Consider the following 72067-nt stretch of genomic DNA (forward strand, 5'->3'; position numbering starts at 1 on the left):
GACGTTTAAAATGGCACTTGAAGCTTTCCCTCCTTAAAACATTAATACTGCAAGGAGCAAGGAACTGAACGGCCTGGAGTCAGTATAACGGTGTGGGTAGTGGGTTGGGTACATGTATTGAGTCTGCCATGCATGCCATTTACCTATGATATTATCTGCAAATGACTTAAGCTGTTGCGCGGACGCTAAATGCAGATGCAAAACTACACATGGCGATAACCGCTTGAAGGCCTACCAATTTTTGTTGAATAGTAAGCGATTGCATGACTGCACAAACTTTTGACTACATTTCCTATAGTCCATAAAGGGGCATAACTCCATGAAAGTATTTGAAGCGAAAGCTAATCACAAATAATTGTAATGCAATAAGTATTACATTTGTGGTAGCAGTTGGCAATACATGTTCTGCCGTTAATATAATAATTTTCTACTGACTCGAAATTGATACTACACACGAATCTGTCATTAACCGTTATCAAACCTGTTGAAAGAGTCAAAAACTTGCCAGATCTTGACGAGGAGAATTAATTGGTTGATTGTCCGATCAACACATTGCAGGTCATTTACGGATATGCCAGTTTAACTTGCAGAAGGAGACCCTAGAATCTCTGCATAGAACCACCGACCTTCAGCAAGTAAATACCAAATTTCGACCACAAGGAAAGGAAATCCCTAAAAATTGTTATTTTCTCTGAACGGGTTTTGAACTGAAAACCTAGGAGGTGATAGGCTACAACGATCACGGGGCGCAACGACCTAGACTGTTCGACCACCGACACCCCGGCCCCTCCAAACCTTGACGGGAACATACACCATTATAGTATATAATTGCTATATTGTCTTGTAATCGACACGCAGTGTACTTCCGTAACAGTATAAAAATTGCTACATTAGCGGTAATTTAAATACAACCACAATGCTTAGTGTAATAATTGATTGTGTATTACTCTAAGCGTAACAATTGCAACTCTGAATGTAATAAAGGTAAGTTTATTACATTAAGCGTAACGGTCGCAACGCTTAATGTAACAATCATTACATTAGCGCCGTTATTACATTAAGAGTTGCGTCATATGACGTTATGAATATATCTGAAGGTGACATTAAACGACTTGGTAAGGTCTTGTGACCTGTTTTGATAAAAAGTACTGGCTTTGAGAAAGCAAGCTCATCACCTACATTCACGACAATAAAAATTGGAGGGAATTACTACTATAGGACGATAACAAATATGTACGCAAATAATACAGACTGGAAATCGGGTAGTTTCACGAAAAGAGAACATTGAACAGCGAAGGAATAATAGGAATTAATTCCTCATGAGCGTTTTCATGTACGAAAACAAATACCGCTGGTTAACCTGTGAAAAACGGCAATAACAGGAAGATACTGAGCTTTCATTACACAGTGTGTCGTAAACAAACTAAAGGCAATATCCCATATATACATTATCTAGAAGTATGTAGAAAAATGTTTGTCATAAACAAACTATAGACAACATCTCATTTTTTAAAAAAGATGCAAGGCAAGTATTCAATTAAAAACAAAACAATAGATAAGTTCTGTGCTGACAAACGCCGGATACACACGTCAAGGTATGATGCATGTATTTTCCTTTAGTGTTAAACTGGCTGTAGTCTACATGTAAATCTGGATCAATTATAACACTAATTGCTGTTGCTTTGTTCTGTAATGGATATACATCGACTTATATCACATCTTGAATTTCTCAACCATTCCAATCCTGAATGGTAAAGGTATTATCATCAGAACAATAGAATCGTGTGAAATACCATCGTAGTGTTATGTTCTAGTTAATAATGATTCTAATCCCCTGGTATGTTTATAACTAATAAAATACCATTACAAAGACATCTATCATACTCTATATTTAACACAAGGAAGACAGAAATCATTGATTTCCTAAGAAATCAATGACGCCTTCACCAAGAGGGAATATCAAGCTTAGTCAATGTCATTCCTTATAATCAAGTACGTCGTGTGGCGATAACCTGAACAAAACTCTAAAATGAGATACTGCTGATATTCTTTAATGATACGCAAATGTAGGTTTAATAACATAAAATTAATGTAAGGCTTATTTATAGAATGCAAAGTCACTTGAAGCCCACTGTATCCAAACTTTTTTAACTACAAATTAAAACTGCCATAACCGATTGTAGATGACCTAAAGCCTACCTTCCATCAGCCTGTTCTCTGATCTCCCAGAGTTACTGACCCTCGTTTCACTCTGTAAGTACCTCTGATGTATCCTGACACTTTTTTTCTGGATTGAGGCTCAGTCACGACGCTTCCCTCAGCCAATCGATGTTTTGTGTTAAAAAGTGTCGCGTTTTCCAAGTAGAAATTGGGAGCAGAGAGGTTTCGACCAACCAGAGCTCATCTTACATACACGGTTCGGTTCGAGATAAGGTCTAAGAACACACATTGTTATAATTATCTGCATTTATATTCTCCAATTAAACATGACAAATCATTGGTTTTCTAATTAATCGTTTATACATAACAGTATACCGAGACTGTTGTAACGGCGCTTCAGTATTGTTCAAACATCCTCTCTCTCTCTCTCTCTCTCTCTCTCTCTCTCTCTCTCTCTCTCTCTCTCTCTCTCTCTCTCTCTCTCAAAGAGCGTTCTAGTCTATTTCATGTGCTTAAAAATAACAAGCACATGTATAACAGAACTTAAAATGAAAGATACTATATAAATAATCAGCTGGGATGGTATAGCGATTATAACACACAGTACACTGTGTTAATATGTAGTTATCGTATAATTTCAAGAATAAAAATTCTACATGTGATTAATACATTTGTATATACAAACGTGTTTTTACTGCATGACGTACAATGTATACGATGGCGTTTTTCCCTTTCTGTACTTTTGTTAATAGGGATGCTAGTGTTCAATAATGTAAAATATTTGCAACTAAGACAAATTAATTTAAGGATTAAACATGCACTTTTGTGTTCTTATCTATCAGTGCCTATGTGTATGCACTCTTACCTTCATAATAGAACAAATAAATTTGTCTTTTTCGCATACGTTCTTGAGTCGAAGCGCAGACACCGGTGCCTGTGGCGGAACTGCTACAACAAGGCTCAGGGACATGACACGAATATTATCTACTACGTAGGGAAATTAAGCTCAAGTGGTAGAGCGCTCGCTTAGCATGTGAGAGGTACCGGGATCGATACCCGAATGCGGCTATCGGGAGCTCGAAGTGCAATATATTTTTAGATTGAAGGGTTTATTGTTACGCTCTTCTGCGTGGAGGTATATTTCTTTGTTTGAATTTCCCGGTTTTTTTTTACTTCTGCGATATGATTTTTATCACATTCAAACGAAGCATACCAGCTTTACATATGTAAGCACAAAAGACAGTCATTATTAATTTCAACCTGCCGATTTCTTGTAATGTCATTGGACAAATGATATATACATGTGTTGACTGTTTTCTATACATTTTCAGTGTTGTTTTCTATACATTCTCAGTAATTCATACACAACTAAATATTATTATTATGCATGTAAGATATGATTATGTTCATAAAGACTTGCATATATTATGTTTAGCATGATCGAACATTTTATGTATTAAAACGAAAATTTCTGTAAAAATTCGATATTAAGAGCAATTCAGTAAGATACAATATTACAATTTTTACACAGTGTATTATTGACCTAATATGGTATAGACATGGTACATCATATTTGGAGTTTGAGTCCAATATGAAATTTGATTATTACCATATTGTTTCAACCTAATACAATGAAACAAAATAAAAAAATAAATAATGCAAATTCATATTAATGAAATTCCAGTTCTAAACTTGAAATTACATACTTATTTTTTAGCATAATTCCTCCTTCATGTCCAAGATCAGGCATGCCCATCTTATATGAAAAAATCCTTTTATTTAAGTTTAAAAGATCATAATTCAAATATTTCTTGATATGTGAGATTCCAGTAATTAACTCAATCCTTATTAGTCAACATTGCATTCAAAATGATACACGAATTTCAAACGTGTTTTATATTGACATAAAATAAGGATATAAAATATGTCCAGAGCAAAATAAAACTATATTAAGCACTGTTTATATATAACCAGTACCTGAGGTACACATAATGTGTACTTGAGGTACATATCATGTCTTCTTATATAACAAACTTAAATGTGTGCTTGAAGTACGGGAGAACGGGAAGTGAGACCATATGATTCACAATTTGGGTTAATCTGATGCCATTGAATTTTCCATCAACATCATTTTGTGCTTTTGAAAGAGATATCAAAATTGTGAGGGACTTTACTAACAAGGCACGAACGGATGGTGAAAACCGTATATTCCTATTGCCTACAATACAGAAAAAGGTCAACCAGAGCTTATTTGGAAGATAAATGGCCATAGTACAATCATGAACGATAAAGAAAATGATACTAAAACAAAAATTGTTGACTTCATTTGGTAATAATTCATTCTCATTAACAAATCAGCATTACCAGATACTTAATCTTTAAAATTTCATTCGAGCGAAGTCAAATGTCAGCTCATACATCACACTGTCAAAATTACCTAAACTTTTCTCAACCAGTTTCGTTTATTTTTTTTCCAATTATATTAGCTGTCTATGGTGTTATAGGTGAGAAAAACAATTGAAGATAACGTCTGTTATAAAATAAGACACCAGGGTCATTAATCATCTACCTCATTTAATAGTTCAATTACAGCGTCATGTTGATTTTATTACAAAGAGGAGAACTTTGAAAATGATTTCCATTCTCCCATGAACATATTGTGAGTTGGAGACCCTGAACACCATGATTGGCAATAATGCCATGATATTCAATGAGGAGACCGATTTTCTTGTTTGTAAATGTATAAAGTCAATGGAATTTAAAGACAATACAGAAACACATAATAATATTCCTATATAAATTGTAGTAAATTCCTACCCAAGGGGGGATATGAAACCCTAAGGCCAAGAAATTCACATTTTAGTAAATCATCTTTAATCCTTCAATCCCTGAAATTTGAGTCAATTTGATAAATTTTAGTCCCCTGTTTAGAGCCTTGTGGGTGGGGAGCATATAATTCCTAATTTTATGTAAAATTTTACTAAATTTGGTTCAGGACTAATAAAAAAATCCCCAGCATATCCAAAGTCCTGTTAACATTACAAAGAAACTAAATTTCGTGAAGTGTAAAGTTGTCTTGTAGGTATGGAAATATGATGTATTTTAGTGTTAATTTAATTACAAGCTTTTCTTTGACTATGAATCAGTACTAGGACAGTGTAGTGCTAAAACTTAACCTGAAGTGGACTAATAAATGGTCTGTTCACACAGGTGGTCTCTCAATAGAGGTGATCTCTTTACACAGGTGGTCCTCGGTCTAGGTAAAAAGGTCAAAATAAAAAAAAATAAAAAAATCCAAGCAAACAAACACCAAGATCATCTTGAGACTTTAACTTCACAAATTCAGTTTATATCAATCATGGGATAATATCATCAAATTCTATATTGTATACTTGATAAAGTTTTGGTGATCAAGATCAAATAATGAAAAGCTATTTTTAATAGCCTTTAGAAGAATTGTAATTAATGCAGTTGTTATCCCAATGTCCTGTCCTGATGATGGGATTCACACTTTTTGACATTTTTTTATGACATCTACTGATCAAATTCCAACATTCCATACTTATAGCAGACAATACTTGAACGAAGGTCTACATGTCTGTCAAGCAGGATTGTACTTCAACCAGCTTCAGCCATTCATTATTGATGCTGAGGCTCCAATTCTGTGTGCATCTGAGATCGCAGTTGGGAAAGTTGACATCATTGCATGTCTTCAAATCTAAACCAAATTGGTGAAAGGCACATTCATTTCCAGCAGAACAATACAATCTAGGGTTGTTTTTCAGTTTAAAGTTTGCTTTTGTGTTAGGAAGTAAATGTTTGATTCATTATCATGTTGAACAGATATACTTTACTGTTTTTGAAAGTATGAAATACAGTGGTTCAGGGTAGTTTTATAGTGTGTAAAGTTATGTAAAAATTCTTTTAGCCTTTTCCAGTTTTTTTTATAAGTAATGTACACATGTTAACTGTTAAGATGAAATAAATATATTCAGGCCATTGCACCATAAAAGATTGAAGGATAAGATTATTCTGTGCTGACAGGCGTGTCTCAAACAGGGGTTTTCAGCTGTTGATACTGTTCGTATTGCCTGTAAATCTTAGAAAAAAATTATAGCAAGTTGAACTTTAAAAATGTTGAATTTCACTGAAGTTGCAAATGGTATTACTACTGTCTGGTTTTATTACCAGCATTTCTTGAAATTAATTTTGATTCGTTTTTACAAATATGCTTAAGAATAACTGATTTATTGATCGACAGGGTTTAATGTCTGTGTTAATACTATTTAAAAACTAACCTTCTGATTTTATTTTTTTTTTCTTTGAACAACAAAATACTTCACTATCAAACAAATATTCATATTGTATTTTACTAGTATGCATTTAGATATATTGGGTTAGTTTCACCAATATTTCTGTAAGGGGAGATAAATCTATTTCTTTTTCAATTAAAATCAAAATATACTTGTTTAACTTTAACCTTATTAATTCAAATCTAAATAGAATAATTCCTTAATATCAATATAACATTATCCCACACTAAAAGCAAGAAATTTATATGCAATAATGAGTTACTAGACATCTAGCTGTAAATACATCATCAGCGGCTGTACAATATAGTATATATGTACTATATGTGATGTCCACCTACATCGATTCTTTGTTTAATAAAAGAAACGAATGGGTGGTTGGAGTAGGAATTGTCATCAGTATTTAAAAAAGATGATGAAAGAATCTATTCGCTCCTATTCCAAATCAAATAAACGAGATAATGGCAGAAGGTTAGAATTATTGTGTAATGACACAAACCAACTTCAGTTTTCTGTTTAAAAGAACAAAATAGTCTGAAGGCTTTTATACAATTCTGTCTCTGGTGTGAATAACTCCATTACATTTCATGTGGAATAATGACATATAAGCAATAACAAAATAAAAGATTGACGAGAAGGGAGATAAATCTGCTTTTAATTATCTATGTAAGGCAGCATACAGCCTTAATGGAATGAAGTATATGTGATATGTATTTAGAAATGCAAGTAAAACTTTCACAAATTTATTTTACAGATATAGGAAGACAAAGCTGTGTGTAGGTGTGTTTATGTTTCTTTAAAAATTCAGTTTATTTTTTTAATTTTATTGATTGTTTGGTATTAGAGAAGATATCATTTGAAATGCTTTTATGCTATAGAAATTAAATGAAAGGCTACACTATCATTTTGTTGTATAAGTGAAATCTGCTGAAACAAAATATCGGTCATACTTTTTTTTCAATATGGAAATCACCATTGTGGATTATAATTAGATGATTCTGTTTATAACAAATATTTGTGTAAATATGAATATTGCATTAATGCATGAAATGTTTTCTTAATTGTAATAATGCTAAAACACAGAGTAGAAAACTAACGATTACACTGCCACTATCAGAAACTATTGGTTTGAAATTTTTGCAAACAAATTTCTGACTACAATTTTGTTTGATAATTTGGTCCCTGTGTCTCCAATCTTGATAGAAATAATGCTGTAGTATCTTTGTGTACCACAGGGTAGGAGATGGTCTAAAACAATACAAATCATATCAAAGATTTTGTATGATTTTCTTTTTGAGTGGTCTGAGTGTGGATGAACTTGTACATTTTGCAAATTGTAAGTTGGTACAGTCTGTATGTAGTTTTTTGAGTGGAATTAATGTGGAAAAATTGTACAAGTTCATTTATGCCACACAGTAATAAATTTTATCCTTGATTTTCCTGTTGAAGATAATTGACATTTTTAGTGTTGATTTACAAATAAGTATTAGTAGTGAATTCTACCTAAATGTAATGTCTTCACATGATTTTGAAATGTACCACATGTATTTTGTGAGTTTGTGGTAATGTTGGAGTATAGATAAATATATCTGCTAATGTACAGTCATAATATGGTAGTTTTTTCGCTGTGGTATCCCCAGTTGATCACTAAATTTAACTGGTACTATACACCTCAGTTCCTGGTTCCTGGGGTGGTTCCAATTATCATTGAACATCCTGTGTCATTAGGCAAGAAGTTTACTAATTCCTCCAAGTTGCTCTAGATGAAATGTGATGGACCTTCCTTAAAATGTTTTGTAAGCTGGTCACCAGCTATAATAATCTAATGTTACTTTTTGCTTTACATATTCCAAAGATACAGAGTACATAATTCACTTAATATTGAAAGCGACACTCTTGGATGTTGAAGATGTTGCATTAGTTTGGTTTCATTTCCTCATGATATGTGATCGTTTCTGAGGAAGCAATCAATGGCAGCTTACTACATTTTCTGTATATATGATTATCCATCTATGTACAAGTGTATCATAGCCAACCTTCGTGTAATTGTAATGTTAGAGGAGTGTTTTTACAGCTAGTTGGAATAATGCAACCATGGAAATGTATTGTTATATACCTGCACAGCTAGCTGGCTTAGAACAATCATGGAATTGTTACATTATCTACCTACGCATTTAGCTGGATTAGAACAATCATGGAATTGTTACATTATCTACCTATGCAGCTAGCTGTTTTAGAACAATCATGGACTCGTCATCTTATCTACTTATACAGCTAGCTGGATTAGAACAATCATGGAATTGTTACATTATCTACCTACGCAGTTAGCTGGATTAGAACAATCATGGAACTGTTATTTTCTTATACAGCAACGAATGTATTTTTTAAATAATTTTTCAAACAGTAACTTACAACATAGAAGCAAATGTAGCAGTGAATCAATGACAATAGAAACAATTAGAACTAGAAATTGTTGTTAACAATTTGGCGGGCTTTTCACTTCTTTGGCGACAAGTTGACCGGAAGTTGACATTTATCCTGATAACGATATATGAGAAAGATTCCTTGTTTGATAGTCTCTACAACATATCCAAAGATGAACTTTGAATCTTGAAACGTTAAGGAGATATAACTACATAATAACGAAGAAATACACTTTTTAAAGGTTCAAACATATTTGACCCCTGTGACCTTGAATGTCTGTCAAGGTTATTCATATTTGCAAGCCTTATAATGTAACATCTGATGATCAATATATCCCCAATATTAGTTCTCTAGCCCTTGTGAAACTTGACAAGATTGTTGAACACTGGTACCCTATTTTGTATATTTGAACTTTGACCCATTTCAGAAACCGGAAGTTGACATTTTGAGGGAAGTTTTTCTAATGACAATCACTTGGAAGTCTCCACAGAAGGTTTATAATCAATTTTCATCATTGTATGCCTTCTAGAAATTGAGAAACTTTCATTTAACGATTTTTAGTTAATTGACATCTGTGACATTGAAAGTGGGTCAAGGTCATTTATATTATCAAACTTTGTTGTCGGTTACATATCCTTCTTGTACATGAAATATCAAGCCTCTAGGCCTTCCAGAACTTGAGAAGAAGTTTTTCAAAGATTGGTACCCTTAATAGCATTTTTCAACTTTGACCCCCTACCGCAAACCGGAAGTTGAATTTGAGGTACGTTTTTCTTATATCATTCGACAAGAAATGTCCACAGAATATTTATGTCCAAAGTTGAAGACTTTGGGCGGCTTAACAATGGAGAAATTACCATTTAACGATTTTTACAAAATTGACCCCTGTGACCTTGAAAGTTGGTCAAGGTCATTTATATTAACAAACTTGATAGATAATTGATCAGACATCTTACACATGAAAGATAAAGACTCAAGGCTTTGCAGAACTTGAGAAGAAAATTGTCAAAGTTTGTAACTTAAAATAACACTTTTGATCTTTGACCCCTACCGGAGACCGGAAGTTGACCTTTGATCCCAGTTTTTTTCTTGTGAAAAGTGTTTTCTTATTAATTAACATGATATGATTAAAACTGAGGTCACTAGCTGAAACAGTTCTTCAGTTACGGCATTTTAGGTAAAATCGGAAACGACGTCATGGCGGCCATTTTGTTTTTCCGATGACTTTGAATATGTCACTAAATGGTAGAAGACATCTGGGGAAATCTTCTCAGTAACAATTTGATAAAATATAGCGCATCAATATTGTTCTAGAACGAGTTTTTCCTCTTTGTCGGCATTTTTAAAAGATCAAAGGAAATTTTCAAAATGGCGTACAACGGAAATGGTAAATGTTTCAGAAGAACTGAAAACACTAAATTTATCGGAAGGACGTTCTGCATCGATCTGAAGAAGAAAATTTCAACAAAGTTCAAAATTGAAAAAAAAATAAAAATTTGTTAAATTTTGAAAATTTTACCCAACAGCGAGCTTTTTTATTTGACATATTTTCTGACAACATGTCATGACAAAAATTTAGATAAGGAAATTCTCTACAAATGATATAACTGCACAAACTCTGTATAATCAAAGGTTTCGAGATATTGCCGTTTTTAAGTTTTTAACTTATGACGTCATGGCGGCCATATTGGATTTTTGACCTACTTAAAAAATCGGCATCCAAGTTATATACTGTAATTCAAAAGAAAATGAAATAAAGGTAATTTGCTTTTACAGAGTTAAAAGATTTAGTAACCCACAAAATTGGAAGTAATAGTGAAAGTAGAGTATAAAAGTAACAGTTGATAAATAAATGTCACTGAAACTGCAGTAACAGGTGGGAAATATAACAATAATTTAAATTTAACAAATGTAAGGTATAACAAAATATACAAATCCCTGAAAGTGGCTAACAAGTTTTACATGCAATACAGGAAAGTTATGAAGTTAAGGAACAAGTAGTAAAGACAAAAAAGAAAATAATTTGAAAGTGAGCAAGTAGTTAGAGGTAATAAAAGAAAAATAACTGAAAGCTAAGGAACAATTAAAGGGAAACATAAAGTAGAGTAACAAGTAGTAACAGGCAACACAGTAATGTGACTGACAATTAAGTAAGACCATGTGATCAATGAAAGTAAAAGAAAGTAAGGTAACAAGTAGTAACAGGCAGTAAAGAAAATTTACTAAAAGTTACAAGTAGCAACAGGCAAAAAGGGAGTGGAGTAACAAGTATTGTCAATAAAGGAAAGTAGTGCAAAAACAACAATAAATGAAACCAATGTAACTGGAAATAGTAACAAGCAGTAACAGGTAAGAAATGAAAGTAACAATTAATATAGTAACAAAGAGTAACAATCAATAATAGGAGGAACTGAAAGACAAGTAACAAGTAGTGCCAGCCAAAAAGAGAAGTATCTGAAAGAGGAGTATCAAGTAGTTTCAGCAAAGTAACAAAATTAAGAAACAAGTAGTACAGACAATAAAGAAAATAACCTGAAAGTAGAGTAATGTTTTACAGCAATAAAGATATGCAAAGTAACTGGAACAAATAACAAGTAGTAACAGGCAATAAACGGGGAGTACCTAAAAAGTATATTAACAAGAAGTAACAGCCACTAAATGAAAGAAACACTGAACGTTGAGTAACAAATAGAAACAGTCAATAAATGGGAGTAAAATGGAGCAACAAGTAGTAACATGATATACAGGAAAATAATCAAGTTAACAAACAAGTACTACAGGCAATAAAGAAAAGTAACAAATACAACTCAAGCTACAAGTACTGACAGTGATAAGTAAAGTTACTGAATGTATGGTAACACGTCTTTTCAGATTAGAGAAGTTAAGTAACTGGAAAGAGTGGCAAATACTTTATACAATAAAGGAAAGCAACTAAAAGTAAAGTAACAAGTAGAAACAAGCAATAATAGGAAGAACTGAAAATCAAGTAATTAGTAGTACCTGGAAATAGATTAACAAGTAGTAACATGCAATACAGGGAAATAAAGTAAAGTAACAAGTGGTAACAAGCAATAATATGAAGAATTGATAATCAAGTAACTAGCAGTAACTGAAAATAGATTAACAAGTAGTAACAAGCAATACAGGGAAATAACAAAGTACAGTAACAAGTAGTAACAAGCAATAATAGGAAGAACTGAAAATCAAGTAACTACTAGTAACTGAAAAAGGATTTACAAGCAGTAACATGCAATACAGGGAAATAAAGTTAAGGAACAAGTAGTACATGCAATTAGGAAAGTAACTGAGTGTGGTTCAACTAGTAGTAACAGGCAAAAAGAGTAAAAAGTTCTTACAGAATTAAGAGAAAAACGAAACTGGAAAGAAAAACAATTATTAAAAGGCAATAAAAGGAGCGTAACCGAAAGGGAAAATTAGTAGTAACAAGCAATATAGGAAATTATCAGAAAGCTAAGTAACAGGAAGTAACGGGCAATAAAAGGAAGTGAATGAAAGTCGACGAGTAGCAACAAGCAATAATGAATTATTCCTAAAAACAAATAGAGTAACAAGTTCTTACAGTAATAAAAAGAAACAAAGTGACTGGAAAGAGTAACAAGCAGTAACAGGCGATAAAAGGAAGGTAACTAAAAGTAAAGTAAGTAGAAATGAGCAATAAAAGGAACAACTGAAAGTTCAGTATCAAGTAGTGACAGGCAATATAGAGAAGAACCTGAAAGGGGAGTATCAAGTAGTAAAATGTGATACAGGAAAGTAACAAAGTTCACAAGTAGTACAGACAGTAAAGGAAGTAACCTGAAAGAAGAGTAAAAAGGTTTTTACAGCAATAAAGAAATGTAAAGTAACTTGATAGAATAACAAGTAGTAACAGCAACTAAATGAAAGAAACACTGAACGTTGAGTAACAAGTAGTAGCAGTCAATAAAGGGGAGTAACTGAAAGTGGAGCAACAAGTAGTAACATGATATACAGGAAAATAACAAGGTTAACCAACAAGTAGTGACAGACAATCGGGAAAGTAACTGAAAGTAAAGTAACAAGTAGGAACACGTACTAATAGGAAGAAATGAAAATTGACAAGTAGTAACTAAAAACGTAAGTGGAAACAGAGAAACAAGTAGTCTATGGCAATAAAAGGAAAGCAACCGAAGGGGAGAAATTAGTAAGAAACCATCATCATTAGAAATGGAAAAGTCATAGAATGTCAATGATTGAAAGTTGATTCCTTCTTTGATGAATTCCAATGAAAAAGATTACACAAAAATACAGAACTTGGGCTACTTCATTATATACTTTAAAAAAATCATAAGCAGGGAAGTTAACACATTTTCATGCTTCTTAAAATATAAAAATTAAAGTTACTTCACTTAATCTCAGGGTGTTGATTTGCTATAAGTGAGAAACATACTACTGAGTCAGTGACGTCTCTTCTGTCCCTAACCAGTTTCCCCAGGCCCGTTGAACGTGCCCCAGGGTACCGCCGGCCAGAGACCCTGGATTCGTCGTGGGTTGTCGTCAGTAGTCTGCCCATCGCTCTCCATCATGAGCATCAAATCACTCTGTCCACGCGGTCCCTTTGTTCTGTATTAAAACAATGGAAATATTTTACAAGGGGAGACAACTCAAGATCCGTACCAAAACTATACATATATTTAAGTATATATTACATATCTATATATATATTAAGAAATAAAGGTTGGATTCAGTATTGTGAAATATATATTGAAATAACTTTTCAAACAACACATCAAATTTAATTTTAGCGTTAGCCCGTTCATTTCTGAATTCCATGAGTTTATAAAGTAATGAAATTAACACTTACATATATTTAACCGGTTAAAAAATATAATAAAAAATATAATATAAAAATATATTATCTCTGGAATTTTTCTTTTAATCAAACAAATAAAACAAATACAAGCATATTTCGACTTGGAATCACATCAATATTTAAAGACAAGAAAAATAAAATGTATGTGTATAGATGTATTTATAAAAAAAATTAATTCAGATGAGTAATAATCGGCACGAGTTATTCCCCTTACTTACACAACGTCAAAATGATACTTTTCAAACTCCAACTAACAAATGCAATCATATTCTGAAACTTGAAATATGATAAACATGGTAGTACTCGCAAATACTGAAGATTCCACCAGTTAATTAAACAAAATAATTTCCCTTTGTGTTTGTAAAATTTGTATTTTGATACGATTCGCAAATGGAATTAATATCAACCATGCGACCTCTTACGTGTGAATGACTTTGATTAATGAACGTTTTGCAGATTGTACATATTTCTGTTTGTGAAACCCATTTCAATACTTTCAAAATATGAATTTGCTGAAAATACGAAGTTCACAACAACATTTATATCAATCTTTACAATAATTATATACGTATTACATGTGTAAGTTGCTGAGAAGTAAGAAATTTGACACTGACCTTATCCACAGAGGCAGCTCGTCTGGACATTTTTTCGCTCATGAAAAATGCGCCAAATTTTTTTCACTGCAGCAAAGCGTGCAATTTTTATATGTATCTGATTGGCTGTCACTATGTACGAACGATTTCATTGGTCATTGTGATAAAATGACCAAGATATTCCTACTCGGTATATAGATATATCATATACGTTTGTGTATATAACAAAGGAATGGACACGGGTTTAAATTCTGGACACAATATAGTTCCTTATATTAAGCAATATATTTGGCTGAATATGCGATACCAGTATAATCTATATATATGGTGAAAATAAAGAGACAGTTACAGAGTACATGTTTGTAACTAAACGAACACAAAGACTTCGAATGTAATCCGCACTATAGTTATATATATATGTGTGTGTGTGTGTGTGCTTGGAGAAGTTATGAGCAGATGTCACCGATTTTCATTAATCGTCCCAGTCAGATGTTATATGTGTGGTATACACAATATGTCGACTGAAACATTTTAAAATCTAGTTTCAACCTCGCCGTGCTTCTTTCAATTTGGTATGTCTGTAAAGAATCTGTCTACACATCTTTCCCAGTCCGTCCGTGAGTCTTGTATGTACATAACGAAATACCTAGGATTTATCAATCTACATTGTAGATTAATAATTTGGATAAGTCATTATAAAGCATATTGCACTGTTGTCAGATTGGTATAACAACAGATCCTCACATCCCCACCCTAACCCCTGCCCCATCCCTCTCCTCACTCCTCCTATGACACTTAGCTAATCATTATAGATTTAATTATCATGCCTAATAAGCCACTAGTCACTGTTTTATTTAGATATGTTTTTATGACACATTATTATACATTAAAAAGATACATGTATACTATATAATGTCGTTGGATATATTTAACATTACGATTTCTGTGTGTTCATGATATATAAATACGATAGGATATAGAAAGGACATATTTTCTAATATATTTAAAAGTTTGATTGAATCATTCTTAACAAAAACCGTTTTCATTTTCTAGTTTTCCAAAATGTTTTCAGACGACCTTTCCAGTAGATGGCATTTAGTGACGATTTACACGTATCGAGAAATAACTAATACTAAGACATTTAAATCAGTGATATAAGACTCCGATTTGAGCAACAGACTTGTAATAAATATGCTCGAAATGTTGTATGCATTCCCAAGTACATGTGACGTTTTATAGTTACTGTAACTGGTATAAAAATGCCGACAGTTGTTTTAATATTATTTTGAATGTTTTAAAATGATATTATTTTGGTACAGATGGCGAATTTTAACAAATAAGCAGCGGATGAATCTGCTTACCAAATCATCATAGAATCAATGAATGTCCAAATTTGTTCTGGATCATCACTGAGCGGGAGACATATAAATATTTTAGCTAACACCCTGAGAACATAGGGTTGATGACTGCCAAACAAAACCAGAGCGATATTTAATATTCTTGTGACGATTATTTTAAAGTTATCGTTCTGGCCTAGAAATCTCCACTCTAAGTTTGTATCATGGCACACAGAGTTACTCTATGCTATTCTATTGAAAAGTATCCCCCTTATTCATTTCGAAGTAAGACATGTTTGTCGGTGTCATCTAGCGGCTTCATTTTGAGAGGGAATTAATAAAGCTTTACGCGGGTGTTGAGGACAATTTTAACTTGAATTACGTCAAGTTTCAAGGTCCTTGGATCAAGGCCACGCTTGTGAATTTTTTCATTCATAGATAGCAACAGACCTGCATCCCAAATGAATATGTATACATGTCGCTGTGGAGTTCGATATTCAAAGGCCTGTTATCACGAATATTTCTTTGTGTGTAATACAGCCGGACGTGTTTAGTCCTCGTTTGTTTCCCTGTTGGTTCCGTTATTGTATACCTTCTTCTCATTTGAGAACGTGACATCATAACCATTTCTGTAAACTTCGACACTAGTTTTAAGGAGCTGACAGCACCTTTGAAAAAAAAAAAAAAAACCAGGAAGAGCTACAGACCAACTGGCAGAAATTGGTGACGGTACTTGGATTGACCTAGATTTACATGGCGGATATCGTCGATAAAGTAAAAAAAAACACTTGCTCTCCGTAACCACATTGTCGTTTTCTCCTGGAATTTTTCCATTAGTGGTCGTGTGCTTGGATGTCCGTCGGCGCTTGTCTTTACGTGATCTGTCTAAAATCAAAGGGGCGCAACTAGGAACCCGAGTGGACCTTCAAGTGAACACTAACAAAGATCCATCCAGTAACAGCGATTACAAAAAATAAACCTATCAGAAGTAAAACATTCGATAAAGGTGTCTAAAACGGTCATCACAGCACGGCGTTTGCTAAAATTACTGATTAGAGTATTTTCTCACCTCCTTTGTTGGTGACTTCCAATTTGTTGGAATATCTCTGGCTTTTACACAGGAATGGTTAATGTTATTTCATTCGGAATGTTTTGGAACGACCCTTGGTCTATGATGCCGGAATATCTCGTGAATGCGGCTATTCCATCTTTTCACTAACACGAGTTATGCCGCTTGCTACCGAGTTATCGTTCTTCCCCGCCGGTATGTTTACTTCCGGTTTATATGTTTTCCTAGCGGCATTTTTCAAGTTTGGTTGTGGATGGATATATTTTTTTCCAAAACAACGTATGAAGACATTCTTTATTTAAAGAAAAGTGAGATACAAACATTTCTGAAGGAAATAAAACCTTAAAACAACTGGCAAAAAACATTCTTGCTCGAAGGGCCTTTCATCACATTCAGGTTACGCTCGGAATTTCAACAAGTGATAGCGATGAATTAAACGAAGAAAGTAAGTCTACTTGCTATACTGTCACTGATAGAAGGATTCCAAATTTTGATGACTTAGATATTGTTCTATTATTCAGTCCTTGAATAATTACTTAATTAAGATAGATAAACAAGACCGTCAGCTTCGTGGACTCCGTATAATTCAAGATGGCGTCATACATGGAAATTAAATAACACGTGATTATAGTCTGTTTCATATAAGTGCTTGTATCTAATAGGATAACAAAGTTCCTTTAGCACTGTTTTTCGACCACTAGTATGAAATTACTTTTAAACTAAAACTGTCAAAAGTTTTTTCCATGAATGTTATTGAGAACTTAGATGAACATTTTCAACTTTAAACTTTTAAAAAACTTTTTAACTTTTAACTGTCAATAACTTTTAACTTTATAAGTCCATCCTCTTTGGCGGCACTGACATCCGTCAAGATCTTGTTTGGTAAACATTACGTATACTGTCCATAAGACGCGACGCGGGCTCGGTACGATTCTGGTGGTGGTCAACGATCGGCGGTCGCGTAACACTAATTGTAGGAATGTCATTTCTACAGTATTGGTCAAGTCGTTGGAACGATATGGCGACGGTTACTACGCACTTCGCCTGTTGGTGTTTTAACGACGTAGGATAGAGGGTTCGGTGCAGATTTCACGACCTCTCCACGAGTCCCACTGTCCATTATCCAAACGCGATCTCCTGGATTGTGCGGTGCAAGATTTCTGACGCGATGACGGTGATCATAGTTCCGTTTTTGGTTGTCGCACAGCTCACTTTCTTTGTCATTCACTTCTGTTAGATAAGGCCATTTTTTGTCGACCCATGCAAAGTTCGGCAGGGCTATACCCATTCGCACAATACGACATTAGGGCGACGTACGGATCCTTGTTTTTGCGCAACAGATTCTTGATAGTTTGTACGGCGCGTTCCGCTTCACCATTGCTCTGTGCATATCTCGGACTGCTGGTTACGTGTTGGAATCCAAATTCCTTTGCGAATCGCACAAACACTTCAGTCGCATACTGTGGTCCGTTATCAGAAATTAGCACATCTGGTATCCCGTGACGGCTAAATATGGAATTGAGATGTACGATCACATCCTCCGATGACGTTGACGACAACTTGGCGATTTCCACAAAACGTGAGAAATAGTCAACAACAAAAAGGTATGTTTTCCCTTTGAAATGGAAGAGATCTGTACCCGCGCGTTGCCATGGACGTGTCGGTAGCGGTGTTGGTATTAACGGTTCGGCAGAGTCTTTCCTTGCCTCGGCACAGATATGGCAAAAATTTACCACGTCCTTGATTTGGCTGCTAAGATCATGCCACCAGACTGACGATTTCGCGCGTTCTCGACACTTCGCGATTCCTAAGTGACCCTCGTGCAATTTCTCTAGGATCTCGGTCCTCAGAATAGGCGGTATAACAAGTCTATCACCTTTCAACAACAATCCGTCAGCCATGGTGATTTCACCTCGCAGTCCCAAATACGGTTTCACAGGTTCGTCTAGGTGCGTTTCGTCACTCGGCCATCCTCCCAATGCAAGTGTCATCAACATTAAACATACTGGGTCGGATTTTAGTTCAGTCCGTATTTGTTCCAACCGAGAGTTTGTCGCGGAAAAATTGTCGGAAGTTCGCTCAAACCCTTGGAACCAAGCAGGGAAATCAACGGCTTATGGTCGGTTTCCATTTGGAACTTCAATCCTATGATAGGTCGCTAAATCGGTCGAAAGCCCAAGTGAGGTCTAGAGCCTCTTTTTTGATTTGCGCGTAACGCCGTTCCGTCGGAGTTAACGCACGCGAACATGATGCTACTGGTCTCCGCACTCCGTTTTCCTGCACCTGTGTGATGACTGCCCTGATTCCATATGACGACGCGTCAGCCGATACTATCGTCTCCTTGTTCGGATAGTCAAGGGCTAGAACTGGGCTTGAACAAAGTTCCTGTTTTATGTCCGAAAATGCCTGTTCTTGGGCGCTACCCCATGACCACATGTTCTTTTAACTGAGCAGGTAGCGAATCGGTTTCGTTTTCTCTGCGAGATTTGGCGAGAACTTTCCCATCTGGTTTACCAGAAATCGACGGACTCCAGAAATATCTGTAGGCGAATCCATGTCGCGGATTGCCTTGACCCTGTCGGGGTCAGGTGAGATTCCATCACTGTTTATGACATGGCCGACGAATTTAATTTGGGTTTTGGAAAATTCACATTTCTCACTGTTCAGTGTGACACCAGATTTTTGAAGTTTCTACAATACGACGTTTACTCGTCGGTCGTGTTCGATTTTATCTGAACCATAAACGAGAACATCGTCAGTCTGACACACGAATCCTTCGTAGCCTTCCAAGATCTGTGGCATTTTCTTTTGAAAATGCTCGGACGCGGACGAGATTCCGAACGGTAACCTTCGGAAGTAATACTCTCCAAATGGCGTGATGAAGGTCGTCAGTAACGCTGATTCTTTGGCCAGTTCCACTTGCCAAAATCCAGAATTGGGGTCGAGCTTTGTGAAAAGTTTAGCACCCGCTAGCTGTCCTAGCGTTTGGTCAACTGCCGGTAGGGGGTGTTTTTCTCTTTCAACACTCTCGTTGAGCTTTGTCAAATCTACACAAATGCGCACAGTTCCGTTGGCTTTCGACACTACTACCTGATACAATGTAACTGGCCATTTTTTTCGACTGGTCTGTTCTGTTGAGCGTTTTAGTGCAAGTACAACTTCCTCTGGTCAGTTATTCCACATTTTTACAGTTTGGGTCAAACGTATTCACAGCTAACTTCAGGGTAACTTTTACATGGAATTCATAATAATAAATTTTGATAAATAATAACAATAATTTCCATGCATCTTTGGTAAATAGGCTTACAGTATATAGTCATAATCATTTAAGAAAATACATAATGTCTAATAGCAATATTATATCACACTCACCGACACCAATAACAATAATTTACATAACTTAGCTATTATCAGTAATTACTGTGTAGACAATTATACATAATGTATAATTTCAGAAGTTAGCTGCTTACTACAATCATTTATTATGAAATTGCCATTGACTAGTTTTTCAAGTCAAGTCGTAGTTTTTCACAATAACATGTACTTTAAATCTCGTAGTCAAGTCAGAAAAAATACGGCTGCCTTGCCACCCAGTTGATTGGGCTTTTCATCATTTTGTGTGTCTTTACGTCTCTGAGCCAAATGATGAGTCGGTATCTTGTCTGGGTCATGTTTCGTAGGTCCAACGCCATGTGTGAAATGATCAGAACAAACCCTTGTGTAAGACGACGGCTTATAGTTTTTTCGACTGATCGCATGTAGCCATTGTCCCTGAACCGTCTTTTGGCCAGGAAGTCTGTATAATTTCACTGGTATCCCAAAATCTCCCAATTTTCATAGGATAATTATAACATTCCGTCAATGCACAATAGTCTCGCCCCATGACGGAAGTGAACGATATCTGCTTACAAGAACGATAATTCTGGAGCAGGAACGATATCTCGCACAGATGAAACTAGGGAATCGGGAGCTCGAAGTGCAATCTATTTTTAGATTGACGGGTTTATTGTTACGCTCTTGAATTACTGAGAATGTATAGAAAACAATCAGCATATGTATATATCATTTGTCCAAAGAAATCGGCAGGTTAAAATTGATAATGACTGCCTTTCGTGCTTAAATATGTAAAGCTACGGAAGCCGGTTAGTGCCACATTTTTCATGAGTTAAATTTTTTTAAGTCGTAATTACGACTAAGGTATCTCGTAATTACGACATAGCTATCTCGTAATTACGACTCATGAAAAAAGTGGCACTAACCGGCTTCCGTATAAAGCTGATATGCTTCATTGGAATGTAATAAAAATCCTATCGCAGAAGTAAAAAAAAAACCGGGAAATTCAAACGAAGAAATATTCCTCCTCGCAGAAGAGCGTAACAATAAACCCGTCCATCTAAAAATAGATTGCACTTCGAGCTCCCGATAGCCGCATTCGATCGATTCCCAGATTCTCCACTTTTTTCTCTCCCATTCTGATCTCCTAGTTTACTGACCTCCGTTTCACTCTGGTAGTAGCTCTGATGTATCCTTCCACTTTTTTCTGTATTGAGGTTCAGTCACAATGCTTCCCTAAGTCAATCGATGCTTTGTGTTACAAAGTGTCGCGAAAAATGTTCCTCAAGTAGAAATTGGGAGCGAAGAGGTTTCGACCAACCAGAGCTCATCTTACATGCACTGTTCGGTTCGAGATAGGGTCTAAGAACATACATTATTATAAGTATCTGCATTCATATTCTGCAACTAAATATGACAAGCCATTGGTTTTCTAATTAATCGTTTATACATAACTGTATACCGAGACGGATTTGAACAGTTGTAACGGCGCTTCAGTATTGTTCAAACATCCTCTCTCTCTCTCTCTCTCTCTCTCTCTCTCTCTCTCTCTCTCTCTCTCTCTCTCTCTCTCTCTCTCTCTCTCTATTCCCCCCTCTCTCTCTCTTGCTGACTAGTTTTGATTTATTATAAAGCATCAATCTTGACCATTAAATCGGAACGTTCTCTGAAACAATTAAAGATATGAGTTATGTCCCCTAGCCCTTTAAGATTAGTATATTTTTTGGGGTTTTAATTGAAAAATCCATTTACCACCTAAACAGCAATTTTACTGGATAACAAATATATTATACTTTTAGAATATTAAATTGTATACATGTAAATGTAAATCAATAATAATCTTAACAGTAGAAGAGTCAGTATTTATATCTAAACGCGAGCCATTTCCATCAATGCGAGATGCTTACGTACCGACAGAACATATTTCCTCGAGGAATAGAGTTATATTATAAAGATATCCAATTATTCTGTAAGCAGACGCTGCATAGATGGGCATGACCACCGGGCTCTCTCCAGGATGCCATCAAACGAGGTGGTGGGCGTTCTTGCTAAATGTCACGTCAACAACAATAGGTTGAGAAGAGATTAAAATAGCTACGGTGAAACAACCATGCGGAAGATGGGTAGTCATATTTCCGCTTTGAGCACTGTCAAAACAATGTATCGCTAAATCTGCGTCATAAGCTTACCATTAGAAATGAAAACGACACAGAATCGGATACTCTTCGTAATGAAATAGCAAATATCAGAGCAGATAATATAGTCACCATAATAAAAAAAATCTCGGTCTCCTGGATTAATCACCACAAAAGTTACATTATATATCATAAAGTATTAATGGCTTATATGTTCCATTTCAAATCAAATATTTTATGTACTTTCAACTTGCGTTATTCTTGACTAAAAAGATTAAAAAAAAAAGACAAAACAAACCAAAAAAAAAAAAAAAGACAAAAAAGCAAAAAAAAAAAAAAAAAAAACATTTTTCGCAAATTTCTAATTTTCGCTAAAACAAAGAAAATGTCTACACGGCAACCACTAGAAATGTAAAAAAAAAAACAGTGAGACTAGGATGACCATTTAACTTTCCCATAATCTTCATCACTCTGCATCTCTTCAAACTTGTGTTGTGAGCTTACATGTCAGCTGTTTACATCTTACACGAAAAACGAGATTTTAGAACAGAAACAAGTCCTTGAAAATCGATTCACCTGCGACATGCAAACACCAAGTGCGTGAAGCATGATTGTTACTATTAAGAAATACAAATTTCACAATGGAAAAATTGAAATATTCACATTTATTATTCATATTGGTAGAAAGTTGTTGGTTTCGTTTAATATAAACGGCTGATGTAGAAAATCTATGGTGTCCTTTAGAAGTAGAAAAGTATATACATACAAAAGGATTTATTGAGGCTGGAGTGTATCTAGAAGTTTTTCTTACTGACCACACCACTTGTAGTTTCTACGGCTTGTTGGAAGAGATGGAGTAGAAGTTCTAATAAAACAATCAACAGGAGATGGGCTCTGCTGGTTACGTAGTGATAACTTTTAGTGACATTTATTATGATGTACCAAGTCCGAAACATATTGGAACCTTCTTCAAAGTTTGGAATTACATTGTGTTTGCAACTTGGGGACATCATTGTTATGACTACAAAACATGAGAGCCGGAACTGTCTTTTATGACGTGTTTCATTATTTAAGTGTGCCCACAAACATGTATCACTTTTGCTTCTTTGTTGTCTGTTTACTAACTGCTGCCATATGCCTTGCATGGCAACACAACGTATTATGAAGAAAGATGGGCGTTTTCATACTTCGACTGAGAAAAGACAAACTTATAATTTTTTGTACTACGTTCTGCTTCACATTTTAAATTCAAATGACTGAAGGGGAAATATGACAGACCCGAGAGGTCTAAATCGTCGTGTCCATGTTGTAGGCGTTGAAAAGCTACATCGTCTATGGTTATCACTATTTTCTGTTTCCTTAACCAATTTACTTCAAACAAAAACATGTATTTTATAATCAATATATTCTGCATTGTCACAGCCTATTTATTGTGTTATTTTCGAATTAGCTTTGTCTTTATTTCTCAGTCGATGATAATTCGAATACACTTCGGTACTCATGGGGTTACGCTCACTATCGCTCTCTGCACCGCGGAACTTGTCATGACAAATTGAGGGTTCCATGTGCGATATCATGTGGACAAAACGAAAGACCAAAACAATCATTTGGTGTACATCAAACGAATGTCGAGGTCGCATAACAGTATGTTGTTATGGCTATCAAGTTGGGTGTTTTTTCTCATGGAACGGTGATATTATAGCGGTACGATTTTCTGAAGTCGATCTTGTCACCAACCGTATTCACAGGGAAGTGAAATGTTGATATAGGTGTCTCCCAAACAACAAGAACATGTTGAACTTTTCGTCTGTGACCGTTTTTTAATATGATTACGCGACTTCCGATGATATCGGATCGACCTAATCAATTAACAGAAGATTGGAGAGAAATGATACATGTACAGTATTAATGCTGCGCCTAAAGGAAGCGATTTTTTCTTAAATGTTGAGACACAGCAAGGGCTAAATCAATAATGCTCGAGGAAGTAAACAAGGCTTCAGGGAGGGGGTGTGGTGGCAGAGGAGGAGGGGGATGGTGGGAGTGAAGTGAACTACAGATATGTTGATTAAAGTGAAGACAAACTTACGTATGACAAGGTACAAGCAAAACAAATAAAAAAAGCAACGGGCTTACGCCAGTATCACTAAATTTTAAAAACAAAGAAGAAAATGTTCATAGGCGAAAACAAAATTAGGTATAAATATAAACTATATATATAGGACACTCGTTTTGCAAATGTCAAGACTACCACAAGATAGACCGATCAAGGCTTATATTGCTGGTGTTCAACAAAATCTCCGGAACAAACACCTCAGGAATAGTAAAAAATATCTGCCTAGACCACACCTACCGAGTGAGAGGGTCATACCTACTACGTAAGAGGACTACACCTGCCGAGAGAGAGGGTCAAACCTGCCGTGTAATAGGACCACACCTACCGAGTGAGAGGGTCATACCTACTACGTAAGAGGACCACACCTGTCGAAAGAGAGGGTCGTACCCACCGCGTAAGAGGACCACACCTACCGAGTGAGAGGGTCAAACTGCCGTGTAATAGGACTTCACCTACCGAGTGAGAGGGTTATACCTACTACGTAAGAGGACCACACCTGCCGAGTGATATGGCCCTCTTACTCGGCAGGCGTGGCCTCTTACTCGTGAGGGGAAAACGCCTACTGGCCGAGATTCACGTGCTGAGAGAAGAAAACACATGCTGAGAGAAGAAAACACATGCTGAGAGAAGAAAACACGTGCTGAGTGAAAACACATGCTGAGAGAAGAAAACACGTGTTGAGAGAATAAAACACACGCTGAGAGAAGAAAACACGTGCTGAGAGAAGAAAACGCGTGCTGAGAGAAGAAAACACGTGCTGAGAGAAGAAGACACATGCTGAGAGAACAGCAAGTGGAAAACACCTACTGGGTGAGAGGGAAATACCTGCCGAATGAGAGGAAAAAACCTGGCGAGTGAGAATAAACACTAGCCGAGTGAGAAGAAAGCACTTGCGAGTGAGAGAAAACACCTGCCGAGTGAGAAGAAAGCACCTGCGAGTGAGAGAAAACATCTGCCGAGTGAGAAGAAAGCACCTGCGAGTGAGAGAAAACATCTGCCGAGTGAGAATTAACACCTGCGAGTGAAACGATACAATTGTGAAACCTAAGAACTTTGCATATAAATCTAACACAACGCCATTCAACATGAAATGGAGTGATGGATACAAGTATATTTGCATTGATCAGTGAAGGCGAGAAAGACATAAATGGCTGAGAGTTGGCGAAACCAAAATGGAAATCTGGGATAATTTAGCCTACAAATGATGCTGCCATTGTCGGAATATACTTGTTATATATTTTTGCTGTATTCGGCAGTGACGGAAAACAGCTGTATTTTAGTATGTGCATTAGTACTACATCATATCTAAGATATGAAAAAAAATTAATTCTAGAAAAGTCGCAAAATTGCTTTTATATCCGTTGAAGTTTGCAACTTAAATGTTTCCACGCAGTGTAATTATTTGACGTACGTGGTACTTAATCAGACGAATTTATCGTAAAGCCAACCTCGGGTAAAAATAGTAAATGTGGAGCAGGACAGGTTTTTCCCCAAACAGCTATATAGTCATTATTTGTTGGTTTGATCAACAGGTCGGCGATAACTTTTTATCTGATCTTAACTAAGAACAGTGAAGCTGTGAGCAATAAGATATCAAATTCCTTTATGGAGGAGCGGTTACTGTCTGATTCTCTAATGTTGTGATCAATAGAACATCAGACTCCCTTATGAAGGAATGACTACTGTCTGATCCTCTGATGCTGTGAGCAATAGATATCATTATTCCTTTATGGAGAAATGACTACTGTCAGAGCCTCTAATGCTGTGAGCAATAGAACATCAGACTCAATTAAGAAATAATAACTACTGTCTGATTATCTGATGCTGTGAGCAATAGAACATCAGACTCCCTAATGGAGGAATGACTACTGTCTTATCCTCTAATGCTGTGAGCAATAGAATATCAGACTCCCTAATGGAGGAATGACTACTGTCTTATCCTCTAATGCTGTGAGCAATAGAATATCAGACTCCCTTATGGAGTACTGACTACTGTCTGATCCTCTAATGCTGTGAGCAATAGTATATCAGAGTCCCTTATGGAGTACTGACTACTGTCTGATCCTCTAATGCTGTGAGCAATAGTATATCAGAGTCCCTTATGGAATACTGACTACTGTCAAATGTTTTTTTATGGAGGAGTGACTACTGTCTTATCCCATGTATACGAGAGGAAGCTACGGAAAATCAAACTTCTGTGGAGTGAACCAATGATAAAATGTTAACTGTTTCCTAAGTGGGTATACAAGGACATAGAAGGAATTGATATTGTCGAAACCTAGAACAGCAATTTGTACCTTTGAATAAATCGGAATAAAGAATGGATATAAAATTCCACTCATTAATTTAACGTGCTAAAGAATATTTAAAGTTATCACCACAACAAACAACAACAACAACAACAACAACAATACCAACAACAACACCAACTATAACAACAACAACAACAACACAAACTACAACTACAATAACAACAATAACAACAACAATAGAACAAGGCCCCTTTCTATCAGCAAATAATACAATGTAGTAAGGAACTAAGTATCAACACTGACAAGAAAAGATTTCAAGCAGATTCTATGTAAAGAGGCAAAGGTTATTCGAAGAAAGCATGGCAAAATATGAAGTGCAAAACTGAAATGACGTTGCTCAGTCAAAATATTAATGGTACTAGCATACACTGTCTAGACGGTTCCATTGTCTGACCAATCATTTGCCACATCCTGCCTGATTCCGTCATTATTTAATTATTATTAATTTTGTTCTTATTGGTCAAGCGTAAAAAATTAATAATTTATGATAGACACAAATTGCAGTCATCGCAGGACGAGTCCATTATCGTCCGCAAGTTTGTTTATGCCGTAAATCCGGGTTCACAGTTGATGTTTGAATACGTCGTATGCTGTTCATTTCTCTTCCAAAATGTATGTCATTGTAATGAAAAACAGAAGGTTATAAACTGTTAGAATTATGTTTGTTTCCTTCAGAACCCAACCATATATATTACATCGAGCACCAGACATTGCAGAAAGAGGAGACCACAAAATGTGAAAACAAAAGCTAAAATCAGCATTTGAATGAAAAGTTACTGCACATTGCCAATTCATTCATTTAAAGGACAGAAGTGCTCAAACGTGTTTTGATTTGTAATGTAACTGCAAAGACGATTTCACGATCTAACTTTGGTTAGTATAAGTATTTATCAAAATTGTTCGGGTAAACTGCGATTATGATAAAACTATTTTCAGACAAAAGAAGATTAATGTTTTGGAATCCATAAAAAATCAGATTAAATTACATTGCAACCAATGAAGTGTGCGTTTTTTCATATGGAATAGTTATTATGAACTTTAGTCATATCCGCTGCCCATGTCGTTTTTAGAATTTTGGCAAATACTCACCAAATTAAGGGTTGTAGAGCGATATTGGCCAGTATTTTCTTGGTCTAGTCATTAATCGGAAGAAGCTATCGAAACTTCAGCGTAAAAGGAGTTTTCATGATGAATTAAACGTTATGTGTGCATGCGCTGATACAAAGTTTTAGCTGTTTGCGTTCGAAAAGAAAATTTGACTAATTCATTGACATATAACAACAAAGATTAAATAGATAAATTAATAAATTGACAAATAAATAAATACAATTTAAACTTTACATTATTACTGAGTCTATTTGATAGTATAATGGATTCATGTGCAAATAATGTTGTTGTTTTTTTTTTTCAAAATTTAAATATGGATCTACTCGAATTTGTTTGCAAAAGTGAAATGTGTTAAAGCAATATATATAAAAATATGTTTATAAAGTGCAGAACCTTGCGAATTTTTTGAATAGACGTTTATTTTACAGATTTTTTTGTTCGTGTGTTCAACTATTTTAACTTGTAAATACATGCATTATCTTTATTCTCTCATAACCTTTCACTTCTGCGGAGACTTTGATAAGCTTATTTAAATTGAAAGGTGCATTTTACCATTATTTAAAATCATTTCATTCGTCTCTTGGTTTTATTCATTTTCAATTTATCTCAATAACGAATATTAGTTCGACATAACAAGAGTTTAATAAAAACACACTAAAGTGATCGCACTGATTGTACAGTAGGTTGGTCTACGAGGGACAACTCTTACATAAATTTTAACTGGTTCAAAATAGAAAGCAGACTATGAAAATAATCATTTCCTTCTTTTAAACAGAGACATATATAACACATGTAATATATATGTCTCTGTTTTAAATCATAAACTAACGGCGTGGATTTTATTTTTGGTCTCCTTTTTTCAGTTATTTCTTTTCTCCAAGTTTTCTGTTTTAGTGACACAAACGTTTCGCTTACTTTCTATCGAATAGTGTGCAGTGCGTTTTTGTTTAAAGCTTAATATAAATAAACCTTTCATACTTTGTGGTTGCATGAACACGTCCATCTGATTTCAAATTACGTTGCTTTTGATATCATACAGCTCCGTTTCATTGGTCATAACGATTGGAATTCACGTCTTGCAGCTTTCGATTGATTGCATATGAAGTGAAACGAAGGGAAGTAACTCTATGCTATTATAATGCATGGAGACCTCATGCGCTTTGTAGCGGATTCAGTTTGCTAGTAGGATATTATTGTGACGTGTTCCAAAATGGCGCTGCCCAGTGAAAACCTCGTGACGAAAACGTTGAAGAATTTTATAGAATTAACTGAACGACCTGAGGTGTTTTTAAGGTAAATAAATACATTTGAATTTAATGCATAATTTCTTTAGTAAAACTAAAACAGGCTTGAGCGAGGGAAGCTTGACCTGGTAAGCAGCTGGTGGTTGATGTACTCCAGCAATCAGACAATTTTAGAATCTTACACGACGAGAAACATATATTACAGGTTTCACAGTCGACGCAATAACGTAAGGTAATAAATCAGCCGATCAGTGGTCTCTTATGTTATAGGAGTAGGGAGTGGGGATACAGGGTTCCTGTTATGTGTGTAAGTGTATTCTAGAACTTGAAAGATTTTATTTGAAAATGATTTTACACCAGTATAGATGATGAGAATTATATATATATATGTGAAAAGGTTTTGATGCTAAAGATTCAAACTTGAAAAAAATGTATTTTAACAATTCACAATTCGCTACATATCCATGTTGAATTAGTTTTGGACCCCCGAGGCCCTAGCAATAATTTTTCGCTAGCTATGCTATGGTTAGTGCTTCAAGAAACGAAGAAAAGTTGGCAAGCAACAGCGAGTGATCAATTAAGCAATTACAGTGACAATGACATTTTGTGTGCCTGTCTATATGTCATCATGATATTGATTAGTACTATATGTTGAATAATTTCAATTGTGTAATATCATCTTTTTATAGATTAGAATTAATTAAAAGTAACTCAAATTAATTCAGGAAAGTGAAAATGCTGTCATAGTATTTCTGATCAACACTGAAGTTAGCTACGCGAAAAGTGTAGAGCACTTATGCTTTCACTTCCCATTGAATTTTTTCTCAGATGGATCAAGTCATGGCCATGACCGAAATGTGGTCTTACATATGATACTGGTATAGAACTTCACTCGGATGTCTTTGGCACCGAAAGAACATTGTTCTTATAACATAAAGAGCATTATAGAGGCATTATTTCCTTTTATAGCCAGCATAATCAGATAGTTAGCCTTTCCAATGGTCCTGCATACATGGTCAGTTATTGAATCACTTACTGCAGATTTTTAAATACATGGTACTAGAAGGATTTATTTCAAATTTCATGCGTAATTAGTTCCCCTATGTCATAAGTGAAATTTTTATCCTTTTTGAGACTGATTGTGTAATCATAAGTTTCCCACAGTCTCGAGTGTTGCCATTTTAATCTTGATACTGGGTAGAAAAACAAAATGACTGACAAATGGCCATCTTTGATATCAGGCAGTTAAAGTTTGTTATTGCCTACTTTTATAAAAAAAAACCCATGTGATGTTTCGTTCTGAATAAGAAATTATCTATAGGTTTTATCTTTTGGTTCTTTGAATTGTGCTCTAGATGGATATAGATGTAGGTTTCACTTGTTTATTGATGTAATCATACGATTCACTTGTCAAGGTGACATATGATGGAGAGCATTTTGAGGAAAGATGGGAATAGATCCCACTAATAAAAGACAAATAAACATTATATAATGGTATGAGCCAAGATCTCTTTGGGACCCCATGATCATATCTCTAATACTTGTTTTTTCAGTGTCCAAGATAAACTACACAGACAATTTAAAGATGCTACAAAGAGTGTGTATGACATCACAAAATCATCTGAAAGTGGTAGCAAAGCAGCATATGACTCCTCGCTTCCAGAACTTATCATCCATAATTTTGATGAGGAACAGATTTGGCAGGAATTGGAGCTACAGAACAATTTTACTGTTGATAATCTCATGACAAAGATTCCTTCACTTACAACTAACAGGTAGCAGCACTAAACTAGAAAATAAAATCTTGTTATGGGCACGTTATACAAAGCTTGATATTATACTTATCCATCATTGCATGTAAGTACATAAGAAGTCCTCCCAGTATATAGATCAACAGTGTTTATTTCTTTGGCCTATAATTAATCATCAGTTGGCTTTTACTTAGTATTGTTGCCCCTTATTTCAATGCCTGTTGTTTAACAAAAATGATTGACCGATTAAAAAAATCATTAGAATACTTAATTTGTAAATTTATTATACCATTTTTCTATTCATATTCAGTTTAAAATGTACCCAGTATGTATGTCTTCATAAATTAACAAATGTATTTTTCTTTCTTTAGAGAGCCCCTGTCCTTCTGCAGGAGAAAGGCAGAAAAACTGAAAGAGAAAGCCCAAACTGATAACAAGTTAACGACAGCTGATGAAACTAAAACTAAAAACAAGAATAAAAATTCACAAAAGGGCAAAACAAAACTACCAAATAACATTTTAGAGGATTTTGATGAAGATGAAAACAACAATGCATTAGAGGATAGTGAGGAGAGTGATGAGGATTCTGATACAGAATTAAATAGAATCAAGAAAAGACTTCAAGCTAGTATGGATGATGAAGATGATGTGGATGATGAGGAAAATGATGATTTAGACTTTGACTTTGGTAATCTGGAGAATGATCTTAGTGATCCCAATGATGAAGAAGATTATGAAGATGGAGATAAAAACACTTTAAACAGTCAGATTTCTAATCTGCAGAAACAGAAATCTAAACCAAACAAGTCAAAAAGAAGTGTTGTAGATGACAGATTCTTCAAATTAGCAGATATGGCAGCATTTCTGGACCAAGAGGATGCCCGTGAGGAGAGGGAACAGAAAAGGGCAGAGCATCAGAGAGATGAGGAGGAGGAATCTGAAGATTCTGAGGATATCAACATGTTTGAGGCCTTTCACTTAGATGAGGAAGAAGAGGTACACAACTATGTTTACTAAGTATTATTAATACAGCAAATTTTGTATTGTTCAGTGAAATTATATATTGTAAGTCGTATTATTAATCAGGCCTTTAATCAGACTTAAAGATGTTTGCTATGTGTAGTATTCATTTTCAGCAATTAAAACTGTTTGGTAGGCAAAGCAATGTTCAACCAGAGATTGTTTACACTAAAAAACACACATACAACAAACCAGAGAATCACACATACAACAAACCAGAGAATCACACATACAACAAACCAGAGAATCACACATACAACAAACCAGAGAATCACACATACAACAAACCAGAGAATCACACATACAACAAACCAGAGAATCACACATACAACAAACCAGAGAATCACACATACAACAAACCAGAGAATCACACATACAACAAACCAGAGAATCACACATACAACAAACCAGAGAATCACACATACAACAAACCAGAGAATCACACATACAACAAACCAGAGAATCACACATACACACATACAACAAACCAGAGAATCACACATACAACAAACCAGAGAATCACACATACAACAAACCAGAGAATCACACATACAACAAACCAGAGAATCACACATACAACAAACCAGAGAATCACACAAACAACAAACCAGAGAATCACACATACAACAAACCAGAGAATCACACATACAACAAACCAGAGAATCACACATACAACAAACCAGAGAATCACACATACAACAAACCAGAGAATCACACATACAACAAACCAGAGATTCACACATACAACAAACCAGAGAATCACACATACAACAAACCAGAGAATCACACATACAACAAACCAGAGAATCACACACACACCAGAGACAACAAACCAGAGAATCACACATACAACAAACCAGAGAATCACACATACAACAAACCAGAGAATCACACATACAACAAACCAGAGAATCACACATACAACAAACCAGAGAATCACACATACAACAAACCAGAGAATCTACAACAAACAGAATCACACATACAACAAACCAGAGAATCACACATACAACAAACCAGAGATTCACACATACAACAAACCAGAGAATCACACATACAACAAACCAGAGAATCACACATACAACAAACCAGAGAATCACACATACAACAAACCAGAGAATCACACATACAACAAACCAGAGAATCACACATACAACAAACCAGAGAATCACACATACAACAAACCAGAGAATCATACATACAACAAACCAGAGAATCACACATACAACAAACCAGAGAATCACACATACAACAAACCAGAGAATCTCACATACAACAAACCATACAACAAACCAGAGAATCACACACACATACAAACCAGAGAATCACACATACAACAAACCAGAGAATCACACATACAACAAACCAGAGAATCACACATACAACAAACCAGAGAATCACACATACAACAAACCAGAGAATCACACATACAACAAACCAGAGAATCACACATACAACAAACCAGAGAATCACACATACAACAAACCAGAGAATCACACATACAACAAAACAGAGAATACATACAACAAACCAGAGAATCTAACATACAACAAACCAGAGAATCAAACATACAACAAACCAGAGAATCACACATACAACAAACCAGAGAATCACACATACAACAAACCAGAGAATCACACATACAACAAACCAGAGAATCACACATACAACAAACCAGAGAATCACACATACAACAAACCAGAGACTCTTACATACAACAAACCAGAGAATCACACATACAACAAACCAGAGAATCACACATACAACAAACCAGAGAATCACACATACAACAAACCAGAGAATCACACATACAACAAACCAGAGAATCAGACATACAACAAACCAGAGAATCACACATACAACAAACCAGAGAATCACACATACAACAAACCAGAGAATCACACATACAACAAACCAGAGAATCACACATACAACAAACCAGAGAATCACACATACAACAAACCAGAGAATCACACATACAACAAACCAGAGAAATAACATACAACAAACCAGAGAAGCAGACAAACAACAAACCAGAGAATCACACATACAACAAACCAGAGAATCACACATACACACATACAACAAACCAGAGAATCACACATACAACACACATACAACAAACCAGAGAATCACACATACAACAAACCAGAGAATCACACATACAACAAACCAGAGAATCACACATACAACAAACCAGAGAATCACACATACAACAAACCAGAGAATCACACATACAACAAACCAGAGAATCACACATACAACAAACCAGAGAATCACACATACAACAAACCAGAGAATCACACATACAACAAACCAGAGAATCACACATACAACAAACCAGAGAATCACACATACAACAAACCAGAGAATCACACATACAACAAACCAGAGAATCACACATACAACAAACCAGAGAATCACACATACAACAACACATACAACAGAGAATCACACATACAACAAACCAGAGAATCACACATACAACAAACCAGAGAATCACACATACAACAAACCAGAGAATCACACATACAACAAACCAGAGAATCACACATACAACAAACCAGAGAATCACACATACAACAAACCAGAGAATCACACATACAACAAACCAGAGAATCACACATACAACAAACCAGAGAATCACACATACAACAAACCAGAGAATCACACATACAACAAACCAGAGAATCAAACATACAACAAACCAGAGAATCACACATACAACAAACCAGAGAATCACACATACAACAAACCAGAGAATCACACATACAACAAACCAGAGAATCACACATACAACAAACCAGAGAATCACACATACAACAAACCAGAGAATCACACATACAACTTACCTGAGAATCACACATACAACATACCAGAGATTCACACATACAACAAACCAGAGAATCACACATACAACAAACCAGAGAATCACACATACAACAAACCAGAGAATCACACATACAACAAACCAGAGAATCACACATACAACAAACCAGAGAATCACACATACAACAAACCAGAGAATCACACATACAAAAAACCAGAGAATCACACATACAACAAAACAGAGAATCACACATACAACAAACCAGAGAATCACACATACAACAAACCAGAGAATCACACATACAACAAACAGAGAATCAATCACACATACAACAAACCAGAGAATCACACATACAACAAACCAGAGAATCACACATACAACAAACCAGAGAATCACACATACAACAAACCAGAGAATCACACATACAACAAACCAGAGAATCACACATACAACAAACCAGAGAATCGTACATACAACAAACCAGAGAATCACACATACAACAAACCAGAGAATCACACATACAACAAACCAGAGAATCACACATACAACAAACCAGAGAATCACACATACAACAAACCAGAGAATCACACATACAACAAACCAGAGAATCTTACATACAACAAACCAGAGAATCTTACATACAACAAACCAGAGAATCACACATACAACAAACCAGAGAATCACACATACAACAAACCAGAGAATCACACATACAACAAACCAGAGAATCACACATACAACAAACCAGAGAATCACACATACAACAAACCAGAGAATCACACATACAACAAACCAGAGAATCACACATACAACAAACCAGAGAATCACACATACAACAAACCAGAGAATCACACATACAACAAACACATACAACAAACCAGAGAATCACACATACAACAAACCAGAGAATCACACATACAACAAACCAGAGAATCTTACATACAACAAACCAGAGAATCACACATACAACAAACCAGAGAATCACACATACAACAAAACCAGAGAATTACACATACAACAAACCAGAGAATCACACATACAACAAACCAGAGAATCTTACATACAACAAACCAGAGAATCACACATACAACAAACCAGAGAATCACACATACAACAAACCAGAGATTCACACATACAACAAAGAATCACACATAACAAACCAGAGAATCACACATACAACAAACCAGAGAATCACACATACAACAAACCAGAGAATCACACATACAACAAACCAGAGAATCACACATACAACAAACCAGAGAATCACACATACAACAAACCAGAGAATCACACATACAACAAACCAGAGAATCACAAAAACAACAAACCAGAGAAGGCGACATACAACAAACCAGAGAATCACACATACAACAAACCAGAGAATCACACATACAACAAACCAGAGAATCACACATACAACAAACCAGAGAATCACACATACAACAAACCAGAGAATCTAACATACAACAAACCAGAGAATCACACATACAAAAAACCAGAGAATCTTACATACAACAAACCAGAGAATCACACATACAAAAAACCAGAGAATCTTACATACAACAAACCAGAGAATCACACATACAACAAACCAGAGAATCACACATACAACAAACCAGAGAATCTTACATACAACAAACCAGAGAATCACACATACAACAAACCAGAGAATCTTGAGAATCTTCACACATACAACAAACATCACACATACAACAAACCAGAGAATCACACATACAACAAACCAGAGAATCACACATACAACAAACCAGAGAATCACACATACAACAAACCAGAGAATCACACATACAACAAACCAGAGAATCACACATACAACAAACCAGAGAATCACACATACAACAAACCAGAGAATCTTACATACAACAAACCAGAGAATCACACATACAACAAACCAGAGAATCACACATACAACAAACCAGAGAATCACACATACAACAAACCAGAGAATCACACATACAACAAACCACATACAACAAACCAGAGAATCACACATACAACAAACCAGAGAATCACACATACAACAAACCAGAGAATCACACATACAACAAACCAGAGAATCACACATACAACAAACCAGAGAATCACACATACAACAAACCAGAGAATCACACATACAACAAACCAGAGAATCACACATACAACAAACCAGAGAATCACACATACAACAAACCAGAGAATCATACAACAAACCAGAGAATCACACATACAACAAACCAGAGAATCACACATACACACATACAACAAACCAGAGAATCACACATACAACAAACCAGAGACATACAACACATCACACATACAACAAACCAGAGAATCTTACATACAACAAACCAGAGAATCACACATACAACAAACCAGAGAATCACACATACAACAAACCAGAGAATCACACATACAACAAACCAGAGAATCTTACATACAACAAACCAGAGAATCACACATACAACAAACCAGAGAATCACACATACAACAAACCAGAGAATCACACAAACAACAAACCAGAGAATTACACCAAAAAACAGACAATAACATATACAAGAAATCATGGAATCAACATACAACAAAGCCTTGGTACCATTAAGTAATGAATTTGTGACTGTAGAAGTACAATACAAAACATAAATTTATAATTTTGTAAGTATTTGAGGATGCTAATCGCGATTCATGCTTTCAATCATGGAAAATGTACATTTTTGTACATATTGGTTTATTTTTCCTATTTAAGTGAGATTAATGTCTTGATTGTTCAAAATTTATAATGTCTAATATTTAAAATTATTCCAACAAACTATTATTGTGTATCATGTAGGCATAACATACTATTATTGTAGATGGATGGTAGAAAAGCCAAGTATCAGGACTTCTTTGATCCGCCAGAGGAAGCAGGTGATGTCAACTTAATGAAAAAAAAGCATTTCACAGAGGCAGATGATGATGATGATGTTGATGATGAAAAACAAGAGAAGAGTGATGATAATAGTGATGATCATGAAGAAGATGACAGTGAAGGGTAGGCTACTATAAACCAGTGATTTTCATAAGTTTGCATAACCATTTTATTAAAAATGTAAAAAAAATTAAAATAAAATAGGAGCAATCCAACACTAATTCTTATCATTATCATTCGGAGAGTGCAAGCAAAGTGTTTGTGCGTGTGCAATGCAGGACAATTTAGAAATCATTACAAAGTGGCGGGTCAAACCAAGGTAAAACAGGTCATGTGATGAACTTGACTATCTCAGATCAAAACAGCGAATTGCAGTAGACATAGCACATATGTCGACCAGTGTTAGTTTGAAGCTGATAATCTTTATCAATTTTTCCCTAAACATGCTATAATATTTTCAATAGTCTAATTTTAAGTTTTGCAAGGCTTGTCCGAAATCAAACGCATGGAAAAAAATAACAAAATCTAACCATTTAGTCCCTTTGAGAGATGCAGCTATACTGTTGTGTAGGAAGGCTATTCTAGGATTCTGTTGTTAGCCCACCTTCACCTCCTAAGTTCAGTTAGAGATGATATTGAATCCATTAAATTATTTTATAACAAAATCTCTAAATATTTTACTGGTACTCCTGTACAAATATAATTGTTCCATTATGTGGGTGTGGCTTTAACTACATTTCAGGTTTTGATATTGACTACAAAAAAACCAGCTGACCACATATTGTAAAGTTTATTTTAAGATATGCAACACAAAATGAAATCATGTAAAAGAATAAGAGATGCTGGTGAACACCAGAATTTGTGGGTGATAGTAAGATACAAGAATTATTTATATTTACTAGTGAAAGTTATCGAAATGTAACCCATAAAAATGATAGAAAATAATCAGTGTGATTTTGCAAATTAGAATAATATCTTGTAAAGAATTAAACTTAGAATTAAATGAATTAAAAAACAGTCAAAGTCTCTTATTTAGGTAAATTTGTTGCTGATATTTAATATAACTGTCTGTTCTTGTTTTAATAGCTAAACAATAATGGAATTTCTATTTTAAATGACAAAATCATGGTATTGGAAAAATTTGTGTTTGCTTAAAAGATTCCTTTTTTAAATTTTGTAAAATATACATGAAATTTGTTAGGGATGATGAGGAGGACGATGTGGACGATGACGATGAGGAGGAGGACAGTGAAGATGGAAAGAAGGACAAATATGACAAACAGTACACTAAGGGTCTTGACCTGCTGGGTGATAGTGACAGCGAGGAAGGAGAGGCTGTTGAGGATATCCTTGGCGGAAAACAGAAGGATACCAAATCATCATTTGAGAAACGACAAGAAAAGGTATAATAGAAATTGAGTATACAACAGTTTTTCTTATTCAACTACCATGGTACCATTTACGACTTGAATTTAAGGTACTTGGTGATAAAATGATGTCCTTTCACAGGTGTGGGTTGGTTGGTTAGTTACAATTCAGATTTTTTGAAATACTTAAGTAAGGTGTTTGATTTTTAAGTTCTTTTAAAAGTTCTGTGATTCCTATATATTTGAATCGATAACTGATCTCTTCATCAGCTCCAGCAAAAGATTGCCCAGATGGAGGATGCTAGTTTGGAACAGAAGTCATGGCAGCTGAAGGGTGAGATCACATCATCTCACCGACCAGAAAACAGTTTACTGGAAGAACATCTTGGATTTGAACACACCACGAAACTTGGTAAGGGAGACAACTGTATGATCATAGGATATTTTATTTCTGTTTCAAAAATAAGACAGATTTCTGATCAATTATGAGGATTGAAATTGATTATAGACAGAACAGTGAAAAAGATTACCATGACTGGCTGTGTTTTAGGGTCACATTACCGATAAGCTGTTGTCGACCAAACCCAAGGTTGAAATCAGGATGATAAATTAACATATAAGAATGAAATTAATTTTTGTGTAGAGTATGGTTATGTTGAGAAGAGGTGTTGACAGTATTGCATCTTAAAAATGTCAGTCTGTTATGTATTTTTTCCTCTGCTAGATTGTGTCTGATTTCCTGGAATTTCAGAAACAGTTTCTTCTTTAAATGTCGTCGGAAAACATTTCAACTAGGGCTCTTACAATATGGCAGAAGCGTATGGGGATAAATTACAATACAGAAGGGATGTATCACTTATGTATTGTAATAGAAAACAAATACACAACCAAAGCTTCAATGTATCGTTTACATTTATCTACTAAATTTATATAAATGCAACAATCAAAAACCAAAAAGATTCTATCTGGTTGAGATAATTGAAAGACTTCACACTCAGATTGCACTGTGACATGCAATTGAGACTGTAAGTAAAGAAATGAAATGACTTCATTTTAACGACACGGAAATGTCGGTCTTCTACAATATTTGCCTGCATAATCAACCATATGACATAAAGGTTCTTAAATTTGTTTCTGTTGGCATGTGATTTTTGAAGCTTGTCACAAAGTTTTCATTTTGGCTTGTCAAAGGCACGCTCTGATTAAAAAGTCTAAGGCTTGTTTTTTAAATAACATCAGGAACTTTTGTTATATCCTGTATGTAATTGCTACTTGTAGCACCGGTGGTAACCCAAGAAACCACACAGAAGCTGGAAGACATCATTATACAGCGGATCAAAGACAAGGTAAGATGTCATCAATCAGGTTATTCTCATTTAGATTTCATTCATTATCTCAAGCATTGCTGTTTGTGTAAAATTTCTGTTTTAGTTGATCAGTAGATCTAGTGTCAGGCTAAAGACTGAAGGGTCATTCGTTTGGACTCCAGCTGAGGCAGGGTATTTTTCATAACTCCTTCCTATAACATTATCATGTTTTCATGTGGTCAGGCAAATATTTGGACAGGTATGCAATATTTGCTCAGTATGTGTAGTTTTAATTAACTGTCCAGGATTACTAAGTAGTTCATGTCCATCATGCATATATGGGCAGTTGTTTTAACAAAAGGACAATAGTTCTTCATATTTTTACTTGCCAAGTGTGCTGTTTCCATCACAACCTTAAATTACAGGCGTATGATGATGTGGAACGAAAAGTCAAGCCAAAAGAGGATCCATTTGAGTACAAAAAGAGGATAGTGTTGGACCAGGAGAAAAGCAAACAAAGTCTTGGAGAGATTTATGAACAGGAATATCTCAAACAGCAGGTAAAAACTTCATTATCTGGGGGGGAGGGGGGAATACCCACACTTCCAGTGAGGGTAAGGTATCTCTATCTAACCCCAGCAAGACAATCGCATGCACATGAAGTGATATTTCGGTTCCATGTAATTGTTTATGATGTCATTTTTATGTCGTGTCGTGGTCAGTTAGGGTCATTGACGTCATTAAGAATTCTCATCCGGGCCTGAAATACAAATGACTATACCGATGGTTATAATGTCACATGTATATTTATTTGCTTATTTAAAGAGAAAAAGGGGTAGAAAAACAATAATTCCCTACCTTGAGGGTATAACAGAGAAAGCCTCAGGTTAGGCGATCAAGAATCTCCTCCTTAGGTAGAGATTTCTCTGTCCTACCTTCCTGCTAGGGAAAGATCTTAGTTTTAAGTATGTGAAGTTGGAAGCTCTAAGGTATTTATTGTTTCTCCAAATCTACAAAGCTCACTTTTACATAAAAATGTTAATTAAGTCCAAAACAGGTTTAAAATGGGGAAAATAATGAGTGATTTTTTTCAAATTTAATTGTCATTATTTCCTACATATGAATAGATTGTGGGATGCATTTCAAAAACATATGATCTTGAAAAATTGTGAAGTTTTAAGGTTGGAAGTCAACAGCTGTTATAAAACTTTGGAGAATTAAATGCATTTAGGGGAACATTTCAAAACAATAAGGATTGGTATTGGGTTTGGCTGATACAGAATATCATTCTTTGTTTATATATTAAAATGTCACTAAATATGTTTAAATGTCACATAAGTTTGTTTTATGATACAAAGAAAGAAGAAGAGGAAGAAAAGGCAGATCCTGATCATGACGAAATAAAGAAGATGATGCAGAAATTATTTGTAAAGCTGGATGCTTTGTCAAATTTCCATTACACACCAAAACCGGTAGGCTGCCTAATTTTCTCTATTATTTGACCTTTTGTTAGAAAGCACAAGTTATGCTGTGAATAACAAAATTATGATAGAAAAATATATATGAAGTTGAGTTGATGGTGCTAAAGTGAGGCATATTAGACTGTATATGACAGGTGAACCATCAGTTGTCTCACAGTTTTAATTATCCTAGCTCGTGGTGTTGTTTGCTGAAGAGGAGAAAAAAAGTTGAGGTTTACGTGCATAGATGTTTTTACCATGGTTGAAGTTGTGTAAAGATGACTTGGAGGATAGTTTATGTAGATTGATGTTTTTACTGTGGTTAAAGATGGAGTAAGTTCTGTAAATATGGCTTAGAAGATAGTGTATGTGGATAAATGTTTTTACTGTGGTTAAAGATAGAGTAAGTTCTGTGAAGATGACTTGGAGGATAATCACACCCTCACAAAATACCTTTGTACATATGGAATGTAGTCCTTTTTATGTGTTTTATAACAAAAAATCTTCTAAACAGCAGTATATAGGAAGAGAGTTGATGATATTTGTACAGTGTAACAAACTGATGGTCTTAACCTAGTACTTTGCCCTTACATATAGGATGTACTTTCAATATAACATTGGTGAAATGTTTTGAAAAAATATCCATTTTGAGGTTTAAGACTTACATATGGTTTTCATGCCGAGGCAAAGCATGTTATACAGACTAATTGGTTTAATCAAGGTAGTTTTGCCTTTTGCTAAAGGTCAGTCAGTATAATCCTTTGTTTGATTATGGTTAGATCATGGCATGCATGAAATTAGAAAGAGGAAAAATAGAAAAACAAAATACTTTAAGCCTGTAACAATCTTACACACAATTTTTATCTTGAATTCACTCAAAATATTAACATCACTTAATACATAAAATAAAAAAAACACAGTATTTGGCCAACGTTTGAGTATATTAAACATTGATATATACTTGTTTATTTCATTCAGTTAACTTTTTATCAATAATTGATCATGGATTAATTGAGAGAGGAATGTGATCAATCATGGTGTACACTGTAATTCTCATCACTAGAAGTAAGAGAAACTGTATCATTCAAAATGTCCATATGTTTCAGGCGGCACCTGAATTGAAGATTGTAACAAATCTGCCATCCATACAAATGGAGGAAGTGGCTCCTGTCAGTGTTAGCGACCAGAAAATGCTGGCACCTGAACAAGTCCAGGTATCTACTGATTTTGCTGTAATATTGGATACTGTATCATTATATGAATGTCATTTGATTAATCTTTACAAAATATTTACTTAAGTGTGGGTAAATTTTCTAATTATTGATAGTTTTAGAAATGTTGATGGTTGATTTATGTGATTAGAAAGCATCAATTTGCAATACATGTCAATCAAACAGGGCAGGTTGTCTGAGATAACACCGTAGGGAAGTATGTACTAACAACAATTCCTGTAGCCTATTATTAGTCCTAAATAACGGTATGGATTTGATCTGGATTTATCTTTATCAATAGCTGTCTTAGGGATTGATAAAAACAGGTGTGAAATACATGTATCTTTGGAATGCATGTATGATCTTACAGATTGCAGATGGTAGACACCACTGACGGACTTGTAGTCCCTGTAATAACTTGTAATTAATTAATTAATTCAGGTACCTGATGGCATGATTCAGAAGATACATATATCATTGACATCTTCTAAAATTAACAAGTATATATTGTATGGGAAAGCCATGAAGGTTATTGAATTACGGGGTTACTGTACTTCCCAATTTACATTTTGACATTTCCTTTAATCACTTTTAATTTTCCTCAGTCACCTACTAGGCTTCAAAATTTAGGCTCTTAGCATCACTGACAAGTCCTAGAAAGAAAAAAGCAGCTGTATAATGCAGTTTAATTCGTGTTTTGATTCAGCTGTATCTAACTCTATCCACTTGTGTGTTTGTTGTACATTCCTCTATACATGTTATACAACAGGTGAAAACTAAGGGAGAACTGATGGCCAAGACTGAAAAATCAGCTACAGATCGAAAGAGAGAACGTAGGAAGAAGAAGATAGATAAAAAGAGAAAGAATGAAGAGAGAGAGAAGAAGCATGCTTTGTTAGAAAAGGCACACCCTGAAGTAGGGAATAAAGCAGGAAAAGAGAAAGCATTGAGAGGACTGAAGAAACAGAGCAAGACTGGGGGAAGACTGACCATAGTAAAGGTATTTGTACTACTAATGATTAACATCGGAATTTATAGGTCACAGGCTGTCCAGCATCCCTAAAATTCCTAAAAAATCTAATTTTTTTCAGTTTTGCTAAAATTCCTAAAAAAATGAAAAATTCAAAAGGAATTCCTAAAATAGCCCTAATTTTTCACTTCAGTTCCTACTTTTTTTATATTTCTTACAATTTACTGAAAATGTTTTCATTAAATTCATACTTAAAATGTATTTTAGTGTAGTCTGTAGTTCTAATTCAGGGTAGACAATGAAAGGCAGTTGACCAGTGGATCTATGTACCCAGATTGTTATTGGTTGTGACTGAGTGATAGAGGTGTGATTATTAAGGTCACAGCCAACAGCAGCTGGGACACTGAAACCCTGGAAGACACCTTTCCTGCAATTAAGGCATTGTATGTTAGTTTCTATTTTGTCAAATTTGCAAAGGTAAGTCGTTTTAATGCTTTCATACTCCCTATTCTAGTTACAAAATTCCTAATTTTAGCCCTAAATTTGGCCTAAAATTTTGTAATTTTAGCCCTAAAATTAGCCCTAATTGTTTGTCAAGAAGTGCTGGACAGCCTGAGGTCAGCAAAAAACTTAAGAAAACAGAAAAAAATATTACAGGAGTTTTTGTTTTGTAACTCAGATCTACTAAATCATGATGTCTTAGTTACAACATGTACAAGTAACTTCACTTACTGGATTCATAATCTCACAACATAATATAATCAAAAATGTTTGAATTTATCATTTCTAGGACAATAAACAGAAGAAGGATGCAAATTTGACCTCCTCTAAGACATTCTTCACCCAACTTCAAGAGGAGGTAACTACTCAGATCCGTAGTAAGGATTCTCAGAAAAGAAAGCAAGGCAAAGAAGATGGGAAATCAGCAAAAAAATTCAAACTATAGACATAGTCCTTGTGATGAGGGGAGGCAACTCTAAAATAATAAAGAAATGAACTTTGAAAAAATTGCTGGAGTAGCCATATAATGAAGAATGGAGTTGGAAAGAATGAAATAAAGGAAAGATTGGTAGCCTCAAATGACTTTTATTTAAATCAGTACATTTTCACCAGTTTTTCCACGTTTTCTATGGTGGCCAAGAGGTAAAGATGTCTGACCGTCTTTACCACTAGTCCTGTACCTCTGGGTGGTGGGTTCAAGGCCTATAGGGGCAGTCAACAAATACTGGCTGCAGGTCAATGGTTTTTCTCAGGGAACTCCAGCTTTCCTCCACCACCCAAACCTGGCACGTCCTTAAAACATTTGGCTATTTCTAATATCACTGCACAATTTTAAAAAGTAGTAGGGCCAAATAAAATTACATTGTTTTTTATTCAACCTTCTGTTAAAACTGCAGATCATTGAATCTTTGAATGAAATAATTACTACCTTCACAGTGTGTGGTTCTGCTTCTCGTCCAATAATTTGGATAAATACGTTTATTTTTGAACATTTGAAGTTATTTAGATAAGAGTACCAATTGGCCTGTATCAATCAACTGTACTACTGCTAATGAGATTCTACCTGATAATTAACACACTCTAGAGAACGCTCTTGGTTTTTTTTACTGAAATAGACCAAAGTGATTTACACGAGGTTTGCAACATGCATCTTCCAAAGATATTCGCCAAATGCTCAAAGATCTCTCTGAAACTAATGAAACAAGAGGCACATGGAACCTGTATCAGTCATCTGGATATTTCAGACGAGGCGTGATCCTAGATGTACACGACACAAATCTGGAGGCTTTAATGATGTGTGGCACTCTTTTATAATCTTCAAAGGAGCATATCAGTCTATGTTTTGTTCACGTGAATACAGCTCCAGACAAGATTAATTACTTCGCTTTTACCTTCAGTTATACCAGGAAATGTTCCAGGGGTGCAGAGAGCAAAAGTGAGCGTAACACCTGGAGTATTTGATTGTTTTTTTACTACTCCTTTGTAGACCCTTAATTTACCAAACAAAAATGAGTCCTCCTCTCTCAAAGATATTTGATATGAAATTTAGTCAAAATACTCTCATTTTAACAGATTATATCTACAATGTATATACCCTGTTGACCCACACTCCGTTGACATCAGAAGCTTGAGACCTACATGTATATATAACTTACATAAAACTGGTTTTCCTTCGCCAAAGATTCCAGTTTGATCAAAATTCTGTAATATTACCCCTTGTGGGCCCTGACCCTCCGGCCTAAAGCCCCAAAATCCACTATTTAAACCAAATTTATTCTCTTTCCCCAAGCATACAAACAAACAAAAAATGGACCTGCACTGATTTAACATCTAACAACTAAGCATAGTCTGGCAGACAAGACATTGACCATGGTCCGTGTGAGGACCGTCCATATTCTTTGAACGTTCAAGATCCCTGTGTGGTTTTTCGAAGAAGAGTGATAATGCCAATCCAGATGTTTAAGGAATAGGATTAATATAAATCATATATTTTATTAATGCATTTGATCAACATCAAAATTATGTAATATTCAATCGAAACTGTGTAGGCCCCACCCAACCCTCGCCCTCTCCAATTACAAAAATGCTAGAGTCAACTACTTCCTTGTGGCGAAATCCATCTACATCACTGACCTAACTGAAAAATAATGATTTTAAAGTCACACCACTATTTTAGCTATTCTGCCCTACCCCTCTATGTGCAGGGGGTTCAGACCCTCCGTTTATACAAAACTGAGACCCTTCTGTGAAGGATGCTTCAAATCAAATTTTTATTCCAATTAACTCATTCCTATTCAAAAGAACAGAATTTTTGAAGAATATGATATATTTCAATGTGGACTCAGGCCCTTGGGGTCCAAGACCAGGCATTCATACAAAGTTGGTTCTGCTTCCCCCAAGACTAATCCAGGCCAAATTTTATAAAAATTAATCTGTTCAGTCATTTATGACAAGTAAAAATCAAGCAAAACAAATATGGTGTTTGAGACTAAAAAAACAAGGGGGAAAAAGGTTGGCGGATGCCGACACTTACACGTGTATCTGGCATTTAATACTTAATAGATCAATTATACCAGAATAGTGTGAGAAATTGATTTGGGGTTCTACGTAGCACTGGAGATAATACACATCAGTGGACGGACGTGAAAGTGAGGTTTCCCATCGACAAAATGATGATTTCTTTGGTGACATTTTTTTAAAGTTTGCTTCCTCGTCAAATTAATGGCTTATATGACTCGGTGGAAATGACTTTATCAGTTAGGTGCACTCTGAAGTTGTTGTATACTGTAAGCAGCTGTCATGGGAAGGGGCCTCCCTGAAAGAGCTACACAGTCTTCTACAATAAAGTTATACTTAATTTCACATTGTGTGTGAACACGGAGGGTGTTTATGTTTTTGCTCCTCACTTGGCTCAAAGCTTTCCCGAACCAGAGGTATGACCCGATTCCCGAGTATTCATGATTCCTTATCAGAATTGGTCTGAACCAGATACCAGAGTCATGCTCCAATAGTATAATATGTGGTACCTGGTCCCCCGATGTCAGTCACTATCTTTATGCTCACTTTCCCCGCTCCACCCTATAACATTATCAAGAAAGGTTTGCAAATAAATGCCTTAAAGCGTCTTGGGGTAGCAGTGGCTGTGATGACATTGGAATCCTTTTTCCAAGGAAAAAAATGCTTGTGTGCGACAATGATGCCTCTGTCTTGGTCTTCAATTCAACCTACCAGGGATCATTAATGATTGTGTCCAGGAGGTCCAGTTCATTGCAGTCATGAGGGGCTTCGAGTTCAGGGCTGTAAACTTTTGGAGGGTTGAAAATCATATCACCGAACTACATCTTGTACTGTCATGCCTGGGTTTGAAAAATACAGACAATAACGGGGGGAAAATATGTACTCAGTGACAATGACACTTCACTGTGTTGGTGATCTATCAGCATTGTGTCTTTTTCTTTCGTATGTTGACTAAGTATTCTAACCTGCTATCACAGAGGGTATAAAGAAGGGGTGGTGTGCTATGATTTTATGTAAATAGTAGTTAGTAAAAAAGGAGGGGGAAGGGAGAGTCACATGGACTGCCAGGGAATGTTCACTTAATTTCTTATATGCTTATGGAATAAAGAAACTGTATTTCAACTGTTTAATTCATAAATTCATATGCAAAATAATTTGTTACATTTTTACCAAATGTTTCTTCACCATGCATGATCTTCATAATGACAGAATTATAAGACAATCGGTCAAATGGGATTGAGATCTAGTGCAAAAGAAATGGAAGAATGTAAAACTGAGTTCCACAATGCTTTGTACATGTGTACCAGCGCCTATTACTCTGAAGGATTCTGACTCTGTCCGCGATTTAATTTTGCCTCGGTAGCACAACCAACACAAAAATGAAATCGCAGCCTGGATAGTCGGAACCATTCCGAATTAGTAGCTGTATGGCCACCATTGGCACTGATGCATGCCACACATCAAAGATATATGATATTACCTACTTAGTCTTACTTAGTCGTTACTGAACTCGGGCCTTTAGACCTCTATAATCAGATCCAAATCCATCGTCTTAATTGTTAGTTTGTATTGGTCGCTTCTGGTCGGTACGCCGTAGGATTTATTTATACTGATATTACGAATCCTGTCTCTCCAATGTTTATCCAGCCTGTTCTCAAAGGCGTTGAGTGTTTGTGCCTGTACAATATTCTCTGGTAGCGAGTTCCATTCATTTACAACCCTTTGAGAGAAGGAAAACTTTCTGACGTCCAATCTTTATCTTGCTTTCTCCAAACTGTGTGTTCCCTCGTCCTTATGTTTTGATTTTTAATGATGCCTGATTGTCATAAAATCCTCTAACAATCTTAAAAACCTCGATCATATCCCCACAATCATGTCTTTATTTCAAAGATGGAAGGGTTTTTTTCATTCTATCCTTGTATGTGTACTGTCACTACTACAGGCACGTCGCCGAGCTGACCACCGTACAGCTCCGACGTCGCCTGCCAGTGTTCTGCTGTTATAAAGTACTAAGGTCAGGCGTACCAGAGCAGCCTTTGCAGGCGACTCCTTATCCAGGAGCTTCTGGCGTACCTGACTCGTCAACTTACTGGCACCAACCACACCTACACTGTTACCCGAGTAGCCTTATTCAGGCAACCCCTTATGCAGGAGCTTCTGGTAACAGTATGCAGCCAACGCTTACCTTATTATTTTCGCTGTACACTCCGTGTGTCTTCAGAACTTCCAGCCCCCAGTACTGGTTTCAATTAGCCTTTACATAAAATTTGGTGTAACATTCTGGGTGTCATTATTTTGCAGATTAACAAAGCATCAAAAACTATCTCATTACCCAAAATACGTAAGACGTATATATTCACTTATAAAGTATGATTACATATATAGAAAACACCAGTTGTTTTTACAAATCAGTCAATCATTGTTAATTACATTAATTAGGTAGGTTACGTGAAGGGAGATAACTCAAACTGAATAAAATCATCACATATGTAATATCTCTCATTCCTGGTAGTAGCTTTGTGACCATTCTTTGTGCGTTCTCTGGTAAATTAACATCCTGTATATGATTGAGATCCCGGATGCTTGCTCCATATTTGAGGTGAGTTCTTGCCAGCTCTTTATATACCAAGCAAAACGATGTGTTATTCATGTATGTGTTCTTCTTATCGTTCCCAATATTCTGTTTGCTTTGTTCACTGCTCTCTGGATGTGACTTGGACTTTTAGTACCTTCAGACTCCTTATAGAGATGAAGATTTGTAACATCAATCCTCATATGGTGGCATTTATCAGGTTGAAACTTTAACAGCCACCTGTCAGACCAACCTTGAAGATGATCTAACTCTCTCTACAGAATTACTAATAGTTTTCTTCCTGTTGTTGTAATGGAAATTGAAGTATAAGAGTTACGTCCCTTGAATATGACTTATAGCTAATTACATATTGGTTAATTTGTTCATCCAATGATTGTCACACCTAATGAAAGTGTTTACTATACGTGTAAATAGAAATTACTTTGAATGATTGAGATCGCTGTTATACTGACTGTTGGTGAAGCTTTGAAAGATACACAGACGACGAAAGACTTCTTACAAAGTACTAACACCGTTATTGGTAACAGATGGTGGGTGAAAGCGGTATTGCTCGGCGACTAGTTAAGTAGCTGGAACTAGGGTTAGGTGAAGTCACTAGGTGTCGAGCTTGCACTCAAGCTCACATGCTAGTCAGAACAGTCTGTGTCAGAACAGCAGTCCACGTGAATAATATTTCGTTCGTTAGTTTTATTGTTAACTCAGGTAGAGTTTGCTGTTACACGCTCTATGTATATATCGGCATTTGTTAGCTATTATCTCTGCAAGGAATCAGAGACTTACCCGCCGTGTGCAAAGCTAGGCTGCACGTCACATTGTCACTGTACAATTTTGTACTATCGGCAAAAACAAGGCTTTTGAATTCCCAATATCTGGAACGTCATTAATATACAAGACAAATAAAGCTGGACCAAGGACACTTCCCTGTGGTACACCACTTGTTACTGGCTTCCAACATGATGTGTATCCATTTACTGATACTTGCTGTTGTTGGTCTGTTAAAAATTCCCTTATCCTACTCCTCGTCTGTTTTGATACTCCATACGACTCAAGCTTATAATCAGTCTTCTGTGGGGTACTTGTAAAAATGTTTCAATTTTGTTCCCTTTATTTCTCCAGAAGTTCGGTATAAAGCTGAATAATTGAGATCATTTGAGGACTTGTTTCTTAAAATTATTTGGAATTAGCTTTCGTGTTTATTCACGTGAAGTCCCCTCTCTTGTTGTTATATCTTGTCAACCTATGCCCCTTTGTATGCTTGCTTTGTATAAGTTAATCGCAGTCTTGTATAAAAATAATACCACAGACTTAGATACAGTCTACAGATATAAGTCAGTAGAATATTATTGAATTAGAGTGACGTACCTGTATCACAATACTTACACGATTCAATCGGAAAATTACTGCGCTTTTTAATGACATCCAGTTAAGGATGGTCTTCTTCATATTTCAGGTTGAAAGTAATAAACAATATCTGGTTAAATTTCAGCCTTAAGCATGCGTTTTGTTGTACAAATATAGATACGAGTTTATCTGTCAAGAAGTAGTACGACAATCAATTTTTTAAATATAAGGTGTAGATCATTCGGAACTCCTCGGCCTCGTCCGTCTCGTAATGCAGTGATCCTGATAAACAGCACATTACTAACCCGACTGAACGTATACGTAAGTAATAAACCTAAGGATGGTATTCTTCATATTTAAGGTTGAAAGTAATAAACAATATCTGGTTAAATTTCAGCCTTAAGTAGCTTAACATGCGTTTTATTGTACAAATATAAAGATATGAGTTTATTTGTCAAAAAGTAGTACCACAGTCAATTTGAAAAACCAGGGACGTACCTGGAAAAACATTAGGCTTTCTAAACGTAGGCCTACAGTGAATACAAAACGAAAACGGAAGTGTGTAGATCATTCGGAACTCCTCAGCCTCGTCCCTCTCATAATGCAATGATCATGATATTTAGCACATGAATAACCCGACTGAACGTAAGTATAAATTGCAAACGTTAATTAAATTGGTCAACAAGATTATCAGATGTCTTAAATTTGATAATTGTGAGTTTTAGTATCGTATATTTAGTCTAGTTGTGGTGTCTAACATCTTTATGGTCCATGTATGTAGGATACAGACATTTTGCATTAGCTTGTATATTACATTTCATGTACATGTATTTAGGATACAGACATTAACACTAGTTTGTTACTGATAAAAAAATTAATTGGACAGGCTTGCAGTACATGTAAAATGATCGTTTAGGAAATTGAAAATGTATTCGTATTGGATTCAGCAAAACCAGTGCGCTGATGAAAATGACCCATGTTATTCAAAGATTTTAAATTTTAAAATAATATGTTAATTATTGTCACATTTCAGAGTTACAGAAAATCGAGGAAATAAAGAGGTAGTGTGATTTTTATTTGTAACAAAGTCTTTTTTGCTCAAAATTAGTTGAAAAAGTATGTCAAACAATTGAAAATTTCTATCTTGCACAAACAATAAGGATGTACTCCCCTGAGGAATAAAAATAATTCTTCATGTTAACATTATTATGATATTTTTTTCCACAAATCATTTTGCCATATTTTATTGAAGGCCAATTGAAATTAATAAAAATAAGCTCTAGTCTCCTTCTTATTATATATTATCAATTTAAACATACTGTCGATGGTGAATATTTCTTATGAAATGTGATATGGTTTTCTCATGTCAAGTCAAATTCTAAGCCTGTTCCAGAGAGTTTCTTTGTACATATTATTTAGAAATGGTATTTAACAACTTAACTTAAATATTGACGATTTTAAAATAATGATATTTTATATATATTTGTCAATGATTTAATCATCAGAGGAAGGTTTAATGCTTTTAAATACATTAATTGCATGTTCAAGATATAGGTTCTGAAAAGTGTCATATTTTTGTATCAATAATATGACATAGTTTTTTACAACAAACAAAAACATTATGTGCTTTTCTCATTGTTTCCAGTACACTAGTGTCTTTATTCCAGGAACCAATTTTGTTTCGTTGTCTTATTTTCATGTTGTAGTCCTAAGTCATCTAATATGATAATTTATTGGGTTTACCTATGTTTTATGAATTGTAATATACTTTTTGTTGTTGAAATTTGATTGATTAAATTCTTTAGTAACAACAGTTCAAGATTATCAAATCATCATTTAAATATGAAGAAACTTATCATGTGAAACACAGGTAAATCTTGGTTAAAAGACTTTGTGGGAAAAATATATATGAAATGGTATATAAGTGACTGGCCATCATTTCCTAAAACAACATCGTCCTATTGCATAAAACTAATTGATGTTCAGAAAACAACTCCTCCAGGACCTGAGGTCTGTGCACTAGGAAAACTAATCTAAGCAGGAACTGTTCATATTTCAATCAATGTCAAATGACCTTTATTTAAGTTTAGTAATGACTTATGAATACATGTAAAGTAGAGTTTATTTTTTAAAATTAAATATGAGACAAGTTAAAAGTGTCCAAATTATAGGTCATGCAGGTCAGTTCTTTAATTTTCAATCCATATGTAATATGAAGGAATGAAACATGCCCTGCCACTGCTATAGTTCAAATCAGGAACCCTTAAGTCTCTAGCTGAACACTACTGCTTGACCAAAGGGATATTCCCATGAGCCGAGGCAAGTAAGGCGGCCTTTACTTTTAATTTCAACTCTACTCACCTCCTTCGCAAGGTCTTTGACCCCGATGACAACAACAACCCAGGTTCAATATCTCTAAGGGAGTGGTCAGTCTCACAAAATCTATGTTATTCTCCCCTTCACAAATTCTTTGACCCTGAAAACAACAACTGAGGTTGTATATCTCAATCTCCTATAGCTTCTACCCTTAAAATGGTCAACGGCACCAAATCTGTAAAAATAAGGAGTTATGAAATATAGTGTTTGTTCCCTCTAGGGTTTGAACTAGTGACCCTTCAGTCTCTAGGTGGGTACTCTACCACATGATGATTAACTGGTTCTACTTAATTAGTCAGAGAAGCTGACTGACAGAGATGGTATTTAACACTACAAGAAACAGACCAACTTGCTCCTTTTACACATATTGATCAAGCATTTTTACCAAAGCATTTTGTGTCTCATATGTGTGCGAGGACGAGGGATGAACAATGTATGCAGACAAAGTTGTCTCTTCATGGTGCATTGTGTGATCCCACAACTGTACATAACATTTAAGAAACACTTGCTGTGTGTTTAGATATAATAGATTTCACTACAGACCTGACTCTATTGAAAGGGTTGTGGAAATAAACACTTTGCAGGTGTCTCTGAAAGGCACATAACAGAACGGTCAATTAATATCACATCATATGTTGAACAACAGTATCACAAAAGATTGTTAAGTGTTTACTTGGAAATATTAGCCAAGGCTTTTTCTTTTAGAAAAAAAAATAATTTTCTTTCATTGTTAATCATGTTTGCATTAAAATCTATAAAACAAATGTACAGTTGTAATACTTTAGCTGACCATTTATTTCATCCCAAATGGCAAACGAGCAAAATGGAAAGAAGTTAAACTGCAACAAATGTTTCACACTATAAATGTAAACAGTATATCTGTTAATAATGAAGCCCATCCTCTGTTTGTGGAATCAGAGGTTTAACCAACCCATAAGGCATATTGCAAGATAAATCAATTATCAGACACTCAAGGATATACTCTTGTGATGTTTTGATAGGAAGTATGACATAATTCAATATAAATATATATATGACATCTTTTGTCTTTTTACATACTTTGGCATATGGAGTTGTATTTATAAGTTGAAAAGGGGTGATTTAAACGACCATTTGAAGAATTTTTGCTTGTGGACTACATTTTGTGACCGTGCGATGGATGGCATGATTCATTTAGTAGTATTAACAACTGTTAACTGTGTTTTCTGGTTGCTTATGTACTTCTCTTGAGTATAACTCTTGGGTAAATTTCAAATAAATTTTGCATGAATTATCACCAGAGATCACAGATTTCAAATTTGTGAATTCTGATTTTCCTGGATTTTTAAGACCTGAAAATAAATATTTCAGCTTGTTTCTTGATCTTGGAAAAACTGGTTATTCATGTGAAAATTAAAAAAAATAAAGCACAGTGACTCTTATTTTTTTATCATGAAAACTATCTTTGAAAATTCCTCTATCAAAATGAAGTCTTCAAAAAGCTAGAAAATGGTCCCATAAAAAGATTTCTGTCATTTTGGAACATTTTCCTTTTTTGGTTGCTATGCTCTTCAAAGCTCCTTAAATCAAATGAAAACTTAGCATTTCCCATGATTTTTCTCTCATGGTCCAAGTATCATACCCTTTCATTGTGATGAGAGAAAAATTTTATTTGAAAAAAAGGATGGCATTTAAAATAACGAATCGTCTGTTATTCAGGAAAAGAAAATAGAATAATATAGGAAAATTAATTATTTCCTGCAATACAATTATTCTGACACCTGTACTAGAAAAAGTAGTGCAGTGTCATATTGATTTTTTTCTTCCAATTTAATTTCTGAAATCAAACCTTTCAAAAATAATAAAAAAAAGTGTAATACTGGATTTTTTTTACTTCTCAAAGGAGTACATCTTTAAGTATTACACTCACTGAAAATGAAATATTTTGTTTGGCTTTCCCAAATCTTTTCTTTACAGGACGCTGAGGATGGAGGATCGATATGACATTTACTCTGACAACATGAAAAGACTGTCTATCTCTGTAGTAAATTCTGATTTTGGAAAGGGGTATGATTCTCTGAAAAGTTCAAAACTTAACAAAGGCATTCTGCCTTTTAAAAATTACTTTGGATTTGACGTGCTCAGAAAAGATGTACATACGAATGTGTCATATTCTGGTTTTCAAGGACTCATTAATGAAGGTAAGTGTTATGCTCTTGTTTTATTGGTAAGTCAGGGCTATTCTTGAGGAAAAATCAGAACTTCATTATTAGCTCACCTGGCCCAAAGGGCCAAGTGAGCTTATGCCATAGCGCGGCGTCCGTCGTCCGTCGTAAGTCGTACGTCCGTCTGGCGTCGGTCAACTTTTCATTTAAACAACTTCTTCTGAAATACCGAAAGGCGTAGAGTTATCATATTTGGCTGGAAGGTTCCTTTGATGTAGCCCAACAAAGTTCGCAAACAGAAATGACCTTGACCCATATTCAAGGTCACAGAGGTCAAATGTGTTAAAACCTTTAAAAAACTTCTTCCAAAATACCAGAAGGCCTAGAATCATTATATACAGCTGGAAGGTTCCTTAGATGAAGCCCAACAAAGTTTGCAAAAAGAAATGACTTTGACCCATATTCAAGGTCACAGAGGTCAAATGTGTTAAACAATTTAAACGACTTCTTTCAAAATCCCAGAAAGCCTAGAATCATTATATTAAGCTACTATGTTCCTCTGATGTTTATCCAACAAAGTTTGGTAAAAGAAATGACCTTGACCCATATTCAAGGTCACAGAGGTCAAATGTGTTAAAACATTTAAACGACATCTTCCAAAATACCGGAAGACCTAGAATCATTATATACGGGTGGAATGTTCCTTTGATGAAGCCCAACAAAGTTTGCAAAAAGAAATGACCTTGACCCATATTCAAGGTCACAGAGGTCAAATGTGTTAAAACCTTTAAAAAACTTCTTCCAAAATACCAGAAGGCCTAGAATCATTATATACAGCTGGAAGGTTCCTTAGATGAAGCCCAACAAAGTTTGCAAAAAAAAACAACAATAACCTTGACCCATATTCAAGGTCACAGAGGTCAAATGTGTTAAAACCTTTAAAAAACTTCTTCCAAAATACCAGAAAGCCTAGAATCATTATATTTGGCCAGTATGTTCCTTTTATGAAAACCAAAAAAGTAAAAGAAATGAACTTGACCCATAGTCATGTTGGTCATAAAAGATCCAGGTGAGCGATACAGGCCCTGTGGGTCTCTTGTAAATTAATGTTGTTTGTTAAATTCATTATTTATCAAATCAAAGTTTCTTGTAATGTTAAAAGATGCCAACTTATATATCATTATAATCACATACACTACATCACCACTTTTTGAGTTAATGACTAAGCCTAATTACAGTCTTTTTATTGGTCATCTATACATGGCCCAAAGGGCCAGGTGGACCTAGAGTCTTCATTATATGCCATGCGTAAATTTTTTTTATAGTACATTGTTCCACTGGTGCCATTGAGCTGAAAATTGGTGGGGGTGTATAGAAAGAAAAGCTCTCATGCTCAAGGGGGCTGAGAAGAGCCTTTTATACAAAATTGATTTCCCTTCACCTAAGAATGCTTCAGACCAGATTTAACAGAATGCAATCATTTCTACAGGAGTAGATTTGCTATATTTCCCAGTTTGGCTCTGCCCCTCCTATCCCAGGGGGCTGATACCTACCATTTATACAAAATTTATTCCCTTTTATCTAATGGACAATGGATGTATCGTGGTACGGCATGATTTCACCAGTCCTATGGACCAGATGAGCTGAAAATATATTTAGAACTTCATTCCCAGTTCCACTGATGCAATAGGACTTTTGTGGAAATGTTTAGGAACTTAAATGAAGAATCATTTTGCCCTTATTTCAACTACTGCTGTTCGCAGTGTGTCCTATATAGGTATTTATAGTCAGATGACTTAAGGGCCACGGGCTTCTTATTCAACTAGCTGTTAGATGGTGTTAAAATTAGTTAAATTTGACCTTTTAAATTGTTATTGAATTCAGATTCTGTAACATTAACTAATGCAATGTTAGTATTTGATAAGCTTTGCCATGTTGCCAGCCAAAGTTTTTATCAAACATGCCTTAGCATGAGCAGGTACATAATTTTATATTCATGGATTTTATTTTTTAAGTGAAGAGTGAAATGAAGCGGCACTGTAAGAAAGGTTGCATAGCTATGACAATCAGCTCTCATGGAAAGATTGAAATTAAGGATGGGAGGATGAACCATCTCCTTTTATGTAGCGAATATAAATCAAATGACAACGAAAAGACATTAAGATGGTTTCCCACAAATTATCTTGTGCAGGAGGTCAGGGAATGTTTCAATGGTCCACTGATCATTTTGATTCAGGTATAATTTTCCGGTTTTGATAAAGATTTATATGCTATTGGTCTCGGTGAAAAACAGCATGAAATATTTTACTTAAAAAGAATAAACACATGTTTAATGTCCAGGCCAGTAGGCTGATAAGGTTAGATTAATCAGGCCTGTAGCTGGTGTGATTAAAAATGATCATAACATTATAGGCCTGTATGTTGGTGGGATGGAGGGTGATCATGACATTAGGCCTGTATGTTGGTGGAAAGGAGAGTGATCATGACATTGGACCTGTATGTTGGTGGGATGGAGAGTGATCATGACATTAGACCTGTATGTTGGTGGGATGGAGAGTGATCATGACATTAGACCTGTATGTTGGTGGGATGGAGAGTGATCATGACATTAGGTCTGTATGTTGGTGGGATGGAGAGTGATCATGACATTAGGTCTGTATGTTGGTGGGATGGAGAGTGATCATGACATTAGACCTGTCTGTTGGTGGGATGGAGAGTGATCATGACATTAGGTCTGTATGTTGGTGGGATGGAGAGTGATCATGACATTAGGTCTGTATGTTGGTTGGATGGAGAGTGATCATGACATTAGGTCTGTATGTTGGTGGGAAGGAGAGTGATCATGACATTAGACCTGTATGTTGGTGGGATGGAGAGTGATCATGACATTAGACCTGTATGTTGGTGGAAAGGAGAGTGATCATGACATTGGACCTGTATGTTGGTGAGATGGAGAGTGATCATGACATTAGGTCTGTGTGTTGGTGGGATGGAGAGTGATCATGACATTAGACCTGTATGTTGGTGGGATGGAGAGTGATCATGACATTAGTCCTGTATGTTGTTGGGATGGAGAGTGATCATGACATTGGACCTGTATGTTGGTGAGATGGAGAGTGATCATGACATTAGGTCTGTATGTTGGTGGGATGGAGAGTGATCATGACATTAGGTCTGTATGTTGGTGGATGGAGATTGATCATGACATTAGGTCTGTATGTTGGTGGGATGGAGAGTGATCATGACATTAGGTCTGTATGTTGGTGGGATGGAGAGTGATCATGACATTAGACCTGTATGTTGGTGGGATGGAGAGTGATCATGACATTAGGTCTGTATGTTGGTTGGATGGAGAGTGATCATGACATTACTGTATGTTGGTTGGAGAGTGATCATTGTAGACCTGTCTGTTGGTGGGATGGAGAGTGATCTGTATGTTGGTGGGATGGAGAGTGATCATGACATTAGGTCTGTATGTTGGTGAGAAGGAGAGTGATCATGACATTAAGTCTGTATGTTGGTGGGAAGAAGAGTGATCATGACATTAGGTCTGTATGTTGGTGGAAGGAGAGTGATCATGACATTAGACCTGTATGTTGGTGGGATGGAGAGTGATCATGACATTAGACCTGTATGTTGGTGGGAAGGAGAGTGATCATGACATTAGACCTGTATGTTGGTGGGATGGAGAGTGATCATGACATTAGGTCTGTGTGTTGGTGGGATGGAGAGTGATCATGACATTAGACCTGTATGTTGGTGGGATGGAGAGTGATCATGACATTAGACCTGTATGTTGGTGGAAAGGAGAGTGATCATGACATTGGACCTGTATGTTGGTGAGATGGAGAGTGATCATGACATTAGACCTGTATGTTGGTGGGATGGAGAGTGATCATGACATTAGACCTGTATGTTGGTGGGATGGAGAGTGATCATGACATTAGGTCTGTATGTTGGTGGGATGGAGAGTGATCATGACATTAGGTCTGTATGTTGGTGGGATGGAGAGTGATCATGACATTAGGTCTGTATGTTGGTGGGATGGAGAGTGATCATGACATTAGACCTGTATGTTGGTGGGATGGAGAGTGATCATGACATTAGGTCTGTATGTTGGTGGATGGAGAGTGATCATGACATTAGACCTGTATGTTGGTGGGATGGAGAGTGATCATGACATTAGACCTGTATGTTGGTGGGATGGAGAGTGATCATGACATTAGACCTGTATGTTGGTGGGATGGAGATTGATCATGACTGTATGTTGGTGGGATGGAGAGTGATCATGACATTAGGTCTGTGTGTTGGTGGGATGGAGATTGATCATGACATTAGACCTGTATGTTGGTGGGATGGAGATTGATCATGACATTAGGTCTGTATGTTGGTGGGAAGGAGAGTGATCATGACTGTATGTTGGTGGGAAGGAGAGTGATCATGACATTAGACCTGTATGTTGGTGGGATGGAGAGTGATCATGACATTAGACCTGTGTGTTGGTGGGATGGAGATTGATCATGACATTGGACCTGTCTGTTGGTGGGATGGAGAGTGATCATGACATTAGACCTGTATGTTGGTGGGAAGGAGAGTGATCATGACATTGGACCTGTGTGTTGGTGGGAAGGAGAGTGATCATGACATTAGACCTGTATGTAGGCCTGTATGTTGGTGGAAGGAGTTGATCATGACATTGGACCTGATGTTGAGATGGAGAGTGATCATGACATTAGACCTGTATGTTGGTGGGATGGAGAGTGATCATGACATTAGACCTGTATGTTGGTGGAAAGGAGAGTGATCATGACATTAGACCTGTGTATGTTGGTGGGAGAGTGGAGAGTGATCATGACATTAGGTCTGTATGTTGGTGGGATGGAGAGTGATCATGACATTAGACCTGTATGTTGGTGGGATGGAGAGTGATCATGACATTAGACCTGTATGTTGGTTGGATGTATATTGATCTTGACATTTGTCATGTATGTTGGTGGGATGGAGAGTGATCATGACATTAGGTCTGTATGTTGGTGGGATGGAGAGTGATCATGACATTAGGTCTGTATGTTTGTGGGAAGGAGAGTGATCATGACATTAGGTCTGTATGTTGATGGGATGGAGAGTGATCATGACATTAGACATGTCTGTTGGTGGGAAGGAGAGTGATCATGACATTGGACCTGTGTGTTGGTGGGAAGGAGAGTGATCATGACATTGGACCTGTGTGTTGGTGGGAAGGAGAGTGATCATGACATTAGACCTGTATGTTGGTGGGAAGGAGAGTGATCATGACATTAGACCTGTGTGTTGGTGGGAAGGAGAGTGATCATGACATTAGACCTGTATGTTGGTGGGAAGGAGAGTGAACATGACATTGGACCTGTATGTTGGTGGGAAGGAGAGTGATCATGACATTAGACCTGTATGTTGGTGGGAAGGAGAGTGATCATGACATTAGACCTGTATGTTGGTGGGAAGGAGAGTGATCATGACATTGGACCTGTATGTTGGTGGGAAGGAGAGTGATCATGACATTAGACCTGTATGTTGGTGGGATGGAGAGTGATCATGACATTAGGTCTGTATGTTGGTGGGATGGAGAGTGATCATGACATTAGACATGTCTGTTGGTGGGAAGGAGAGTGATCATGACATTGGACCTGTGTGTTGGTGGGAAGGAGAGTGATCATGACATTAGACCTGTATGTTGGTGGGAAGGAGAGTGATCATGACATTAGACCTGTATGTTGGTGGGAAGGAGAGTGATCATGACATTAGACCTGTATGTTGGTGGGAAGGAGAGTGATCATGACATTAGGTCTGTATGTTGGTGGGATGGAGAGTGATCATGACATTAGACCTGTATGTTGGTGGGATGGAGAGTGATCATGACATTAGGTCTGTATGTTGGTGGATGGAGAGTGATCATGACATTAGACCTGTATGTTGGTGGAAAGTAGAGTGATCATGTTGGTTGGATGGAGAGTGATCATGACATTAGACCTGTATGTTGGTGGGATGGAGAGTGATCATGACATTAGACATGTCTGTTGGTGGGAAGGAGAGTGATCATGACATTGGTCTGTATGGTGGGAAGGAGAGTGATCATGACATTGGTCTTTACAGCATATATTTGGTGGGAACTGGAGAGTGATCTGTATAGATTTTACATAACATGTTTGCGGTTTTTAATGTAATATATAAATGATCATGACAATTGAGAACCTGAATTGTGTTGGTGGGAAGGAGAGTGATCATAACATTAGGATGTATGTTGGTGTTCAGGTATATAAATCGAGAATGAGTTCAACAGATGAAGGTAGGATTTTCATTAAATAGGAATTACCTGTAATGATCGTTTTTACCAAGTAGCGATTTGGATCATTTGAACACAAATAGCTTTAGTTGAGACTATAACCTGTCATACAAAGTACATTGTGTACTATTTAAGTTGATGTACCTGTAATATATAACCATGGATCAGTATTTCATGGTGTGCACATTGTTCTTACAAATGCACAAGAGACCAACTATTCATTTCGTTGTGTATCATAATTTGAAATGTATTTTCTAATTTAAAATGTCTCACCTAAAATGACCGATCATTCTTGTTTGTTTACACATGTTAGAATTAGAGAGTGGCATAGGATCAATGAGTGTTACAGGACTATCAGAACAACATCAAGAATTAGGGACAGATCAGCCCTGTGGGACGGTAACCAATCAAGGTTCTTCCCAAGCCGCATCAACCAATCAGGATGATCCCCAAGCCAAATCAACCAATCAGGATGATCCCGAAGCCAAATCAACCAATCAGGATGATCCCCAAGCCAAATCAACCAATCAGGATGATCCCCAAGCCAAATCAACCAATCAGGATGATCCCCAATCCTCAGCAACACATCAGCAGGATGATACTCAAGCCTCTAACTCACAGGTTTGTTTTAATTCATAACCTATACTTTTGCAGTATTACAGGAAAACACGTTTATAACGAACCTCTAGGGACCAAGAAATTTAGTTTGTTATAAACATAGTCCATTATACACATATAACAAATTTTGGCAAACAGTCACGCATAATTTGTTATAGGAATTGTACATGCAATAAAAATAAAGGGGTCTTATTTAATGATTATATTTTATAACATGTATAGTATGTCCAAATAAACAACAATTAATATTGCTTTGGAAAAACTTGAATAGTTACTTGAAAAAATAACAAATGACAGCTTGCTTTTTACCTCACACCCTGAAAGGATGTCGGGTATTGCGATCACGCATGGCGTCCGTCCGTCCGTCCATCCATCTGTCGAGCCGTCCACAATTGCATACCGCTTATTATCTCAAAAACTACATCACCGGTCATCACCATTTTCACTGGGGATGTTGGGCCTATTGACCTACACAACCCTATTGTTTTTTGACGTCGCCCGATATCCAATATGGTGGTTACGGGTGCCATCATGAATTTGCATTCCGCTCATTATCTCAAGAACGACTACACTGGTGGTCACCATTTTCACTGAGGATGTTGGGCCTATTGACCTACACAACCCTATTGTTTTTTCGTCGTCGCCCGATATCCAATATGGCGGTTACGGGCGCCATCTTTAATTTGCATTCCGCACATTATCTCAAGAACGACTACACCGGTGGTCACCATTTTCACTGAGGATGTTGGGCCTATTGACCTATACAACCCTATTGGTTTTTTGTTGCCGCCTGATATCCAATATGGCGGTTACGGCCACCATCTTGAATTTGCATTCCACTCATTATCTCAAGAACGACATCACCGGTGACCACCATTTTCACTGTGGATGTTAGCCTATGTACCTACACAACCCTATTGTTTTTCGTCGTCACTCAATATCCAATATGGCGGTTACGGCCACCATCTTGAATTTGCATTCCGCTCATTATCTCAAGAACGAGATCACCGGTGATCACCATTTTCGCTGGGCATGTTGGGTCTATGGACCTATACAACCCTATTGTTTTTCACCGATAAATGATAAATTTTTGTTGATGGCTTTGAAGATTCTAAGATAGGTGATCAGTGTTTGTTGATGGCAAAATCAATTGTTGTACATGTAGTTCTGGTATTTGAGTTTTTAAAGTTTAAGCAAATGTGATGTTGCACACTTGTAAGAAAATAAGCATGTCTTCCTCTGACCTTAGTTAGTTTGGAGAGACATACATATTATTGTTCTGTAGCTGTTCTTTGGCTTGTCCATCAGTCCATCTGTCAACTTTTGTATTCTGTGCCATAACTAATGTTCTGTTTGGTTGTTCATGTCCACAGTAGGTACATTGTACACAAATTTGTAGGTTGCTTGTGTATAGGGTAGATGCATTGGTCAGTGGTCATGTGATCTGTGAGAAATCTGAAAATAAAGTTATCTTTAGTTCTGGGGCAAATATTCTGCTCAACAACTTGCAATGTATGCCCATAATGTAAGGGTTGCATATATGGAATGTTCACATGTTATTACTGTTCAGATCTGCAGGTCAAAGGTCATATGATATTTCTAGAAATCAAATTTTCTTACATTTTATCTCACCATTATCAGATGATGGGCTATTCAAAGTCTATGTCCATGGCTGATGGTCTGTGGTGTATTCATCCATATGTGTGTCCATAAACAATTTTTGTTTTCATTATTTCTTCAGAAGTACTGCATAGATCTTTCTCAAATTTGATGTGTAGGTTCCCTTTGGTCCCTAGTTGTGCCTGTCTTATTTTCGGATTGATCAGAAATACAAAATGGCCCACAGACAGTCATCTTAGATTTGGCAGTAAAAGATTATCATCACTATTTCTGCAAAGAAATGTTCTTATCATAAAAAAAAGAAAAGAAAGAAAGGGAAAAGATCCAACTTTCAAAGAACAAATATAGATCAAGCTGTGGTAGGTGCCAAGATCTGTCAGGGATCTCTTGTTCTAAGAAACTACAGGTACACCTGTACTCACCAAATTTGCATAAATATTTTGTGGGACTGTAGCTATTCAGAATCTAAATGATTATGTCCAAGATGGCCTCTATACCAACCAAGACATTCAGGCTTCTTATTTATTTGAATTTTAATTTGATCCAGTTTTAATGAAACATCAAAAAGACTAAGGACTACACAGTGTGCGTTTTGTTTTTATATACATGTAGCAACAAAACTGAGGCATCTGATTGGCTAAAAGGTCAGACTGTAATTTATCTGAACATCTTATTGAATACACTGTTGTTCATCTAGTATAATGTGTAGTACATTATCAACGGTTGTTTTATATTGACCAGGATGAAGATCAGTCATTCTATGAGGTAGCACCCATATGTCCTGCTGATACTGTTGTAGCATTTGCAAGTCCACATGGTAGGTATATGACACCTCTTTGAATGTCACATTGATAAGCATTATCTGTACTGTATCTGTCTCTATTGTATGTCACTTTTGTCTTTATTGTATGTCTCACCTGTCTGTACTGTATGTCTCACCTGTCTGTACTGTATGTCTCACCTATTTATACTGTATATCTCACCTATCTATACTATATGTCTCATCTGTCTATACTATATGTCTCACCTGTCTATACTGTATATCTCACCTATCTATACTATATGTTTCATCTGTCTATACTATATGTCTCACCTATCTATACTGTATGTCTCGCCTGTCTATACTGTATGTCTCACCTGTCTATAGTGTATGTTTCATCTGTCTATACTATATGTCTCACCTGTCTATACTATATGTCTCACCAGTCTATACTATATGTCTCACCTATCTATACTGTATGTCACATCTGTCTCTATTGTATGTCTCACGTGTCTATACTATATGTCTCACCTATCTATACTGTATGTCACATCTGTCTCTATTGTATGTCACTGTTGTCTTTATTGTATGTCATACCTGTCTATACAATATGTCTCACCTGTTCATTTGTCTGATGAAGGTGACGAAGTACATTCTAGTTATCAGATAGTCTCTCTCAAATCTGCTACTGATTGTGTTTTACCAACCTACAAAATGTTCTGATACATCTCCTTATATTTTGTTGTCATTAGAAGTTTTGATTAATTTACAGGATATATAAGCAAATCTAGCTCCAAAACTGGTGGTTGGCTGTTGCATTCGTTTGACGAAGTATGTGAGAGATACAAGAATAATACAGAAGGATTAAACATCCTCCATCTTCTAACCCAGGCTAACAGTCCAGTGTGTTCTGGCATGGCCTCAAAACAATATAATGGTGGTAAGAAATGTATAGGAAGCTTTCAGCATAGACTTGTAAAAGAGCTAATTTTGGAGACTCGTCCTGTTGCAGATGAGGATGAGGCAGTTGATGAGTAGTTGTTGTCATTTTGATCCATACAATACATGTTTATGATAATGTAGTAATTTTTAGCACAAGTTGAACCTCGGATATCATACTACTTGAAATTGTTGTCTTTGAATGACTTTTAGTTAACCCAAACCATCCTGTTATCTGACAAAGGATTCAGCATGGAGGAATGAGTTTTAAGATTATCATTTTACCGATTTCCTGATGATTCTAGATTTTACATGTATTAATTTCACAAATCATTTGTACATATACATGTAAGTACAATGGACAAGTTTGTGTAAACACCATTTCTTTTGACTGATAGTAGCAATATTCTAACATTATATATTTTTTATATTGTTTTATGGTGATGTTACAATGCACTTTACATAACGAATTTATGCTGTTACAATGAAAAGATATTTGCCAATCGCACATGTGGTTATACCACAATTTACCTGTATATGTAAGCGTATTATTAACAATTATTAAGATAACATGGTACTGGCCATGATGTGATAAAGCATTATGTTGATAATTAACTGTAATATCTACCTATAATAAGGTACCTACTTTACAGCATACTTGAACCATTACATCAATACATGTGCATACATGTAAGAAAGATACAAATATAACAATGTATCGTAACTTTTTATATAGAATTTATTTGTGTATGAACATATATTATTTGAACGGTGTATATACCTTTTAACATTCTTGAAAGTACTTTTGTGATAACCAGAATTTTATTGCATGAAATATACATGTACTTGTACTTCAAAATTCCCAGGGTTTTCCATAAGAGCCGGTCGCCGGCCAATTTGACCGGCTACTTTGATCATTTAGCCGCCTACACCAATCCAGTTCCGTAATAATGTTCCGTACACGACTACACGTACATAGAAGGCCAGCCTCCTACTTTCACTACACAGCCTACTACTAACAAAATTATGGAAAACCCTGTATTCCTTATGTTGAAATAAACCATAGATGAATTGATATTAGTTTTGTTTACCATGTATACCATGTTTATGTTATCCATATTTGGAAATGGCCAATGAGAATTACATCATAACTTGCCATGTAAATGATTTTTTACGTCTATAATACACAGTTGGTGTACAAGGCTCATTCAATGAATTCTATCATTAAGCATTGCTATAAAATAGCAGCAGCTTGGAACAACACTAAGGCATTTTTATTTGCAAAATTTTTACAAATCCAAACTGAAGTTTGACTGCTGAAGGTAAAGACTAAATGTGAAATATGCACCTGTATTAAAACTCACTGTGATTCAGGTATACATTTACAACAGATATATGCAAAGTTATACAGTGCGCTGTCTCTCCTTGAGACATGAATTTTCCTAGAAAAAGACCTTTTATTTGATACAAAGTTTGATAAACTTGACCCATGATCCTGACATTTTGATTGTTATATAGTCTGCAGTGTCTTTGACACCCATTTTTTCAGGAAAAGACCTATTATTTGATAATACATTTGATGACCTTGGCCCTGACATTTTGACCTTTTGACCCGGTGGTTATTTTCAATGTTTCCATCAAATAAAATTTTCACTAGGTATGAACCAAATTTGCTCTATGGTGTTATCTCTGATGATTTCAGTATTGGTCAAAATTTGTCGGTAATTTGCTACTAAGAGTTATGTCTTTAATGTCCATCAAATAGATTTTTTCTTTGTAATTGTCAAATAACTTTAATGTTTACAGAAGGTTTGAACAGCATTTGATATATTATCTAGTGATAAGAACTGGGATTAGCTTACTATTGGACTAAATCTGTTAGTATATGACAGAGTTTACTTGTTTTTGTCAAATGACTGATTTTTTACATTCAGATTTGGTATATTTTAAGGCTTTACATTATTGAGATTTCAAAGTAGTTCGATAATGGAGCTACTGGATTTTAAAAACGTTAGATCAGAATTTTATTTGTGGTCATTAATAATCTTAGCCTTCAGATTTAAGGAAAATTTATGTATGACAAAAATGTGTTTTTTTAATTGAAATTCCTAGCCCTAATGTTTGCTTAGCTTTCATGAATGTCTTCCCCTCGGGGTAGATTAGTTATTTGTTTTATTTGTATTTTTGTTTTTCCTATTGAAGAAAACACTCTCATGGAAAATAACACATCCAGAAGCTAGGCATCTTGCCAGCACAGGAAGAAAGACTAGGGTGTAGTGTTGACTTCTGTATATATATATATATATATTATTTTGTCAAGGGGCCTTCAATAAACATATGATATACAATGTTTATTGCTGAATTATTCTACATATATATATATAAACAATGTGTATTGCTGAATTATTCTACACACATATATATATATATATATATATATATATAATAATTCAGCAATACTATATATATATATATATATATATATATTGTTTTCCTGGCAAAGAAAAATATATGCCATTCTTCTTTCGTAAATCTCCTCGGTCCATAGTGGTGTATGTTTAGTTTTTAAGGCTAACTGGAGAGACAAATTGTCCGTGAGTCTATCATCTTGGATTTTTACAGAAAGCACTTGAGTGATCTTTCTCAAAATCCTTATAAAGGTTTCACTTTTCCCAAGTTGGCATATGCCAGCCTGAATATTAATGAATAAAATGAGTATCATCTTGAAGTTTAAACTTATTTATTGTGTGCTTAGGTTGAAACGTATATATATGGACCCGATCAGGAATTCGTGCCAAATCCCCCCTGTGTTTAAACACTGAATTGGACACTAACAGTTGGCCGTGTAAAGTTTTTACAAATAATGTTTATTATTGCTATTTCTCAAATTCCACACATAATTTTTCCCTAGGTACCTTATTGTCCATGTTCAGACAGAAATAACAGATACGTGGTTGTATTTGAGTAAGACTATTAAAGTTTCTCATCATAGTTATTCGCAAAAGTTTTGATCGATCGCTCTCCTTATGACAGGATTTCCCAGAATGTTGACCATACATGCAGTTTCCGAACGAGCATTTATATAGAGAGAATACATGGTCAGTGTCTTAAGATATAAGCTGTTTTTTGGTGAGGGTGAAGAAAGGCGAACCTCCCTCTGGCAAGCCACTTTTGTGTGTTCTGTCCCGAGCCAAAATGCATCGTGTACTTTAAGACACTGACCATGTATTCTATTTATCCTGCAACATTGATTGATAATCAGACAATCAAAACTCCCAAAATTTGTTTTTTCAATCATTGTTTACATGTTGTTGTTGACGTTACGCTGAATTTTGCCTCATTACGAACGCCAGGAATGTAGTTCCAAACTTCTTATGAATTTCCGTTAACAAACTTACTCATTACAACATATAAAATCACTTATTTCAACAGCTATTTATATTGTTAAATGTAACATTTAAGTAAATTCAGAAAGAAGTTCTGTAGAATTACCGCACTTGCTAAAAATACAACTGTTTCCGTCACTGTCGAAAACAGCAAAACTATATGTGGCTTATGTATATTCAGACAATGTCAGTGTTAATTGCAAGATAAATATATAGACATATGAGTAGTGTGTCCTTCATGTATGCTTCATACCTCTCACGATTGAAGTGTAGGATGATAAACCGCCAGGTAGGTACATGAACATGACAGGATGTGTGAAACAATTACCCGAAAACCATACAATTACAATGTTAGATGAAACCACTGTAACATTTACTAGCCCTCCAATTAGTTAAGAAGCTACTGATATTCAAAAATCTGTGGAAGTTCATCAGATCGTTTGACTAATAACTTTTTCCATTGGTTCTAGATATCAGTAGACGAGAGCCTTGTTACAGATGTTTGTTCACATTCCGTATGTTTTAAAATATAAAAAAAACCTACGTTTAGTTTAACTACATAAGGATATCATAGTTGATGCAATGTACTCTCAGTTTCGATAACGTGGATTTAGCCAAAGTATGCAGTGTTATTGATTTAATTATTGTGCATATCGTTCAACCAAATAAATACTCGGGAAGGTGGAGGATGGGAGATTGATGTGAACCGTAATGTGTAGAAGTAACACACACAACGCTGCACGTGTGTCCAAGCAAGCTTAAATGAAGGCGACTAACAAGTAAATACGATGATGATGATGTTTATTTCATGGACATTTATACATATTTACAATCTCATGAATGGTTTCACAAATATAGACTGTCAATTTGAATACAAACATCGTTTTTCCCGCCAAATGTACAATATAACCCCACACGACCACACAATCGAGTTCTGATCAAGGTGGATCCCACTATACATCCGGGTTCTGATAACGGTGATGCCGGAAACATAATGTGATAATCCCGGGAAATGCGAACTAAATCGACATATTTAAAAAAAAAAAAAAAAAAAATCAAAACCAAAGTGATCAAGTTCATAACTACGTGTTAGCTTTGTCTGCTTTGTGTATCTCGTTTTTCACGTGAGCATAAGTTCGGAGAAATTCAGATCGTTTTTCACGTGAGCATAAGTTCGGAGAAATTCAGATCGTTTTTCACGTGAGCATAAGTTCGGAGAAATTCAGATGATCGCTTTGTTAATTTGTGTGAAGAAAGGTCTTGGATGTAAATTTGTTTTGGTGGTTCAGTCTTTCGCCTTTCATCGAGGCGTCCGAGGTTTGATTACCCAAACAGGAATGATAACTCTAAGTAAAAATAACTTTTCTTTTACAATTGTTGTGAAATGAATAAAGTTAATATTGTCAAAAGTTTTAGATTTGAACAAAGATCTCCGCCAAGATCTTCTGTACAAACACAAATTTTTCCCCTGTTTGATGTCAACAAAATTCCTAAATGTTCAATATCATCACGAAAATATCCCGTCTTTAGCGTTCGCTTTGGTGTGAATACAAGGATCTCTCGCGGTTCAGTGTCTCTCTGAAAATGCTTTAAGAGCTCATGTTTTACGTAACCATAAAGAGCAATGTGTATGGCCACAAAGAGCTTGAAGAGCTCGCGTGAACACACCGAGCTATATCCCAGACGATACCTAAATTATATAACATACATGTATAATCGCATGAAAGAATGTCGTTTGCTCTCTTAAGGTTTTAATTTATCTACGGTAATCATGAATAAATCCTACCCAGTTCCTACCGACTCGGACAGCGAAAACTTTCTCTTCTGCCAGCCAGGGGTGTCTGATGGAGACAAAGCATGCATACCCGGTCTCTGTCACATGGCAGGCGACCGTCACTGTCAACATTATAACGGGTTAACCCGCGTTCTCTCCCGAAAAAAAATATATGTCACTTTGGTAAAATACCAGCTGTTTCTATCTCGTTCTGTAGAACGTTAGTTTATAGCTAACTGAGCCAGAAGTTCCGGGTACGGTCCCTGGTAGAGGCATTTATTTCATATGTAACCGTGACTAAATCGGCTCAAACTACAAATATATGAATAAAAAATCTGATAATACGTAGTTTGTTTACTCTGTTGTTAAGCAAAGCTTGAGATATTATGTACTGTTAAATGATAAGGTAATAAGGACTGACGAGGTCTTAAACGTTGATACAAGTCTACACTTGAGTTATTAATTATAACTTAGCACTGAATGCTGTAGTCGAGTTATTACTAAATAACATTATTGGAAAATATTTTACAAAATACATGCCACTTACACAAGTCTAGACATTTACTATTTGATAACAGTTTGAAAATGAAATGCACTCATTAAGACACAAATTCAATGTTGCGGAGAAGAGAGTCCCACTGCTCATGACGAAGGCTTTAACGCCTGCATACATTTATAATTTGTAAATGTATGTTATTTTGATTTTGAATCTCCTTTTTTTTAATAATGATAGATGTCTTATTGAGTGCTTTATATGAAATGTGGACAACAACAATCCTATCCGTATTCAGTTAAAGGATGATTGATGGCAGACCAGGCCCCTTCTCCGTAACAAAGGGAGACTACTCCTATATGGAATGTACAAAATGATTCGAGTTCACACAAATTAATGATGAATGTACAAAGTGACAAAAACCTGAAACATTATAATAAAGATTTCATAATTGCGATGTGATATGATGATTATCTCCCTTCTTGAACTAATGACAACGGTAAAGATAGAATGCGCATGTTCATGCACAATGCATGATAGAATTACAATGCATAGGGCTTACCGAATACATTTGTATGGTTTATATTAATTTACACATCATTTGTTGGTCATGGAGAAATAGAGTATAAAAGGAGATGAAGGACGGATGATGAGAATAAAATTATCTACAATTACATGATCTATAAATTTTTACATCATCTTTGACAATGTTTCGACAACTTTAAAGGCATATGAAAACCCCATGTCATGTAATTAAGAAAGGGAGATAACCGTTGCTATTAATGAAATCACATTTAACGTGTAACAAAATAATAAAAAAAAATGGTGCCCCATTGTGAGATGCATGGGACCTACAACTGAACACTGACGTCAAGGCTA

The 72067-nt window shown here is 35.7% G+C and overlaps 4 protein-coding genes across 4 annotated transcripts; 3 read left to right on the forward strand and 1 right to left on the reverse strand.

The window, feature by feature from the left end:
- Nucleotides 1-17965: 17965 nt before the first annotated feature.
- On the reverse strand, nt 17966-18736 carry LOC132544493 (uncharacterized protein K02A2.6-like). Its single transcript, XM_060208098.1, has one exon. The coding sequence runs from the start codon at nt 18734-18736 to the stop codon at nt 17966-17968; it is 771 nt and encodes a 256-aa protein (XP_060064081.1).
- A 10219-nt stretch (nt 18737-28955) lies between these two features.
- LOC132544514 (U3 small nucleolar ribonucleoprotein protein MPP10-like) lies at nt 28956-44876 on the forward strand. Its single transcript, XM_060208118.1, has 12 exons — nt 28956-29038; nt 30543-30764; nt 31112-31736; nt 37437-37615; nt 38694-38895; nt 39130-39271; nt 40138-40205; nt 40592-40726; nt 41525-41638; nt 42733-42840; nt 43607-43837; nt 44598-44876. The coding sequence occupies exons 1-12, from the start codon at nt 28956-28958 to the stop codon at nt 44751-44753; spliced, it is 2265 nt and encodes a 754-aa protein (XP_060064101.1). The 3' UTR covers nt 44754-44876.
- Nucleotides 44877-55026: 10150 nt separating this feature from the next.
- Nucleotides 55027-57521, forward strand: LOC132544495 (uncharacterized). Its single transcript, XM_060208099.1, has 2 exons — nt 55027-55315; nt 57295-57521. Exons 1-2 carry the CDS (start codon nt 55102-55104, stop codon nt 57519-57521), a joined length of 441 nt encoding a protein of 146 aa, XP_060064082.1. The 5' UTR covers nt 55027-55101.
- Nucleotides 57522-61556: 4035 nt separating this feature from the next.
- LOC132544511 (TRIO and F-actin-binding protein-like) lies at nt 61557-66610 on the forward strand. The gene is made up of 4 exons (XM_060208115.1): nt 61557-61601; nt 61912-62219; nt 64578-64653; nt 65369-66610. Exons 1-4 carry the CDS (start codon nt 61583-61585, stop codon nt 65632-65634), a joined length of 669 nt encoding a protein of 222 aa, XP_060064098.1. The 5' UTR covers nt 61557-61582; the 3' UTR covers nt 65635-66610.
- The last annotated feature ends 5457 nt before the right edge of the window (nt 66611-72067 follow it).

The sequence above is a fragment of the Ylistrum balloti genome, unplaced genomic scaffold, assembly GCF_031769215.1.
Source record: "Ylistrum balloti isolate Yb309-2 unplaced genomic scaffold, AGI_CSIRO_Ybal_v1 Utg369800, whole genome shotgun sequence".
NCBI lineage: Eukaryota > Metazoa > Mollusca > Bivalvia > Pectinida > Pectinidae > Ylistrum > Ylistrum balloti.

Excerpts from the sequence above, each read along its gene's own strand:
- LOC132544493 (XM_060208098.1), bottom strand. The coding sequence starts at position 18,736 with ATGACACTTGCATTGGGAGGATGGCCGAGTGACGAAACGCACCTAGAC.
- LOC132544514 (XM_060208118.1), top strand. The coding sequence starts at position 28,956 with ATGGCGCTGCCCAGTGAAAACCTCGTGACGAAAACGTTGAAGAATTTT. Across the intron at positions 29,039-30,542 it reads CGACCTGAGGTGTTTTTAAG|TGTCCAAGATAAACTACACA; the intron begins GTAAATAAATAC and ends TTGTTTTTTCAG. Across the intron at positions 38,896-39,129 it reads TTGAGAAACGACAAGAAAAG|CTCCAGCAAAAGATTGCCCA; the intron begins GTATAATAGAAA and ends TCTCTTCATCAG.
- LOC132544495 (XM_060208099.1), top strand. The coding sequence starts at position 55,102 with ATGGAGGATCGATATGACATTTACTCTGACAACATGAAAAGACTGTCT. Across the intron at positions 55,316-57,294 it reads TCAAGGACTCATTAATGAAG|TGAAGAGTGAAATGAAGCGG; the intron begins GTAAGTGTTATG and ends TTATTTTTTAAG.
- LOC132544511 (XM_060208115.1), top strand. Across the intron at positions 62,220-64,577 it reads CTCAAGCCTCTAACTCACAG|GATGAAGATCAGTCATTCTA; the intron begins GTTTGTTTTAAT and ends TATATTGACCAG. Across the intron at positions 64,654-65,368 it reads AGCATTTGCAAGTCCACATG|GATATATAAGCAAATCTAGC; the intron begins GTAGGTATATGA and ends ATTAATTTACAG.